General features: G+C 58.0%; 3 protein-coding genes across 5 annotated transcripts in view; all 3 read left to right on the forward strand.

Annotated features, from left to right (window-relative positions):
* Ivd (isovaleryl-CoA dehydrogenase) overlaps nucleotides 1-3,651 on the forward strand; it is a 20,768-nt gene extending 17,117 nt beyond the window's left edge. Inside the window, exons 10-12 of the mRNA XM_042687800.1 lie at nucleotides 21-125; nucleotides 236-308; nucleotides 2,860-3,651. Coding sequence (XP_042543734.1) covers nucleotides 21-125; nucleotides 236-308; nucleotides 2,860-2,993 — 312 coding nt within the window. The 3' untranslated portion in view covers nucleotides 2,994-3,651. The remainder of the gene's footprint in view (nucleotides 1-20; nucleotides 126-235; nucleotides 309-2,859) is intronic.
* Nucleotides 3,652-24,244: 20,593 nt separating this feature from the next.
* On the forward strand, nucleotides 24,245-47,850 carry Bahd1 (bromo adjacent homology domain containing 1). Of its 3 annotated transcripts, XM_042687955.1 has the most exons (8): nucleotides 24,245-24,398; nucleotides 40,825-42,249; nucleotides 43,887-44,263; nucleotides 45,013-45,172; nucleotides 45,562-45,638; nucleotides 46,215-46,315; nucleotides 47,282-47,472; nucleotides 47,511-47,850. In XM_042687955.1, exons 2-7 carry the CDS (start codon nucleotides 40,839-40,841, stop codon nucleotides 47,469-47,471), a joined length of 2,316 nt encoding a protein of 771 aa, XP_042543889.1. In that variant the 5' UTR covers nucleotides 24,245-24,398; nucleotides 40,825-40,838; the 3' UTR covers nucleotide 47,472; nucleotides 47,511-47,850. The 3 variants fall into 3 exon arrangements, with proteins under 3 accessions (XP_042543889.1, XP_042543888.1, XP_042543890.1); XM_042687954.1 differs by having other exon boundaries at nucleotides 47,282-47,850; XM_042687956.1 differs by having other exon boundaries at nucleotides 46,224-46,315; nucleotides 47,282-47,850.
* A 3,016-nt stretch (nucleotides 47,851-50,866) lies between these two features.
* On the forward strand, nucleotides 50,867-53,290 carry Chst14 (carbohydrate sulfotransferase 14). The gene has a single exon (XM_042687586.1). The coding sequence runs from the start codon at nucleotides 50,867-50,869 to the stop codon at nucleotides 52,484-52,486; it is 1,620 nt and encodes a 539-aa protein (XP_042543520.1). The 3' UTR covers nucleotides 52,487-53,290.
* Nucleotides 53,291-67,928: the final 14,638 nt, after the last annotated feature.

Genomic DNA, 67,928 nt, shown 5'->3' on the forward strand with positions numbered 1-67,928 from the left:
CCGAGACCTCCCTTGCCCAGCTGATGCAGGGAAAGATGGCTGACATGTACACTCGCCTCATGGCCAGTCGGCAGTACGTCTACAATGTGGCCAAGGCCTGTGACGAGGGCCACTGCACTCCCAAGGTGAGGCCCGGCTGCCCCGGAGGGAGGGGCTGTGGCCAGCTGCTGCCCTGGCTGCCCGGCCCGGCCCGGCCCGGCCTCACTGAGCCACTGAGCCACGCCTCCGCCCGCAGGACTGCGCCGCCGTGATTCTTTACGCAGCCGAGTGCGCCACACAGGTTGCCCTGGATGGCATTCAGTGTCTGGGTGAGTGAACCACACACTGTGGAGATTCGATATCAGCCAGGGCATAGACTCAAACCACATGGGTTTGGGTTTGGATCCTAGTTCTGCCATACCAGTCTCTTCCCATCGCCTGGCCTGTGCTCTGCACTTTGTTTACGTGATGTCCTAGCACTCCGATGGTCTCCCAGCCCCCCAGCCCCCGCCCACCCTAGCCCCTACCACACGCTCTGAGCCTCACCTTCTAGCTACAGTTGCTTCCTTTTAATTAGTACACAATTTACTCTTTGTCATCTGGGGGTTCCTTGTGTGTCTATTCAGAAAACTCAGGTCAAAAACAATCAGAAATGTTTGGGTGCGGCAAGTTCACGGCCAGCCTGAGCTGTGTAACGAGACTCAAAAAAGACCAAAACTAGAGTTGAAGACATAGCTTAACTGCTGCTGAGCCAATTGATGAGGGAAGGCATCAGTGAGTTTGAGTCCCAGGTTTGGACAAAAAAAAAAAGACCAAACCCAGGCTTGGTGCCAGTGAATCATGCCTGTAATCCTAGCTATCAAGGAGGCTGAGACTGGAAGGGTTGAACTTCCAAGCCAACTCAAACAAAACAATTACAAAAGAACTTTATGGTTGCACACACCCGCCATCCTAGCCGTGGCAGGAAGTGTAAGTAGAAGGATATTGGTCCAGGCCGTCAGAGGCCAAACTGAGACACTGTCTCTAAAATAACCAGAGCCAAAGGTCAGGAAGTGTGGCCTAAATGACAAGCGCATCTACCAACAAACGCACAGCTCTGAGTTCAATTCTCAGTACCACCAAGAAGAAGGAGAAGGAGGAAAATAATCAGCAAGGAGCCTGGCCCTGCTGGCAGTGTGGCTCAAGTGGTAGACTGCCTGCCTGGCACGTGTGAAGCCCTGAATTCCAACCTTAGTAATATAAGTCAGGCGCTGGTGGCTCACACCTGTAATTCCAGCTACTCGAAAGGCTAAGATCTGAGGATTGCGGTTCAAAGCCAGCCCAGACAGGAAAATCCATGACAGTCTTACTGCCAGTTAACCACCAGAAAACCAGAAGTGGGGGCTGTGGCTAGAAGTGGTAGAGCAATAGTCTTAAGCAAGAAAGAGCTCAGGGACAGTGCCTAGGCCCTGAATTCAAGCCCCATGACCGACAGAAAAAGGGTTTTTTAATATTTTATAGTAAAGATACTGTACAGCTGGGCAACGGTGGCTCACACCTGTCATCCTAGCTACTCAGAAGGCTGAGATCTGAGGATCATGGTTCAAAGCCAGCCCAGGCAGGAAAGTCCATGAGACTCTTATCTCCAATAAACCACCGGAAAACTGGAAGTGGCAGCATTGTTACCCCCTCCTTTGTTTTTCTCCTACCATCCCTTCCCTCCCCACCTCCAACTCCTCCCTCCCCCCCAAAGTTGTAAAGTTTGTTGTTGTTATTGTTGTTTGTCGGTCGTGGGGCTTGAACTCTAGGCCTGGGTGCTGTCGCTCAGCTCTTCAGCTCAAGGCAAGCACTCTACCACTTGAGCTACAGTGCCATTTCCAGTTTTTCTGGTGTTTTATTGGAGATAAGAGTTTCATTAAAAAAATAAAAAACAGAGTTTCATGGGGCCTGGGAAGTTGGCTCAGTGGTAGAGCGCTTGCCTTGCATGCCTGAGGCCCTGGGTTCGATTCCTCAGCACCACATAAGCAAAAAAAAAAAAAGCCAGAAGTGGCGTTGTGGCTCAAGTGGTAGAGCACTAGCTTTGAGCTGAAGAGCTGAGAGACAGCGCCCAGGCCCAGAGTTCAGGCCCCACAACCGGACCCAAAAAAAAAAAAAAAAAGTTTCATGAACTTTCCTGCCTGGGCTGGCTTTAAACTGCAATCCCTAGATCTCAGCCTCCTGCGTAGCTAGGATGACAGGTGTGAGCCAGAAGCACCCGGCAAGTTGTACAGTTTGTTTTCAACATAGTGTCTTGTACATCTCATTGTTACAATGGGTCAACCTATTATTCTTGTTTCAACATTTTATTTCCCTTTCCCTCCCCAAATTAGAAAAACATATATACAAGATGCAAGGCACAGGAATCAAATACAGTGACAACAGGGGTTATACCATGGGGGAAGAACATACAAAAGAAACAACAAAAAATCACATAGTTCATTAAAAACAACAGTGACAAAGGTAAAAACCTCTTGTGTCCCTGTCTTGGGATTCATTTTGCTTAGAGAAAAAAATAAATAAAAATGTGTAGCTGGGCATTGGTGACTCACACTTGTTAATTCTAGCTAAATACCAGGTTGGAGACATGGCTCAAATGGTAGAGTGCCAGGCTAGCAGGTACAGGGCCCTGAGTCACACACACACACACGCACGCACGCACACACGCACACACGCACGCACAAAGGCAGGACTGGAGGATGTGTGCAAATCCTGTATCATCTCACATAAGGGCCCCGACTGTTCCTGAAGTCCTGGAACCAGTTCCTAAAGACAGTGAGTAGTGACTGCTTGGCCATCTTGTCTCCTTCCTCGCCCGTGCCCATCACTTCTGCTTTTTCTTCTCTGCCCAAATCCTGCTTGCAGGTGGCAATGGCTACATCAACGACTTTCCCATGGGCCGCTTTCTTCGCGATGCCAAGCTGTATGAGATCGGCGCTGGCACCAGTGAGGTGAGGCGGCTGGTGATTGGCAGAGCCTTCAATGCCGACTTCCACTAGAGCCAGGCCTGCCGCCGGAGCGCCCGCACCTAGGGGCCTTTGGGGAGGCCACGGGGCAGCCTCTGAGCGAGCGAGCGAGGCTGCCCAGCGGCCTGGCTACGGGCCTCACCCCCAGGCCAGGAAAGCTGCAAATGGACTGTTGTGGAAGTGCATTGCTCCTGGGGTGGGGGGGAGCTTGGTGAACTCTGTGCCCTGGCTCTTCAGCGTGGGGGACCTGATGGCCCCTGGGGTGGGGGGTGGCCTGTGGGGGTGCAGGTGAAACTTCTTTTGTGAGTAACTCGTAAAGGGAGCTTCTGCTCCAGTTCAGCAGCCGCGCCGCCTCTTCTGGGGAAAGCAGCCAAAAATCTCCCCGTTGCTTCTCGGGCGTGGCGCCCGGAGCTGACCGTGCGGCGGTCAGCGGCGGGGCCCAGGGTCCTCCTGGGAGGCAGCCCCGAGTCCCCCCTGCACCACTGCCACCAGCACGGGCACCAGCCTTTCCCGATTGTGTGGCCTTCTGCTGCCGACCGCGCGCAGGCCCGGGCCGGCCCCGGCTGCCTGGCTGCCTGGCCCCCGGCCAGCCCTGGCGGCTGTGTACATTTCTTCGGACGCTCTACGGCTGATGTTGTTACCGCTGCACAGTGGCTGCTGCCATTTTGTATTAAACATGTTGTAAAGCAAACCCATCTGCTCCCGAAGCGCTGCCGCGAGGAAGCAACCTCCCCACTGCCTCCCTCCCGTGCGCTCCAGCACCTGTGCTTGGCGGGGCCTGGCCGAGGGCCCTCCCATCATCCCCGGGGTGGGGGTGGGGTGGGGACAGCACAGCGGGAGAGCTGGCCCCCACAGGGAGGTCAGCCATCTCCCTGTGGTTGCGTTTGCTTGGGTGGTGCTGGGGATGGAGCCAAAGCCGCAGGCCTGCGCAGCAATGCCCAGCCTCCTGGCCGTGCCCTGCGATTTTTAAAGGAAAGCGGGTGGGGTGGGGTCCAGTCTGGTAGCTTTAATCCTGGGGCGTGAGGTGGTGGTTTGCTTTGGTTTTGAGATCTGCCTCTGCCTCCTTCATCCCTGGAATTACAAGTGGGCACCAGCACCCCTAAATACATCCCTACAAGCGGGCACCAGCACCCCTAAACACATCCCTGAGATTTTTTTTGTCTTTTAAGTCAAAAGCTGGACTGGGAAGGTGGCTCAGTGGCAGAGTGCTTGCCCTGGGTTCGATTCCTCAGCACCACATTCGCCGGAAAAAGCCAGAAGTGGCGCTGTGGCTCAAGCGGTAGAGCACTCGCCTTGAGCTGAAGAGTTGAGGGACAGCGCCCAGGCCCAGAGTTCAAGCCCCATGACCAACAATTTTTAAAAAAGCCAAACGCTGGACCAGAGGCATGGCTCAACTTTGAGGACCTGCCTAGCAAGCACAAAGGCCTTGAGTTTAAAACCATGGTACCACAAAAAAAAACCAAAAAACAGAAGCTATTTGCCTTTCTTCAAGATCAGAGGTGAGGGTCCAGATACGCTAGCCACTAAAAGAAATAGGGGCCCCACTGCACAGGTAGGGAGAATCGGCTCTGGGTTTTTCCACCCTCTGTCAAGTTCCCCAGGGATGAACTGGTTTTCCTGGCGCTCGACCCGTCGGCAGCAGTGCCAGTTCTGAGCCTCCCGTCCTGGCCTGTGGCCAAGTGCTGCTCCCAGCCAGTGGTTTGAGACAGATAGGGTTAGCTCCTTGTGTACCCCCGTCGGGTCCAGCCAGAGGGGAAGGTCCAGGACTCCCGGCTGCCCTTCACATCCACCCCCGTGGCAGCACGGGGCGAGCAGCCAGCTGAAAGCACCCCTGGCTGAGACGGTTTGCGGAGAGACGGGCCTGCAGTGATGTGCAGCAGCTGAGCGCAGTGCATCACCTGTGGGAGGCATCTGGACGCCAGAGCTCCGTGATGGCAGGTAGCTGCTTCTAAGAGAAGACTCAAGCTAGCCCTGGGCGGCTGCAGGGCCCCTGGACCTCCAGCCTCAGATCCCTGCCAGATGACCTAGAGCGGCACAAAGCAACCAGGACAGGCAGAAGGACAAGCGGAATGTGGCTGTGGCCCCCAGGTACAACGGGGGAAACCCAAGCCCACCCTGCAGCCTGACACCAAGGGGAAGGGGAGGGTCCTGGGGCTCTGAGCTTCCAGGTGGGCCTCCGGCCGCCTCGCCTGCTTGTGGGGCCCACAGGGCTGTGCCCAGGCAGTCCAGCCCCACCCCGGGAGGTGCTGCGCGGCGCCTGCCCTGGCTCCCGGGGCCAGCCCGGGGGCTGTGTGGAGCTCGCCTGACCCCTGGTGGCCGGACGCGGGATCGCAGGCGCTGTGCCCGCCGCCCAGAGGACGCAGCTTCCAGACTGGAAAGGCACCTGGTGCAGACATCCGTGGCTCTTCATCTCACCCAAGGGGGACTTGTCCTCCATCACCATCGATTCAAGCGAGAAAAGGCATCCCTAACGACAACTAGGAAGGAACAAACAGAGCCCAGGCCAGTGTTGCAGATTCTCTCTGTTCATGGTTTTAGGCACTTTACAACTGAAAAAGACTTAGTTAAAAAAAAAAAAAAAACAGCAGGGGCCAGTGGTTCACGCCTGGCATCCTAGCTACTCAGGAGGCTGAGATATGAAGATCACGGTTCTGGCTTTGACTCCATAAGAGTCTCCAATTAACGACCAGAAAACCAGAAGTGGCGCTGTGGCTCGAGTGGTAGAGCGCTGGCCTTGAGCTGAAGAGCTGAGGGACAGCGCCCAGGCCCACAGTTCAAGCCCCACGACCAGCAAAAGAAATAAAGTAAAAAAATAAAAACCTGTCTCCTTTCCCTTTTCCCCTATTCCCCACTCCCAGGACAAAGCCACTTTGGAGTCTATAAGGAATGCGTTTTGGTAGTTCATGCCTCTCAGTGATGTGCTTGTTGATTGAGTTAATTGAAGGTAGTTCTGAGGAAAGTTCTTTAGAGTGCCTACATGTAATTTATGGCAATTTCACATGTGTTTCCACTTCCTCAGAGCAGCTCTGCCCACACCCATGGCCGGTCCCTGCTGTCTGCCTGCATTCAGCTGCTTAATACCCAGAACACAGACAGCCCACCCTGTTAGCGCGGTGGGTCCCCTCCACCTGTGCCACTCACATGCTGAGGCCAGTCCCAGCTCAAACATTTCTGGGCTCCACGGCTACCTTCCAGTCCAGGCCCCTCAGCCCCTTTAATATATTGAGCCAGCAAGAACTATCAAGCCCCCTCCTAAATCCTTCAATGGATCTTAACACCTTTAAGATCTAAGGTTTTATCTGGGCAGTGGCACACACCCTACTAGCCTGGACAACTCAATGAGACCCACTGTCTGTCTGTCTGTCTCAAAAAGGGCTGGAGCTGGGCTCCAGTGGCTCATGCCTGTAATCCTAGATACTCAGAAGGCTGAGATCTGAGGACTGAGGTTGGAAGCCAGCCTGGGCAGGAAAGTCCGTGACACTCTTATCTCCAATAAACCACTGAAAAAGAAAATCCAAAAGTGGAGCAGTGGCTCAAATGGTAGAGCACTACCCTTGAGCAAAAAGCGGTGCCTGTGACTCACACCTATAACCCTAGCTACTCCGGAGGCTGAGATCTGAGGATCATGGTTCAAAGCCAGCCCGTGAGCCTCATATCTCCAATTCACCAGAAAACCAAGAAGTGGTGCTGTGGCTCAAGTGGTCAAGCGTTCACCTTGAGCTGAAGAACTCAGGGACAGCTCCCAGGCCCGGAGTTCAAACCCCAGGACCAGCAAAAAAAAAAAAAAAGCTGGAGGTGTGTCTCAGCTGTAAAGCACTTGCCTAGCTAGTGTGACGCCCTAAATTCAAACTCTAGTATCACACACACACACACACACACACACACACACACCCTGATGATTTGCCAGGCAAATACAATTCTGATCCACCTTGACCTTCCCTGCTCTCTGTCTTCCTCTTCTCCCTGCTGAGTGTATATGTTCCTGCCAAGTGGTCTATGTCTTATGCCAGGCCTTACCCTCTGCTCAGGAGCCCCAAGAGCCCTGCACTGTGTTGTAGCTTCTCTTTCCATAAAGCCCGGCTCCAGGGCTCTTTCCCCAAGGCTTCTCCCCAGCATTTCCCCATTCTTCTCTCCCCACCTGACTCCTGGTGCCTTCCTCCTCCCTTGTTCGGCCCATTTGCATCGATGGGCCTTGCCACTCAGTTGTATTTGTTTCCTGCGTGGTGTCTGTTTGCCCTGTGTTAGGTTGTGAGTTCAAGGGCTAGGAAGTGTCCTTTCAGTCTCTGACACTAAGCCATGCCGGATCCTTGCTACTGTTTACTGGGAGAGTAGACAGGTGGCCATCTGATCCTAGGCTCCTGTGTTGCTGGTAGCTCAGTTATTTGTGTTCAGGGCCCTGGTATACTGTCAGACCTTTGAGGTCAAAGACCATCACCTGCTGAGCCTGGTGGTGCATACCTGTCTTCTCAGCGTCGTGAGAAATGCAGGATCTCGAGTTGAGTTTGAGGCTAGCCTGGTCTACCTGGTGACCTGGGGAAAGCCTGCGTCAACACGCGCACATCCACCATTCCCAGTTCCTTGAATCCTGCACAGCACCCAGTGCTTGCAGAAAGTGCTTGGTGGATGTGTTCATGCTGAATGAGGGAAAGAACAGGTGGTCCAGAGCCCAGGCCTAATCCCAGACTTGGCACAAACAGCAGGTCCAGCCGGCTTCGCTTGGCCCCGCTCTCTCCAGCCCTTCCCACCCTGGAGTAGCCAGGGCCTCGCTGCCCAGGAGAGGCCCTCACCCCCCATCGTCCTCTGAGCCACTCAGGAACTGGAGTTGTAAGGGACCTCCTCCTCCTCCCCCCCCCCCCCCCCACACACACAGACACTTGGGAATAGAAATGGAGGCTGGATGGAAAAGTAGGGGAGGGGTGAAATGCACAGCGTGTATGGAGGAGTACAGAACCTGCAGATACGCAGTGTGAAAAAATAACGAAAGCTGAGTGTGGCGATGCCGGCCTGTAATTCCAGTACTTGTGAAGCTAAGACAGGAAGATTGGGAGTTCAAGGCCAGCCAAAGTAACATAGTGAAACAAGTTTCAGAAACAAAACGATAGTAATAAAACTCCTGTGTACCCACGGGAAGTATCCCAGACACCTTGAAGCCTCTGTGCCCACCCTTATTAGAGAGGGAACCCAGAGCTTCATGCAAATAATATGCAAATGTTCTATCACTCAACCACACCCTCAGCCCCTCCTTTTTGTTGTTGGTTATTGACAGTTGTGGGCTTGAACTCAGGGCCTGGGCACTGAGCTTTTTCTGCTGAAGGCTAGTGTTCTATCACTTGGAGCCACAGCTCCACTTCCAGTTTTCTGGTGGATAATTGGAAATAAGAATCTCATGAAGCCAGTGGCTCACGCCTGTCATCCTAGCTACTCAGGAAGCTGAGATCTGAGGATCATGGTTCAAAGCCAGCCCAGGCAGGAAAGTCCTTATCTCCAATAAACCACTAGAAAACCGGAAGTGGCGCTGTGGCTCAAGCGGTAGCATGCTGGCCTTGAGCTGAAGAGCGCAGGGACAGCACCCAGGCCCAGAGTTCAAACCCCACGACCAACAACAACAACAACAAAAAGAATCTCATGACTTTTCCTGCCCAAACTGGCTTTGAACCACAATCATCAGATCTCAGCCTCCTGAGTAGCTAAGATTACAAGTGTGAGCCATTAATACCCATCAACATTTTTTTTTGTTTTTTTTTCGCCGGTCATAGGGCTTGAACTCTGGGCCTGAGCACTGTCGCTCAGCTCTTCAGCTCAAGGCAAGTGATCTACCTCTTGAGCCACAATGCCACTTCCAGTTTTCTGTGGTTTATTGGAAATAAGAGTCTCATGGTTTTTCCTGCCCAGGCTGGCTTCGAACCATGATCCTCAGATCTCAGCCTCCTGAGTAGCTAGGATTACAGGTGTGAGCCACTGGCACCTGGCTGTTTTTAAGATTTTTTTTTTTTGGGGGGGGGGGGTCGGGGTCCAGTTGTAGGGCCTGAACTCTGGGCCTGGGCACTGTCTCTCAGCTCTTCAGCTCAAGGCTAGCGCTCTACCACTGGAGCCACAGCGCCACTTCCGGCTTTTTTCTTTTTGCTTATGTGGTGCTGAGGAATCGAACCCAGAGCCTCATGCATGCAAGGCAAGTGCTCTACCACTGAGCCACCTTCCCAGCCCTGTTTTTAAGATTTTTATAGTAGGATTCACGTATATTCTTGGTGTGTGTGTGTGTGTGTGTGTGTGTGTGTGTGTGTGTGTGTGTGTGTGTGTTGTGTGGTTTGCTCATCTATATATAGAGTTTCAATTTTTATTCGTGTCTTTGAGAGAGGCTAATCTTTGTTCAGCTCTTTTCTTGTACAGTACTCTGTTGTGTGGAAATACTATAATTGTATTCTACTGCCAGTAGACATTGGCATGGCTTCGAGTTCAGGGCTGCTATGGAATGTTCTTGAAGGTTCCTTCTGGTGCATGTGGACAAGAGGTTCTCCTAAGCACAGATAGAACTGTTGTAGACTGGTGTGGGCTGTGCATCTGATCAACTTCAAAATGGTTTCCCGGAGTGTGGTGGCAAAGCCAGCCCGGGCAGCCAAATCTGACAGCCTCTTGCCCAGCAAAAGCTGGAAGTGGAGACAAGGCTCGGGGAGGAGAGCACCAGCTTCGAGTGACAAAGCTCAGGGAACAGCACCCAGGCCCAGAGCATGGACCCAAAAGAAAGAGAGAAACGAGAGGAGGCTCGACCTGCGTCGGTGCTGACAGATTCCCCGCAGCACGCGTGGTGACCTGGGCCTGGTGGGCATGCCTGCCGCGGGGGCTGTCACACGCCGCAGGAGCAGAGGAGCGAGAACACTCGACTGCCAGTGGAGATAAGCGAGGGCTGGGCGGCTGGGACGGTCACCTTGAACATCTGCCTGCACTCCTGCGGGGCGGTATCTTCAGGACAGTCTGGAGCCCCGCCCCGCCCCGCCCGCCCCGCCCCGCCCCGCCCCGCCCGCCTCGCCCCGCCCCGCCCCGCCCCGCCCGCCTCGCCCCGCCCCGCCCGCCTCGCCCAGCCCAGCCCGCCCCGCCCCGCCCCGCCCAGCCCGCCCAGCCCCGCCCCGCCCAGCCCCGCCCGCCTCGCCCCGCCCCGCCCGCCTCGCCCCGCCCCGCCCGCCCGCCCAGCCCCGCCCCGCCCCGCCCAGCCCCGCCCCGCCCCGCCCCGCCCGCCTCGCCCCGCCCCGCCCAGCCCCGCCCCGCCCCGCCCAGCCCGCCCCGCCCCGCCCAGCCCCGCCCGCCACGCCCAGCCCCGCCCCGCCCCGCCCCGCCCAGCCCCGCCCGCCTCGCCCAGCCCCGCCCCGCCCCGCCCAGCCCCGCCCGCCTCGCCCCGCCCAGCCCCGCCCAGCCCCGCCCAGCCCGCCTCGCCCCGCCCAGCCCGCCCCGCCCCGCCCCGCCCAGCCCGCCTCGCCCCGCCCAGCCCGCCCCGCCCCGCCCCGCCCCGCCCCCGCCCCACCCAGCCCCGCCCCGCCCCGCCCAGCCCCGCCCAGCCCCGCCCCGCCCACCTCGCCCCGCCCAGCCCGCCTCGCCCCGCCCCTCCCGCCCCGCCCCGCCCCGCCCAGCCCGCCTCGCCCCGCCCCGCCCACCTCGCCCCGCCCAGCCCGCCTCGCCCCTCCCGCCCCGCCCAGCCCCGCCCAGCCCACCTCGCCCCGCCCCGCCCGCCCCGCCCCGCCCAGCCCGCCTCGCCCCGCCCCGCCCCGCCCACCTCGCCCCGCCCCGCCCGCCTCGCCCCGCCCAGCCCGCCCCGCCCCGCCCCGCCCCGCCCCGCCCAACCCGCCCCGCCCAGCCCGCCCCGCCCAGCCCCGCCCAGCCCGCCCAGCCCGCCTCGCCCCGCCCAGCCCGCCTCGCCCCGCCCCGCCCCGCCCAGCCCGCCTCGCCCCGCCCCGCCCAGCCCCGCCCCGCCCAGCCCGCCTCGCCCCGCCCAGCCCGCCCCGCCCAGCCCGCCTCGCCCCGCCCAGCCCGCCCCGCCCCGCCCAGCCCGCCCCGCCCCGCCCCGCCCAGCCCGCCTCGCCCCGCCCAGCCCGCCTCGCCTCGCCCCGCCCCGCCCAGCCCGCCCCGCCCCGCCCAGCCCGCCTCGCCCCGCCCAGCCCGCCTCGCCTCGCCCCGCCCCGCCCAGCCCGCCTCGCCCCGTCCCGCCCAGCCCCGCCCGCCTCGCCCCGCCCCGCCCAGCCCGCCTCGCCCCGCCCCGCCCGCCCCGCCCAGCCCCGCCCAGCCCGCCCCGCCCCGCCCAGCCCCGCCCAGCCCGCCTCGCCCCGCCCAGCCCGCCCCGCCCCGCCCAGCCCGCCCCGCCCCGCCCCGCCCAGCCCGCCTCGCCCCGCCCAGCCCGCCTCGCCCCGCCCAGCTCGCCCCGCCCCGCCCCGCCCAGCCCCGCCCAGCCCGCCTCGCCCCGCCCAGCCCGCCCCGCCCAGCCCGCCCCGCCCAGCCCGCCCCGGCCCGCCCCGCCCCAAGTGCTTCTTTATTCTACTTACAGGACTGGAGTGGCCAGGGCTCTGGGTCTCCCAGGAGCTGTGGCTCACGCTGGCAGGCTAAGCAGGGTTGAGATAAAGTCAGGTGGCTCTCCTAAAATTGGTGACATTTCTGAGTGCACGCCTCTTGAGTGGAAGAGGGCTTCTTCAGCAGGCCGAGCGCTTTGGCTTGATCCTCAAAACTGGAAAAGAAAAAGAAAAAATTAATTGAGCAGGAGGTGCGTTCAGATGTGTGTGTCTGGTACGGGGCTCGGACGCAGGGCCTGGGCACCGTCGCCACAGGCTGGTGCTCTACCACTTGAGCTATGCTCTCGCTTGCTGGTGAATTGGAGATGAGAGTTTCACAGGTTCTCCTGCCTGGGCTGGCTTTGAACTGAGATCCTCTGCTCTCAGCCTCCCTGAATATCTAGTGTTATAGGTGTGAGCCACCAGTACCCAGCTGTGAGTTAAGATTTAAAACGGGGAAGGAGAAATGTGTGAACTGAGGCTAAGCTAGGGATGGAGGCGATCTGCTGTCTTTGAGAATCAGCCGGCAGCTTCCAGCTCCTCATTTCTTTCCAGCGTCTGTGTCCAGAAGAATGCACTGGACATACATTCTGAGGATGTGGCTCAGGGGGTCCTGGAGTTCAGATCCCAGCACCGCAGGCAAACACAAAAGCCAAATGAAAGCAGGCACGTGTGAGGTTTACGTGGCCTCGGCTGTTTGGGGAATTCACCTCTGCTCCCCAGTTCCAACACCACTCACCCCCACTGTCCAGATAGAGTTGAAAGAAACTCCAGTTAAAGAGGGGGCACGCCTGTAATCCCAGCTCCTCAGAAGGCCTGAGGATTGTGGTTTGAAGCCAGCCCTGGGCAAGAAAGTCCATGAGACAAACCACGAAAAGCGGGGAGTGGAGCTGTGGCTCAAGTAATGGAGCACCATGTATGAAAGAGGCTGAATGAGAAGCCCCAGTACTGGGGGCGGGGGCGGGGGTGGGGGGCCGGAGAGAGAGAGACTGGGGGGGGGAGGGCGGAAGGAGAGACACAGTGTAGTTTGTCACTGAGCAATGACAAGATAGTCTCTGGAGGACAGTTCTTTAGGCTTTCCTTTATTTTTTCTGGACAGTCCTGGGGCCTGAACTCTGGGCCTGGGCGCTGTCCCTCAGCTCTTCACTCAAGGCTAGCGCTCTACCACTTGAGCCACAGCGCCACTTCCAGTTTTTTCTGTTTATGTGACGCTGAGGAATCGAACCCAGGGCCTCAGGCATGCAAGGCAAGCGCTCTACCACTGAGCCGCCTTCCCAGCCCTAGGCCTTGCTTTAAAGAAGAGCAGAAGAAGCCAGGCTCTTCCACTCTGCCCTGGACATCCATAGCTGCCTCAGAGCTAACATGTAATTCCAATGGCCTTTCCCCACCCAGTGGGTGCCCGCCCCGGCCCACCCCGGCCCTGCCAGCCTACTCTGCCATTCACAGGCTCCCTCCTTCCCCTTCCCGAGGCTCTGACCCCAGAGGCCGCACTTCCTCCTTGAGGTCTGCAGGAAGCCTACCCCATGGGACCACCACCCAACTCTGGTCCCGGCTGCTACGTGAAGCTCAGTGCACCGTCCTCCCAGGCCCCCTCCTGGCCCACAGGGGCCTGCTTGGCTGGTCTCTGCTCTCAGGCTCTATAGCCTCAGCCCATCTGAGTGACCTGCCCCAACCTCCGCCAGTTAACAGCTGCCATTTGCAGAAAGGACACCGCGTGCCAGGAGAGGAAGGGGCAGGAATTTAAAGGCAAATGACAGTTGATAGAGTCGATGGAGTTCACCAATCAGAAGGGAGGGACATCAAAACAGATCATTGCAATCAAGGTAATGGATTTTATTCTTGGCCAGGAATTGAACCCAGAGTCTTGCACATTACTAGACAAAAGCTCTTAAATAAGGATATCCCTAGCCCTACAATGAATTTTAATGTATGTGTGTGTGTGTGTTTAAATTTGCAGCTTGACTGCCTTGTTTTTTCACACAGCTTTTGTGTGTGTGTGTGCTCACAGCTGGTGCTCTACCACTTGAGCCATTGCGCCAGTCTTGCATTTTGCTGCTCTTGAACTCTGGGCCTGGGCACTGTCCCTCAGCTCTTCAGCTCAAGGCGACTGCTCTACCACTTTGAGCCACAGCGCCACTTCCGGTTTTCGGGTGGTTTGTTGGAGATAAGCGTCTCAGGGAGGTTCCTGCCTGGGCTGGCCTTGAACTGCAATCCTCAGATCTCAGCCTCTTGAGTAGCTAGGATGACAGGTGTCCCGGTGCTGGTTATTTTGAAGATGGAATCTCAAGGCACCTTTCCTGCCCGGGCTGACTGTGATCACCCTGCTCTCTGGCTCCTAAGTAGCTGGGTTTCCAGGCCTGTGCCGCCAGAGGGCTGGCTTTAATGTTCTTCAAGACTCAGCAGGAGCTCCACCCCAAACACCCACTCACTGGCTGGCTACTGTATCTCTAGAACCCGCACCTGGCTTCAGGGAGGTGCCCACCCAATTAATCCAGTTTGGTCTGTAGTCGGCTTGGCCTGGAACTGCTTCTGTCCCCTGGGAGCTGGAATTAAAGGCATGAGCCACCTCTCCCTGATCAAGACTTGCAAGACCCCTCCTCTCCCATGGACTCTCCTGCCAACCTTGCTTATCTGAAGAAAGTTGGATTTCATAGACCTAGCAAGGGCAAATAGAAGGGGAGAGAGGGGGCAGGCCAGGAAAACCTCAAGGCTTTGCCTTGAACTGAATTCTCCCAGTTTATTTAGTACCAGGGAAGAGAACAGGGCCATCTGCACTGGGAATGGTAAGTTTTTTTGTTACTTTGTTGTTCCCCCCACCCCCCCCCATCTATATCCCAGCCCAGGTCTCTTAACTTTTGTGCCACTGGGGATTCCTTTGGGGCCTGTCTCTCCCACAACCTCTACAATCCCACGTTCAGTAAATCACCTCAGTACATTTTAGAGCAAGAAAATATATACAAGCCAGGCACTGTCATAGCCATTCAGGAGGCTGAGATCTGATGATCGTGGTTCAAAGCCAGCTTGAGCAGGAAAGTGCAGTCTATGAGACTCTTTTTGTTGTTGTTGTTGTTCGTGGGACTTGAACTCCAGGCCTAGGCGCTGTCCCTCAGCTCTTCAGCTCAAAGCAAGCGCTCTACCACTCGAGCCACAGCACCACTTCTGTGTTTCTAGTGGTTTATTGGAGATAAGAGTCTCCCGGACTTTCCTGCCCAGGCTGGCTTTGAACCGTGATCCTCAGATCTCAGCCTCCTGAGTAGCTAGGATTACAGGCGTGAGCCACCGGCGCCTAGGCCCAGCTTCTGTGAGACTCTTATCCCCAGTTAACCACTAGAAAATCAGAAGTGGGGCTGTGGCTCAAAATGGTAGAGCATTAACCTTGAGCCAAAGAAACTCAGGGACAGCCCAAGCCCTGAGTTCATGCCCCAAGACTGACAAAAAAATTATATATATATATATATATATATATATATATATATATATATATATATATATATATATATATATATATATATATCAGCTTTGGAGCTGAGCGCTGGGGAGGGAGTAGCGCGAAAGAGTTTAAGCAGAGCAGGCCTGGGAAAGTCCTACCCAGTGTCATCCCTCTAGCTCCCAGCTGCCACCCAAGTGTGGAGGCCCCAGGGCCTGCTGGGGCTTGGCGGGGGAGGGGTGGCAGGCTGGCTGGGGAGTGGAAGGTACTGGGACAGGGAAGACTGGAAGGTTCTTGGCTTTGGAAACTGGGTAGGAGGTGATGCCTTTCCCCCTAATTGAAACCGAGAGCTCCAAGTCCTCCTGCCCTTTGGAAATCGGCTGAAGTGTATCAGATGTTCCTGAAAGGCCACATTGTTATTTGAGTGTCAAAGCCAGGGGAGGATGGGGAGGGGTGGGGGGTGGGGAGGGGAGGGAGGGGAGGGAGGTACTTGGTGGGAGGTTTGGTGGCAAAAATATTCTGTGATAAACAAATAAGGTAAGTTACTTGCAATACTTTGCCCCCAGTCTAATAATAGTGAGGCTGAATGCAGCTCGCAGAATTGCTAGCAGACTTTGCACAACATCAGATGAGAATCCTTTCCGGGAAGCAGCCTCAGGAAGGAGCAAAGTGGGGGGGTGCAGGATGCCCAGGCTGGGCTCTGAATTCTGCTCAGCTCCACTCCTTATTAACTGCTATGACTCCATTTCCCATTCTCCAAGGGCAAAAGGGCTATCATTACTAAAGTCAACTTCTGATACTGGCAAAAAGAAAGGAGCGCGGAGGGGATGGAGTTGGAAGCTGGGCACCAGTGGCTCACACCCGTAATCTTAGCTACTCAGGAGGCTGAGATCTGAGGATTGATCATGGTTCCAAGGCAGCCCAGGCAGGAAAGTCCATGAGACCTTTATCGCCAATTAACCACCAGAAAACAGGAAGTGGTGCTGTGGCTCAATGTGGTAGAGCGCTCACCTTGAAAGGCAAAAGAGCTCAGGGACAGTGCCCAAGCTCAAGCCCCACCACCGAGAGCAGGGCCTGGAGATAAAGCTCCAGTGCAAGAATATTGCCTGGCACTCTCCAAGCCCCAGTTCTGATTCCCAGTGACGGAAAAGCAAGAGTTGCTGGGGCCGGGTAGCTGATGCCTGTAGTCCTAGCTACCCAGATCGTTGAGATCAGAGGGTCACATTTTGAACTAGCCTGGGCAGGAAAGTCCAGAGAGACCAAAAGCCAGAAAGCCAGAAGTGGAGCTGTGGTTCCACTGGGAGAGCACCAACCTCGAGCAAAAAACAACAACAAAAAGCCTAAGTGAGAGTATAAGGCCCTGTGTGTAAACCCCAGTACCAGCACAAAAACATCAATAACAAAAGCATAAGCCTCTAGAGGCGACCCTCCTGAATAGGATTATAGGCATTTGCCATTGGCTCCTGGCTAGTCCTGGGGTTTGAACGCAGGACCTCAGGCTTGCCAGGCAGGCAAGCGCTCTACTGCTGAGCTGCATTTATAGCCCTTTTTAAGTACTGGTGAATTTTGAGCTAGAGCTGCTTTTGCCTAGAACCACACCTGGCCCTGCATCCTTGTGGGGTTGTGTGTGTGTGTGTGTGTGTGTGTGTGTGTGTGTGTGCCGGTCCTGGGGCTTGAACTCAGGACCTGTGTGCTGTCTCTGAGGGTTTTTTTTTCCCTCAAGGCTGGTGCTCCACCACTTGAACCACAGCTTCCCTTCCAACTTTTTGGTGTTTAATTGGCGTCTCACAGGCTTTCCCTGCCCAGGCTGGCTTTGAACTGTGATTCTCAGATCTCAGCCTCCTGAAGCTAGGATTGCAGGCTTGAGCCTTGGGTGCCTCTTCCACGCTTTCAATCATAATGGGCACCACTGTGCTGAGATGTGGGGGGAGGGTCTCCCAAACTCTTTTCCCCTAAGCTGGTTTTGAACCGTGATCCTCCTCATCTTGTCCTCCGGAGAAACTGAGATTACAGGTGTAAAGTCATTGCACTTGGCTTGCAATGCGTTTCAGACGCTCCACTAGCAGGTGCTCAGAGGCAGGGCCGTTGGGATGACTTCTGATTCCCCTTGGCATCTGGATGGCGCAAAGGCAGCCCCATGGTTGGTACTGTACTTGTGGTCCAGACGGTGGAGTCTCTCCTGGGGAAGGGCTTGTCCTGATTCTCCATGAAGGTTCATTCTAGTTGAGGGAAAGGGGCAGCAGGGCTTCACTCTCCAACTGCTCACGCACGGCTGTGGCTGGAGGAGGTGGAGCTACCTGGCCTAGGGAAAGGAATCTCGCCTAGAATCAAGGGCAGAGGAAGATACCTGGGGTCCTCGGCGCTGGTGTTGGAGGGTGGCTGGGGGAAGCCTTGGGGAGAGGAACTTGCACCTCTGGCTCTCCACAAAGGGAGCCAAGGAGCCTGACCTAGGCTGGCTGCAGCTGTGGGGACAGAAGGCGGCCCCCAGGGACCATGATGTAGTCCAGGCAGGGACTTCAGAACTGGTTCCTGGGGAGCAGAGCAGCCTGTGGGTACCGCCGGCCCCAGTGTGAGAAAGTTGATTCCCAATTGCTAATGTTTTGAGGGCACTTAGAGGTGGGTCTGGTACTGTTCAAGTAATGTAAATGTTTTAAAAAGCTGAAGAGCTAGGACTTCCGCTAAGGAAGTCAGGCTTCGGAGGAGTCTGCAATCTTAACCACTACACTGTGTGAAATATAGAAAGAACAAAGATTTTAACTTACAGAAGGTTAGACCTCTGCTTAACCTTTATGTTAAATGCCACATAAAGCAAGCCAGTGGTGCTGGCTCATGCATGTAATCCTAGCTACTTAGAAGGCTGAGATCTGAGGACCATAGTTTGAAGCCAGACCAGGCAGAAAAAGTCCCTGAGAGACTCTTATCTCTAATGAACCACCATGAACTGGAAGTGGTGCTGTGGCTCAAAGTGGTAGAGCGCTAGCCTTGAGCAAAAGAGCTCAGGAACAGGGCCCAGGCCCTGAGTTCAAGCCCTATGACCAGAAAAAAAAAAAACAAGTTTTGGGCTGGGAAGGTGGCTCAGTGGTAGAGCGCTTTCCTTGCATGCATGAGGCCCTGGGTTCTTCGATTCCTCAGCACCACATTAGCAGAAAAAGCTGGAAGTGGCGCTGTGGCTCAAGTGGTAGAGCGCTAGCCTTGAGCTGAAGAGCTGAGGGACAGCGCCCAGACCCAGAGTTCAGGCCCCCTAACTGACCAAACAACAACAACAACAAACCACATTTTGGACCTCTCCAAGCCTGTGTGATTCTGAGTAGTGACTATGCTGAGATTCTAGGTTTCAATTTCCTAATTCATTTGTAAATCGGAGAATAATACCTCCCAAGGTTGTTGAGGATTCACGAAACCTAGGTCGTGTATATGGCCATCTTCTTGTAAGAGCCCCAGTTTCTGGAGGCTGTGAAGACCCTGAGATTCCAGAATGGGACCCCTTATCATCACCTCCCCCCAGGGTCCTCGGGTTTGGCCATGCGGGGACCTAGGGGATGCGCCCCAACCTTGTGACCCACTGCCTCAGTGACCTGTCCGACTGGAGGCTGAGGAAGCTCAGGTCACACAACTTCCGCCTAGATCGCTGCTTCTCCTCCGCTCCTCTCCTCCCCATGAATTTATTCATTTGGATGCTATTTACCAATCGTTGACTATTCAGCTCACCAAATATTATTAGGCAGCTATTATTTGCCAGGTATTATGCCATGCTCTGGGTAAGAGTCACCTGGCAGAGTCCCATCAGCTGTCTGGACCATGTTTAATTTCCCTTTGCATCTCCAGCCTGGTCCACAGGTCTTGGAGGAGCGGCGGCTCCGGGCACGGTGAAGAGGAAGCCGGCAGAGATGGGTAGAGAATGAACAGGCTCCTGCTAAGGGGAAGGGGTACTCTAGACCCCTGGACCTCGGGGACTCCCCGTGACTTGGTGGACAAATGCAGGGGGCAAGGACCCCCCCCCCGAACCAAAGTTCTTCAGGAATTACTTGTGTCCCAAGTGGGAAAGGTAAACTGAGGCAAAGTGCCACAGTCAGCCTCATAAAGATGACACTTCCTAGCACACCAGCCTAGTGCTGCTATTAGGGAAAGTAAGGCCAGGGGAGAAGATCTTCTGGGTTTTGAAGAGAAAAATCCAGATTTGTTGTTGTTTTATATCCCCAAATATTCAGCATTCCCTTCTAGATCTTGATGTTTTAATTAATTAATTACTTTTTGGGGGTAGTCCTATGAGAGCGCAACAGAACTTGTGTGCTGAACTCAGCCTCGGGGCTGCGTGTGGGTCCAAGGTGTGTGCAGGGGTCGGGCAGGGCCCTGGGACTTGAAGCCAGCTTCTGAGGGGCCTGGAAGGGCACTGTCCTCTCTCGGGGCCAAGACTGTTCTAGACCCACAGGAAACCACAAAGAGGATGTGGAAGCCCTCGCCCTGCCCTCCAGGGAGGCGCAGCTCCTTCCAGACACCCAGATGGCCAGGAAGGTCGGAGCAGGGCTCGCGGCGGCGCCCAGCAAGGTGGACCTGGCCTCAGCCCGGCCCTGGCAGGAAGTAAGTAAGGGCAGCAACTGAGAGCGGGGTCCTGGAGGCCGAATGTGGGGCGCTCATCTGGGCCTGGGAGCGCACGTCAGCCACGACAGAGGCGCTGGGCAGAGGGGTGTGGTGGTAATACGGGGCGGGTGTCCAGCCCTGACCCAGGGCACGGGTGGGCGGGGGTGTAAGTCCCCTCCTGTGGCTAGGAAGAGGCCTGTGGGGGGCTCAGCCTCAGCTTCCTCATGGTGAGCCACAAACAGGGGGTCGGGGATCAGAAACGGACTGTGGATTCTCCATGGAGACACTGCCTTCCATCAGCCACCTTCGGGGGTCACGGTGCCCCCGCAGCCCTTCCCTCGCGCAGGGGGGCAGGCAGAGCCCAGCGGGGCTGAGGGCGGGGCTGCGCCCCAGTCCGGCCCGTGCGCGCGCGCGCGCGCGGTGTCCGCGCCCCCACCGAGGCCGCCCGGGGCGCGCGGGCCCCGGCGCCGTCGCCAAGTTGCTCTCGGTGTCCCGGTGATCCCGCCCGCGCCGCCGCCCCATCCCGGGCCCCGACTGGAAGCTTCTGGAGAGCAGGAAGCGCGGGCTGCCCCGTGGTCACGCCGGGGCCGGGCTCCGGACCTCTGCGCCCCCGCCAGGTGATCTGGAACCTTCTCCCCGCACACACCCCAACCACAAACAACCGGGGCGCCCCCCTCCGGAGCAGGGCGGCGGAGCCGGCCGCGGCCCGGGCGGGAGGGCGCAGGGGGGGAGCAGCCAGGGTTGGGGGGGCTTCGCGGGGTCCCCAGCGCCTTGAGGGGGGCGGGCAGGTGGGGGGCGGCCCCCGTGGGTGCCCGCTGGCCAGGCCGGGGCGCCCTCCCCCCCGGCCCCCCCCCCCCCGGGACTCATCCCCAAGGGGGACACAGGAGCCGGGCTAAGGGGGTCGCCCATCCCCATCCCGGCTGGAGTGGGTGGTCCGTGCTTGTGGGGGGGCCTAGGAACCTAGAACCTAGGGGGTCCAACTCCCCCCCACACACAGGCCAGGGGACACTGGGGAGACTGTCCCCCCAAAGCCTGAGCTCCTGCCACTCAAAGGCCCCATGAGCCCCAGGGTCACAGATGCCCTTTGAGGAGGTCACAACCCCCCCCAGGCCTTGGAAGGAGCCCCCTGCCTTCCCCATCCCCAGGAGAGGAGGCTCCAGCCAGCACAAGACCCAACAGACTTCTGAACTTGCACGTGCCTGAGGGTAGATGGCGTCTGGAGATCCCTTTAAAGAGGGGGCGTCCTTCCCCAGCCCTTGAAGAGGGAGTGGGTCACAGCAGAAGAACTATAAAAGTCCAGCTTGCTTTATTCCCTCCCCCCCACGGGGGGGGGGGGGGCTTCTATGATGGAGGGGCCGGCGTGCTACAGCTGAATTTAATTGGTGCCTGGGTGTTGTCTCTCCCTTCCCCCCAGCCCCCAACCCTGCTCAAAATACTGTCCTTCCTCTTGTCCAGTGGAGCTGACCCCTCAAGGTTCTGGGGAGCTGGGATCCAGGTGCTGCTCCGCAGGGGGAGGGAGGGGAGGTCTCCTGGAAGAAGGTGGGACCCCCAGGCGGGTCTCTGGGACCACACTGGGGACCGCGCTGCCCACTAAGGTGCCCTACCTGGTGCCAGGTGGCTGGACCTCTGGGCAGGGGGAGGTGCCCGGTGGCTGGGCGGGGAGGGCGGGAGGACGGCAGCCAGTCTGTCCCCTCTGTCAGTCTGGTTGTGCTCGATGGGGGATGGGTGTGCAGTGTGTTCTCTCTGGCCTTGGATGTATTCCTCTCTCTCCCGGCTCTGCTCTCCTGCTCCAAGGCGTTTAACCCTTCCTCCCTTCCTCGTGGGTCTGGAGGTGTCTGGTACAGCAGAGAGACCCGAAGGAGACATTCCTCTTCCCAGAGCAAGAGGCAGATTCTTTTGGGGGGCAGGGGCGGGGGGATAGAGGTGTCTGCCGGGCCCCAGGCATTGGCACAGCCCCCTGGGTGGAATGGGATGGGGGCAGCATTCGCCCAGAAAAGGTTCGTAGTTGTTGAGAGAAGCAGGAAGAGGTGGAACTTTTCCCAGGTGTGGAAGAGATCTGGACTGGAAAGGAGGCTCAGGTGAAGAGTCCCTGGAAGTGGGGGTGAAGGAGGCCAGGAGGCCAAAAGGTCCTTTTGGGTATATGTGTGTATGTGTGTGGGGATACACACTGGGCCTCGTCTTTGCCGGCTTATTGGCCAGCTTTAAAAAGCAACCAAGAAGGGAGAGGTGGATCAGCAGACTGCCAGCGCCTCAAAGCCAGCCTGTGTCCCCTGAGAGCGTAGCCCACTGAGCCACCCACACGGGAGGCTGTGAGGGCAGAGTTCCTCGGGCTGGCTGCCGAGCAGGCTGGGCAGGCTGGGTGGCTGGAGGGGGCTCTGCCTCCTCTTCCTCCCACCTGGGCCCTGAGGAAGACAACTCTTTTTCTTCCCACCCCAGGACCACCCACTGGATCTTTGACCCCTGGTGCCGGGGAGAAATCCACCCCAGCAACCTCACCCTGCCATTTCCTAGTCTGAGAAGGAGGAGTGGTCTTCCTGGCATTTGGGTCTCCTCTCTGGTGAACCAGGTACCTTTCTGAGAGTCCCAGGCTCCCTCCCAGCCCACTACCAGGCATGAAGCAGCTGCCAAGGTCAAAGGCCGGGCTGCTGACCTGAGACCTGTCTCCTGCCTCAGCCTTGGCCTGGCTCACCCCCAGCGCTGGTCACTAATGCCACCTCCTGCCCATCCAGTAAGGCGGGGTGTCTGGGGGCTCCCATGTCCTGCAGGGGAGTAGGGGGGGGTGGACGGGAAGCTGTTAAGGTGGGGAGCAGAGTTGGTTTGGTGTGTGCAGGGGTAGGGGGGAGACTATTGAGAATCTTTGTCTGGAAGGCTCAGGGAAGGAAGACACGCTGGGGTTTCCTACTTTTTCATACGTTTGGGGATTTGCTGGTGCCCAAGGAGGGCAGTTGTGTGGGACTGGGCAGCCTGGCCCTGGGTGGGACAAGGGTCTGTCAAGGGTCCCGCAAGACAGCCTGGGGCCCCCGTGGGAGGAGCGGGGAGTATCGCCCAGCCACAGAGGCTGTCAGGGAGAAGCTGGGGGGGGTCCCCCCAAGTCCAGGGCAGGCCGCGCTCCTGGGGTGGGGTGCAGGAGGAGTCCCTGGGCCACACCCCGAGGCTGGGCTGGGTTTTCCCCCCCTTTTTCCTGCGGCTCAGGCTTCCTCAGTCCCGGGGCGCTGGCCGCCCCGGTGTCCCGGGCCCGGGGCCCTCCCGGGCGGGCGCGGTGCCCCGACTCTCCCGGCCGCCGCGGCTCCCCTCCCTGCGCGCCCCTCCCCCGCCTGAATTGGGAATGAGGCTTTGTTCCGAGGTGGACTCAGCATTTCTCGGGAACCTACTGTGTGCCCCGCCGGGGTCGGGGGTGTGTGTGTGTGCGGGGGGGTGGGGTCCGAGCCCCGCGCCGGCCCGGGGGCAGCCCTCGGGCGCGGGGGGCCCTCCCGCCCCGGGGCGAAGGGACCCGCGCCGGCGGTGCCCACCCGCCCCGCTGACCCCCGCGGGCGTGCCCGGGCCGGGGAGGCCCGGACCCCCCCCCACGGTCCCCCCTGCGTGCCGGGGGAGCCAGGTGAGCGGCGGCCCCGCAGCCCGGGGACGCGCGGTGCGGGGGGGGGGGTGCGGACGCGCCGGTCCCGGGAGCGCGGGGCCCCCGCGGAGGGGGGGCCGTGGGTGTCGGGGACCCACCGACCCGGCTCCGCTGTCAGCTGGGGGACGCACGAGGGCTCCGCACTCGGCGTGAGAACCGGGCGGACCGGGCGCCCCGGGGCCGGGGGCGCGGGGGGGGGTCCGCCGGGCGGGGGGGGCAGGAAGAGGGGAGGGAGGTGCGGGGTCACCGAGCCCCGTCCGACCTTGCTGGGAAGGGAAGGAGACGTGGCAGGCGGGGACGCCGGAGGGATGAGGCCGGGGCGGAGGGCTGGCAGCCGCCGGGCCCTCGGCGGGGTCCGGGGCCCTTCCCGCACGCGGGGGGGGGGGGCTCGGCCTGGCTTCTCATTTTCTATCTCGGTGGGGCTTTGCCCTGGGGTGGGGAGCAGCCTCTGGGGAAGGGTGGGGTGCCCTCGGCCCCGCAGTTTCCCCCTCCCGCACACCCCCCCCGCGGGTGCACCGGGGAGGAGGGATGGAGAGGGGTGACGGTCAGGGCCCGGGCGAGGGGTGTGGGGAGGGAGGGGGCTGCAGCTGGGGGGGGCGGTCTGGGGTGCCCGGGTCACGGCACCGGGAACGACAGGCGCGGGCTCCGGGGGACGGGCCGAAAAAGCCCAGGAGCCCGCAAAGAAAATCGGCCCCCGGCAGCACCCTGGGCACCGCACCCCTCCCCCAGGCCCCACCACTCCCCGCACCGCCTCCCCCGGCCGCCTCGTGCTGCCCCCTGCGTTGGGACGAGCGACCCGCGGCTCTGATTGGTCGGAGACCGGGAGGGGGAGCCGAGGGCCGGATTGGCTGGCGGGGCCAGCGCAGGGCGGGGCGTCTGATTGGCGGAGCTGGCCGAGGGGCGCGCCGCTGATTGGCTGGGGACGAGGAAGCAGGAAGGAGGGCGGCGGAGGCTCCGCTCTCGGGGAGTTTGTGGGGGAACCGCGAGCGGCGTAGCGGATCCCGGAGCCCGGCCCCCGTCGCCCGCCCGTCCGGCTGCCTGCCCCGCCCGTCCGGCCTCCGCCGCCCGCCCGCCCCGGCCAGGCGCTCCCGCTCTCCCCCCCCACCCTCCGACGGCCCCGCCCGGCCGCGGCCCCCGCTCCGCCCGCCCGGCCGCGGCCCCCAGGAGGAGGCGCTGACGCAGCAGCGTGGAGCCCGGGAATTGAGCGCCCCCGGGGGGTTCCAGCCGCCGGATTCCAGCCCGGCCGGGGCCTGCGGGCGCCCGGAGCCGCGCCGTCCGCGCCGCCCGTCCCGGTGAGCTGGGGGCCGGGGTCGGGGAGGGGGGGAAGGGGCGGGCGGGAGCGAGCCAGCGCGGTAGGCGGACTCGCGGCGGGGAGAGGACCGGCCGCCCGTCAGCGCGCCCCGCCGAGCGAGCGAGCGAGCGCGCCGCCGCCGCCGCCGCCGCCCCCGCCAGCCCGGGAGGGGACGGACGGACGGACGACGCGAAGCAGGTGCGGCCGCCCGCCCGCCCGCCTCCCTCCCCCGGGTCCGGCGGCGCCGCGGTCCCGCCATCGGGGAGCGAGCGCGGCGCGCCTCGAGGTGACAGCCCCCGGGGGCCGCCCGCCCCGCAGGCCGGGGTGGGTGGCGGCCGCGGGTGGCAGCTCGGCCGGGCGGCGGCGGCGCGGGCGTCCCGGGCTGCGGAGGGCGGGAGGACGGCCGGGTCGTCCCCGCCGCCGCGGCGGAGCCGGTTCTGTCTGCGCCGGGTGCGCGGGCGGCCAGGCCCCCGCCGCGCCCCCTCCCCCATCGCGGTCCCCGAGGCGAGGGGCCGCGGCCGGGGGCGGCGCCGCGGGATCGCCCGCGCGGGGCGGGGGGGGGCCGACCGGCGATGGCTACCGGGGGGCTCGGGGGTGGGGGCGGAGGGGGGCTCGGAGGCGAGCGGATCGGGGCTGGAGGGAAGGGAGGCGCCGCAGACGGAAGGGGACCGGTTCGAGAAGCGAGTGTGGGCCGCGGGAGGCCCGGCGGGGACCGTGCGGGGCGGCGGCCGCGTCCGAGGTGTGGGGCGGGCGGCGGGGGGGGGGGGGCGGGGAGGAATCGAAGTTGTCAGACCGCCTCCAAGTGACAGCGGGGACCCCGCGGCCAGGCCCGGCCCGGCCCGGCCCGCCCTGCCCCGCTCCTCCCGGCCCCGGGGGGCCCGGGTCAGGTCGAGCCGGAGGGCCCCGCCGGGCGGCGGAGAGCCGGACAAAGGCGGCGCCCCGGCGGGCGCAGGTAGAGGCGTCGGGCACGGGGAGCGGGTCCGAGGCGCCCACCCCGAGGGACCGGCGGCCGGCTCGGACTCTGCCCCCGGGGACCGCGGGGGGCCGGGGCGCCCGCCGCGAGGAGCTCGGTCGGGCCCCGGCTTCGGGCTCCAGCCACCGGCGGCCTCGCGGTGCTGGGAAGAGTGGGGTCGACTCGGCCACGGCGAAGGGGCAGGGGTGGGGTGGGGGGAGTGTGTGCACACGGTGCGCCCCGGCCTGGACAGGGGCGACAGGGCCCCAGGTCCTACCGAGGCCAAGGTGGTCAGCCGCTCTGGGGCCTGCCTGCTCTGGGGGAGCGGTGGGGGTGGGGATTCGGAGCCATCTCTGGGGTCCCCCCCCCTCCGGCCCCGGGGGTGCCCATTGTGGGCTGCACCTCGAGACTAGTTGGACCAGACAACTCCCCTCTTCAAGGGTGCACCTGCCATCCCTCAGCCACCGCCTTCAGCACTTTTCCTGAGCCAAGGAGGCGCCCACAGAGGGGAAAGCGGAGCTGAAATCCAGGCAAGACGGTTCAGGAGATTAAGAGCCAGGTTTCCAGTCTTCTCCTTTGTGCCACCGGAGACGTTTCCCCCCTCTCCCCCCTCAACCCCACCTTCACCTCCGGGTCTTCCACAAAAAGGAGCACAGGGCCTCAGAGGGCCACGTGTCTCGGAGGGACAGCCACTGCCCTTGGCCGGCTGGAGGACACTTGGGAGCCACCAGCTCCTGCTGTGAGTGTCTCCAAGTCTCCCGGTGGCAGCTCTGGGCTGGGTGGTGTTTACCCATTTGTAAAGCCCCACTGGGAGCTGTGGTGCCCACCTTGGTGCCGTGGTTGGCTGTCCACCTACCCTGAGAATGTGGCCTGTCAGCCCTGCCACAGTAGGGCACGGGGTTACTCATGTTCCTCCCCTGCCCCCCGCCCCCAAGGTCCAGCCCCCAGCCTGGGTTGAGTTGAGGCTGTGGGAGGGGGCGGGTGTGCTTCACTGGGGAGACTGCAGCGCTTCTGAGAGAGTTTAATTGCATGTGTACATCCAGAGGCTGAAGAACCTCGCTTTGTGTCCTCTGAGCGGCTACCTGTACGCCATTGCCTTTGGTGGCGCTCAGGGAGTGACCTGGTCTTGCTGCGTGGTGTAAAGCGGAGTTGCGAAAACCACATACCTTGTCTCTGGTAGGTTTCTTAGCTGGCAGCAGCCCCCATGCCAGTTGGATCTGTGTTTCGGGGTGCGCCCTGCGGGGTTGAGGCAGTAAGGAGAGTCTCTGTTGGTGACATCTCCCTCCCTGCTTCCTTTCTGGTGCCCGGCTGTCCCTGTGTCAGTCTGTGGCGGTGTTCTGTCCTCCTGCTCCCTGCTTACTCACGCTACCACACCATTTCCCCCCACCGCACCCCTGCCGCCCTCTCCCCCCACATTTGTGGTGCTTTCTCCTTTTCTCGCAGCCTCGGCCCAGTGTGCTGTCCCCAGGCTCTGTCCTCCGCAGGCGCTGCAGGCTGGTGGCTCTGCCCTTTGCTCCCGCCCCTCCCACCTTCTCCATTCCTCCCACTTGTCTGAAGTCTCCACTCCCAGTCACGGCAGGCAGCCCCCTCCCTTGACACACTGCATTTTCCAACCTGGTGTCTTCTTGAGAGGATTGTAGGATGGAAGTTTCTGAGGGGCAGGGACAATATGCACGTCCAAGGTGTTGCGGGTGTGTGTGACTGTGCCGGCGTTCCTCATCTGTAGTCTCCCTGTGTGTTTTGTTGAATGAATAAATGCAGTTGGCCGCTGAGTTGGGTGGGACAGAGGGGAAGTCCTTCCTTTGGCTTCTCTGGAAATGCTCAGTGTGGAGAGGTTGGGGTCTCGGGCCTTTCCTGTCCTTGGGCAGGTTGCGGGGTAGGGAGGGCTCACCTGGGATATTCGGCTGCTGCTTCTGCGACTCCTGCTGGTGGAGAGTCCCAGCCCTGTGGGGCTGCTCATGTGACACCATATAGACAGGAGTTGGAAAAGGGCTGTAATTCTGTTTTCCTCCTACCCTACTGGACGGTTCTCTGTCCCAGGCTTCGCTGTTCTTATGCAACTTTCCTTGTTGTCCATGCTAAATGAATCCATATGTTTTATCTCTTCTCAGTCCCGGTGTAAATGAGGGAGAAAGCATGATTCTGAGAGCAGAAGAGAAAAATAATACTGGGTCTGGTCCATGGATAGGACTTTAGGGTTCCTTTTGGAGGCTCCACAGAGCCCCAGAGCTATCAGAAAAGAAAGCTACAATCCCCAGAGCCAGCAGAACTTGGTTGGACTATGGGGGAAATGGGAAAGGGGACTGGGGACCAGCTCGAAGCTAGATGGTAAGGAAACCTTCTGAATCCACCCTTGCCCCCAGACCTCCCTTCTGTGCCCCATTTTGATGATTAATGGGCTAGCAGTTTCCTTTTAAGTGGGAAGGCCACCCCTCACAGTTGTCATGGCAATGTAGACCGCTCCCCTGTCAATTACAAGAAAAATCCCTACTACTGCTCTCCTCCTCCTCCTCCTCCTGTAGCAGGAGAAAAGCTGCCTTCCAGTGCCTGTCCTGGGTGCTGCCCTGGGCTGCTCTGCGCCCCAGACCTTCCACTAGTCCTGGGCCTTGCCTGAGCTTCATCCCAGCAAATCCCAGCGCTCCTGGAACACTTGGATCCAGGCGAGAAAAGCCTGTTTATACATCCACAGTGCAAACTAAGACCCAGGAAGGGCTCTCCCCTCTCCCTTTCTTTTGGATTAGGAGAGTGCTCGCCACCCTTTCCTTCATATTTAGAGGAATGAGTTAGTTAGGGAGCGTTTGACACCCACCAAGGAGATTTCAGCAGAACTCGAAGGGATTCCCGCTCCTTTACACTGCAGAAATGACTTCCTTTCATTCCTCCCCCCTCTGCCCCAGCATCCAGCGGGCTACAAGGTTTCCTCCTGGCCTTGCTCGGGCCACATCTGGCTTTGGTGCCCTGTCCCAAGGTGAGTCATTAAAGAGGGTGGGGGGGGGAGTTTCTAGTTGAGAAGTTGCCTGTGTTGAACTCTAAAGGCTGGCAGCTGAAGCTTCGGGAGTTTATGGAGCATTATACGAACAGCCCCAACATTAAAGGACCTCCTTTTTATGAATGGGCTGTGAAGAATGTAAATAAAGCAGCATCTCTCAATGGGGAAGCATTTTACATAAGCAGCACTACCCCGGCCCAAGTATTTATGGGAATTTGCTAGCACATTCTGGCAAGCCTTACTTCCTTTGTGAACTTGCCATTGTGTGTGTGTGTGGGGGGGACTTTAGAGGGACATGGAGAGAGTGTTTGGGTCCCGAGGGCAGGCCCAGCACACTTGGGCTCTGCAGATCTCCTGGCCTTCACTGGGTGGGGGCTGGCTCGGGGCTGAAATGCCTCTTCACTCTGAAAAGGTGGGGAAATCATAGGTAGTCAAGAGCACGTGGGAATGAGAAGCCTGGGCTCCTCACGCCTAGGGTTCTGCGACCCTGCAGCCCTGATCCCTCAGGTGGCCTGGACCTCCCCAGGTGGGGGCGTGGGGAGGTCTCCGTGATGGAATCCTGCCCGGTTTTATGGGAGGCACCTCACTGAAGTCAAATGGACTGGTTTGAATTTCAGCTCCTTTATGTCTCTCCAGCCCACCTCCTGGTCCTGCCACTAATGAGCAGTAAAATGTCTAAAAGGGAGGCAGAGGCGGAGCCGCCGCAGTGGGTTGCAGATGCCGGGGTAGGCCGGCAGAGCCGGACCAGCATCCTCGGTCCGAAAGCCGAGGATCCGAGTCACATCCAGGACTCTTTGTGGTGTCCTGGGAGCGGGGAGAGACGGTTGTCACCTTTCCCCTGTGGGAAACACCCTCCAGGAAGGTCATTCAACCCATTCTGTCCCTTTCCCCCATAAAAATAATGCTGTCTTGGGATCCAGTGTGTCGGTTTAATTCCCCCTGTCTGTGGTCGGGCGCGATTGCCTCTGCCTGGCTCATTGTCCACAGAGCCGAGTTCTGAGACCAGGTTGCCTGAATGAAAATAATCAAGTGAGTCGGTCCAAGTGAGGATTTGGAGTTAGACATTTTCTTCCTGGTTCAGTTCCTTTTCTAGGCAGTGTGGGGAGGCGAGGCGCGTCGCTCCCTGGCCTTGCTGTATCTTTCTTCTCCATGGGTAGTGTGTTCAGCTTCCTGCCACAGATGCCTTCTCAACTAGAGCTACCTGTCCAAAATGAGGGGGCTAGCTCTTGTTCCCAGGTGGTTTAGCGATTAGAGGTGGATCCTTTTCAGATGATATCCTTTTAGAGAATCTCTGCAGAAGTCGCGGGATGGTTAGTGTGCTGCTGATGCAGGCAACCCTGGCGTGCTTGCAGTGTCTCCCGGCAGTGGGGAGGTGCCCTGCCCTGCCAGGGTGAGGGGGTGTGTCTCACAGTATGGGCAAATACGCAAAAGAGTAAAAATGGCAAAGTGTTCTTCAGAGAAAATTGCAAATACTGGGGTTTATTTGCCAAGGGGCAGCCTATCTTGTCTGCAAAGTGTGGTGACAGATTGTTGGTCTTCATTGCTTCTGAGGGCAGGGGACGGGAAGTTCTGGGTAAGAAACATGCAGAGACATTTGACTTAGGAGCTCCTGCCACTTTCTAGCTCATAAAGGGGGTATGTAACAAAAGTGCATGTAAGAGTCCAGCGGGAACTTTGAGCCGATGTTTCTGTAAGAACTTGCTTTGGGTTTTTTGTTTTTGTTTTTGTTTTTTTGCTTTGTCTTGGGGCTTGAACTCTGGGCCTGGTCTCTGTCCCTGAGCTGAGCTCTTATCTGCTCCAGGCTAGTGCTCTACCACTTTGAACCACAGTGCCACTTCCGGTTTTCTGGTGGATAACCCGAGATAAGAGTCTCATGGAGGGGCTGGAAGGTGGCTCAGTGGTAGAGCGCTTGCCTTGCATGCCTGAGGCCCTGGGTTCGATTCCTCAGCACCACATAAGCAAAAAGAAAAAAGCCGGAAGTGGCGCTGTGGCTCAAGTGGTAGAGCGCTAGCCTTGAGCTGAAGAGCTGAGGGACAGTGCCCAGGCCCAGAGTTCAGGCCCCATGACCGGACCCAAAAAAAAAAAAAAAAAGAGTCTCATGGAGGGGCTGGAAAGTGGCTCAGTGGTAGTGCGTGCCTCGCATGCATGAGGCCCTGGGTTCGATTCCTCAGCACCACATAAGCAAAAAGCCGGAAGTGGTGCTGTGGCTCAAGTGATAGAGCACTAGCCTTGAACTGAAGAGATGAGGGACAGCGCCCAGGCCCAGAGTTCAGGCCCCATGACTGGCAAAAAAAAAAAAAAGAAGAGTCTCAGCCGGGCGCTGGTGGCTCACGCCTGTAATCCTAGCTACTCAGGAGGCTGAGATCTGAGGATCGCGGTTCAAAGCCAGCCGGGCAGGAGAGACCGTGAGACTCCTATCTCCAATAAACCACCAGAAAGCCAGAAGTGGCGCTGTAGCTCAAGTGGTAGAGCGCTCGCCTTGAGCTGAAGAGCTGAGGGACAGCGCCCAGGCCCAGAGTTCAAGCCCCACGACCGACCAAAAAAAAAAAAGAGTCTCATGGACTTCCTTCCTGCCCGGGCTGGCTTTGAACTGCGATCCTCACATCCAGCCTCCTGGGTAGCTAGGATTATACAGGCGTGAGCCACCAGCGCCCAGCAAAACTTGCTTTCTCGATTGAATCTTTTGTGGGACCACGTAGCCAGGCTGGCTTTGAACTCCGTACTCTCCCGCCTCAGCCTCTCATGGGTTGTGAGGTTACAGGTGTGTGACACTACACGACGCCATAGAAACAATTTTTTAAAATGATGTTTATGTTCCTTTGGCCAGCCCACAGATGGCATTTAAATGTCGAACATTTCCAATTCCTTTGTGGTGAAAATTCAGGAAGAGCTAGTAATGTGTTGAAATGGCAGTAATTAACAGGGGAAAAAAAAAAATAGAAGGCTTGTGATAATGCCCTGGCATCCTGTCAGCGAGGATGTGTGGGTTCTGGGGCTGACTCCCAGGTACCCTACCTCTGCCCTCATCCACAGCAGCCTGGTGACAGGTGTTGCTTCTCCTTCAGATGAGATGCTACGCGCTGCCTCCCGGGGCAGCCATGAGGGTGGGTGCAGTGGCGAACACCGTGTGCCAGGCTGGCCTGGGTCTCGGCCTCACAGGCCCCATCAGTAGTCCTGTTCAATCGAGGCCTCTGCGGCCTGCATCTCCAAGAGTCCCAGGGCCTGCACGCTCATGTGCCAACTCTGCTTCTTCCTTGCTGGCTTCACCCTCCTCTATCTGTGACCTTTGCCTTGATACAAGTGTGGCTAGTAACTAGTGGAGTGTTTCCGCAGGTAGCTGGGCAAGTTGGGAGAGAAGACTAGACCACTGAGAGCCCTGCAAGGTGTGAAGAGAGATTTCCTGATGTAACTCAGGGACTGCATCAGGTTTCCGAGGCACAGCGCGCCCCTGGGCAGTGGGTCGGAAGGCTCTTGTCTGGGGTAGAAATGCCGCGCTCCTCCTCAAATGGGACTAGAGAAGTATTGGAAGCATTCCATGCTTGGGGCTTTACAGGGAGGCTGCTCGGCTGCTGGAGTTGATGTGTGTGTGTATCGTGCGCTGCAGAAAAGCTTAGAAATCTGCAACCCTTTTCGTTTCGTGCATTTTCTTGGTCAGGGGTTTGTCAGCTGTGTGCGTCCAGCCTTGCTCATTCAGTAGACTTGTTGCATTGACTCTGGGGCTCTCCTCCCCATCCTGTGGGTGATGCTGGTCACTTAGGTGAGAGGTCCAAGCGCTGCCACTCTGGGCCCTGCCGTGCGGCATTGAGGTCTGCTCGCGGGTCTGCCCCTCGGGCTGGCACATTCAGGGTGGAGCGTGTTTGGGAAGTCGTGGGGTAGAGCTGCTATCGTGACTGGGCTGGCCACTGCTGGAGGTGGCACCTCTAGCTAGGCAAACTCTCTTGAGGTGTCTGTGTGTGTGTGCGCACGTGCTTGTTACTACATTTTTTTATTTTTTGTTTTGTCAGTCATGGGGGCTGAACTCTGGGCCTGGGCGCTGTCCCTCAGCTCTTCAGCTCTACCACTTGAGCCACAGCACCACTTCCGGCTTTTTTCTTTTTGCTTATGTGGTGCTGAGGAATCGAACCCAGGGCCTCATGCATGCGAGGCAAGCGCTCTACCACTGAGCCACCTTCCCAGCCCTGCTTTTCCGCCCCCCTCCCCCACCTTTGTAAGTTATGAGTCTTGAACTCAGGGCCTGGGTGCTGTCCCTGAGCTCTTTTGCTCAAGGCTAGTGCTCTACCACTTTGAGCCACAGTGCCACTTCCAGTTTTTTTTTCTTCTGGTGGTTTATTAGAGTTCAGAGTCTCGTGGACTTTCCTGCTCAGGCTGGCTTTCAACCATGATTCTCAGATCTCAGCTTCCTGAGTAGCTAGGATTATAGGCGTGAGCCATCAGCGCCAAGCTTGTTACTGCTCTTTGAGGTGGAGGTAGGTGTCTTACTGTCCACCAGACTGGCTTCCAGGCCACCAATCCTGGCCTAAAACTTTTTCTCTTCCTCCACCTCTTCCTCTTCTTTTCTCCTTTTCTCTTTTAAGTGCCAGGGATCAAGTCAGGGCCTATACACCCAGGCAGGCTGTAAGGATCTAGGCACTGTTCTGGTGATTGGATCACCATTCACTGTCCTTTGCTGCTACCAGGCCAGGTGAGCTGTTGAGGGTTCTCTTTCTTTTTCTTTTTAGATCGGTGGTGGGGCCTGAACTCTGGACCTGGGCGCTGTCCCTCAGCTCTTCAGCTCTAGGCTAGCGCTCTACCACTTGAGCCACAGCGCCACTTCTGGCTTTTTCTGCTTATGTGGTGCTGAGGAATGGAACCCAGGGCCTCATGCATGCGAGGCAAGCGCTCTACCGCTGAGCCACTTCCCAGCCCTGTGCTTTGTTTCTTTGTGCTGGTTGGTACTGGGGCTTGAACTCAGGGTGTGGGCTCCATCATATAGCTGTTTTCACTCAGGGTTAATGCTCTACCAATTGAGCCACAGTCCCACTTCAGTCTTTTTGTAGTTAACTGGAGATTTCTCAGTTTTCCTGCGCTAGCTGGCTTTGAACCGTGATGTTAACCTCCTGAGTAGCTAGGATTGCAGGTGTGAGCCACCATTGCTTGGCTTGAGATTTTTTTTTTTTTGGTTAGTCGTGGGGCTTGAACTCTGGGCCTGGGCGCTGTCCCTCAGCTCTTCAGCTCAAGGCGAGTGCTCTACCACTTGAGCTACAGCGCCACTTCCGATTTTCTGGTGGTTTATTGGAGATAGGAGTTTCACGGTCTCTTCTGCCCGGGCTGGCTTTGAACCGCGATCCTCAGATCTCAGCCTCCTGAGTAGCTAGGATTACAGGCGTGAGCCACCACCACCCGGCGGCTTGAGATTTTTTTGTTTGCTTTTTTTGTTTTGGTGTTGCTCTTGGGCCTTGAACTCATGGCCTGGGCGCTGTCCTGAACCTTTTTTTTTTTTTTTTTTCTACTTTGAGCTTTTTAGTAGTTGATGGGAGATAAGACTCTCATGGTTTTTACAGGGCTGGCTTCAAAACATCAGTCCTCATGTGTCAGTCTCCTGAGTAGCTAGGACTGCTGGTGTGAGCCGCAGGCTCCCAGCCCTGTTGAGATGTTTTTGGAGGATGTCACATTAGCAACACAAGGACTCCCCTGCCTGAAGACTTGAGCTTTGCTTGGCCCTTCCCCCATTCCTGTTTCACGTCTCCCAACCGCTTGGCCAGATCGGGAGGGCTTCTGGGTGAGTGGGTCCAGGAGCCTTGGGCTGGAGCTTCTATGCCTCCAGCTGCACCCATCCGTGGAGCTGAGCGGGGAGTGTGGAAGAAGATGCCTCTGTCCACCGCACTTTCCCGCATCCTCGTGTCATGCTAAGAGTTTCCCAGAGTGCAGCTTTCCCACTGGGCTTTCATGCTCCACACCGGGTGTGGCGGCGCTGCCCTGGGCTGGGCTTCGGGCCAGGCTGGCCACACTGTCTTGCCCCATCCTCTCCCAGTGCCCACTCCAGTTTCTCAGCCAGTGTGGTACTTCTCAGGGGGAAGGGAAGGAAGAGTGGTCTTGGGTTGAGCGCTCTCTACGCACCAGGCACTCTGCTAGGCACCTCACACACGCTCTTATTTAATGGAATCCTTACAACAGTCTGTAAACAAGGAAAGCCAACGTTAGAGTCCAAGCCCCTGACCACGCCCAGAGGCTCTGCAGCCGCCTGGTCTCCTGTGCGCTGCCGCCTGGGGGTGGCCCTGGTTGGCCTGATAGCCAAAGGTCACGAGATGCAGCAAGAAATGAGCAGCAGGTGCTCAGGCTTCTACTTGCCAGAGCGGTGCGCGGGGTGCGGGCGGGGTGGGGGAGAAGCTAGGGGAGCGCGCATTGCCTGAGGTTGGGACATGGATCTTTAAAGGAAGCCCCTAAAGACTGGTTTCTCTCTCTCTCTCCCTCCCCACCTCTCTTTTTCTCGGGTCGTGGGTCTTGAACTCTGGGCCTGGGCGCTGTCCCTGAGCTCTTCAGCTCAAGGCTAGTGCTCTACCCCTTGAACCACGGCACCACTTCCAGTTTTCTGATGATAAACTGGAGATAGGAATCTCAAGGACATTCCTGCCCCGGCTGGCTTTGAACCCCGATCCTCAGTTCTCAGCCTCCTGAGTAGCTAGGATTACAGGCGTGAACCACTGGCGCCTGGCTTAAAGACTGGTTTCTTTTGGATACGGTTACCATCTCGTTTGTTGAGTTTCTTTCTTAAAGCAGAACACAGTACTCTGCCCTTGCGGTCTCTTATTACTCTGCAGCTGGTAGATTCAGAGGGAGCCTTTTTGTCTCCTCACTCTCGGTCCCCACCTGTAGGAAGCGCCCTCCCTCAAGACGAGTGTTAGCGGTTCCCAACTGTATGAGGAAATTCTACCAACTCTGCTGTTACTTTTTTTTTTTCCTTGCCAGTTCTGGGGCTTGAACTCGGCCGGGGTGCTGTCCCTGAGTCTCTTGTGTTTAAGCCTAGCTCTCTACCATTTGAGCTACCATGGCACTACCAGCTTTTTTCTGAATAGTTTAGTGGAGATCAGAGTCACATGGACTTTTGGAACCTTGATCCTCAGATCTCAGCCTCCTGAGGAGCTAGGATTACAGGCCTGAGCCACGGGCAGTAGGCTTACTTTAGTCTGTGTGTGTGTGTGTGTGTGCGTGTGTGCGTGTGCGTGCGTGCGTGTGCGTGCATGTGTGTGTGTGCGTGCGCGCACGCTTCTGTCCGGGCTTGAACTCAGGACCTGTCCCTGAGCTCTTTTTGGTCAAGGCTAGCACTCTACCACTTGAGCCACAGCTCCATTTGGGGCTTTTTAAGTGATTAACTGAAGGTAATGGTTTCATAGATTTTCCTGCCTGGATTGGCTTTGAACTGCCAATCCTACCATCACAGCCTCCTACATAACTAGAATTACAGGCGTGAGCAGCCTGTACCCGGCTGTTAATCTCCTTGAACTTGCTTATCTAACAGAGAGAGAGAGTCTATAGTCTTGTTAGAATTGCCCATTGTTACAGCAAGGATCTGCCTACCTTAGTTTTGGCTCTGGAGCTGGAAGTAAGCGGAGGTTCTGCTTCTTTGGGTACAGTTCTGGGGCTGGGCTAAGCTGTCCATACCAGGAGTAGCCAAAGGTAGCAGCGTTTGCTGGACTAATGACTCCCTGCTCCCCCCTCCCCCCCCCAGGTTGTGGGCCTGGCTCCAAGGGTGGCCACTAACTACTTATTTTTATGTTGGAGGGGCAGTCCTGGGGCTTGAACTTGGCCTGGGCATTGTCCCTGAGCTTTTTTGCTCAAGGCTAGGGCTCTACCACTTGAGCCACAGCGCCATGTCCAGCTTTTTGGTGATTAGTTGGAGGTAGCAGTCTCCCAGACTTTCCTGCCAGAGCTGGCTTTGAGCTGAGATTCTCAGATCTCAGCCTCCTGAGTAGCTAAGATCACAGGTGTGAGCCACTGGCGCCCGCCTACCACTTAGGCTTTTTTTTTTTTTTTTTTTTTTTTTTTGGGGTCCGGTTGTGGGACCTGAACTCTGGGCCTGGGCACTGTCCCTCAGCTCTTCAGCTCAAGACTAGCACTCTACCACTTGAGCCACAGCACCACTTCCGGCTTTTTTCTTATATGGTGCTGAGGAATTGAACCCAGGGCCTCGAGCATGCAAGGCAAGTGCTCTACCACTGAGCCACCTTCCCAGCTCCCCACTTAGGCTTTTGAGACGCTCAAAATCAACCCTGTGTGCCCTGATGGGTCAGGCCAGTTCTTTTGGTTGCATGGAGAATCGAGTGCCTGACACAAGGGAGGCGAAGTGGGCACCAGGGAGGTGGGGCTGGTGGCAAAAGCCACTGCTTTCTTCCTGGGCAGTGCCCAGGGTCAGAGCCCTGTGCTCCTGGAACCAAGACTTCTCCTGCCCCTGTGGATGCCAGCAGTGAGGTGCTGCCGGCCGAGCCCGTGGTGCGCCCTCCGACCCCGTCTTGAGTCTGGGTCTGCACTGACGCTCTCGCCAGGCTGAGTGCTGAGCGCACACAGCCCGTCCACCCCACACCGGCTCCACGAGGGACGCGGGCTCCGCCCTTGCTGCCGGACACTCGCGAGTTCCTGTGGAGCAGCGGCGCAGCAGAGCTGAGGCGCAGGCAGGCTGGGGCCGCCTCCTGGCCCTCGAGGCTGGCTTTCCACTGCAGCTGCCTGAGCTCTTGCTGGGGGGCGTGTGCAGGGGGGGGTGCTGCTCTGTGGGGCCACAGCCCCGCCACCGTCTGGAAGTAAGTGTTTCCCTTCCATGTGAGGAACCTCTGGTTCTGAGAATAGGAAGTTGGTCGCTCACAAAGCAGTGCCAGCATTTCTTCTTTTGCCATGCTGGGATTGGAACCCAGGACCTCTTGCGTGGTATCCCCTGAGCTAAAGCCAGAGCCGGGTCCGCCTGCCTCAGACCTTTGGTGGTTTCTGCTTTTGGTTTTTAAGAGCTTCGGCACCTTTACCTGGAGTTACCGCACGGCCTTGGCAGCGGTCGCCCCTGTCCTCCTGAAGTGACAGCAGCTCAGTTTGAAGGAGAGGGGAGGAAGTGGCGCTGTAGCTCAAGTGGTAGAGCGCTCGCCTTGAGCTGAAGAGCTGAAGGACAGCGCCCAAGCCCAGAGTTCAAGCCCCACGACCGACAAAAAAAAAAAAAAAAAAATAGTTGAGTGAAGGAGAGGGGAGCGCACCCGTGTGCTCCTGCTGCTCTTCCTACCTGGCAGCAGGGTCAGGAAACCCCTTTCGGGGAGGGAGGTAAAGCTTGGGCTAATTGTGTGACATCAGCTGGAATTGGAAGGCGGTGGCCTCGGTGGCCTCGCTGGCTCTGGACCAGGTGACACCTTTGTTTACTCAAGATCCCTGACCGCTCTCCTTCCACTGAAGACAGTTTCAAGTGCAGCGTTCAGAAGCCTCTAGGAGAGGATTTGGAAGAGCAGCTCGCCCTGAGAGCCCCAGGATGAGTGTTGGGGGTAAGAGCAGAGCAGGGCACTAGCTAGGGGCCTCTCCCTCTCTCCCCCCCTCTCTCTCTTCCCCCCACTTCCTCCCCCCCCCCCCCCTCAGGCTGCTTGTCCGAGTAATCTGTGCTCTGCCCTGCTTTTGAGGTCCCTACCCTCACCTCCCTTTGCTCCTCACTGGGACCCTCGGGCCAACCCCCGCCCCACGTCCCTTGCTGGAGAATTTGGGGTGGGGTGCTGTGCTGTGCGTGGGAAGACAGGGCCACTCAGCCTTTTCTTCCTCTGTGGGGACAACTTCCAGCCCGGGTTCAGGCAGTACCAAGGCCCAGCTCTGCCCTGACAGTTCGCCAGGCTCTGGTGTCCCCTCTGCTTGCGACTGTGGTGTGTTCTTGGGGTACAGATGGCCTGTCTGCTGGCTCTCACCCGTGCTCGCGGGGATTGGAGGCTCAGCTGATCTTAGGCTGGGGGGCTCTCTGGTCTGCCACTCCTCAGGGAGGCCGTTCAGAGCCCAGGACAGTCAGACTGGTTTTCTCCAGCCATCAGCAGTTTGGCCTGGCTAGGTGAGAGGTAATCTGCCCTGGGGGAGCCCCTCCTAGGACCCTTTTCCACAGGGGCCTGGATCACCTGTGCCTGGAAGGACGGAGCTTCCAGGTCGGAGCAGGGCAGTGCTGAGGGCACCGGTTCTCTTGCTGGCTGGCAGTGATAGGAAGTTCCCGGAGGAGCCATGTCAGTGGGGGGGCCTGCAGGGGGACCGGCCAGGCCGGAACTGGAGCCAGGCCTGCCGCTCTCCTGGATGGGCTTCCCCCAAGCAGCCCAGCCCGGGCACCCCTCCGGGTTGGAGGGTCCCTGACAGGCCAGAGCACTTCACCCAGCCCCACCCCAGGGAGAAGCCACTGCCAAGATTCTCACAGGCGCTTCAAAGCGTGACTCACACAAGCTCCCACACAGCAGCAGACCCCGGGCTGCCTCCCGACAGGACACATGAAAGCCGGGAGTTGTTGTGCAACGTACTCTGATGACCTGGGGTGTTTTTAGTGGGTGACAGGTTGGCAGATTCCGGGGAGTTTAGGAGGAGGCTCCTGGGGCTGGTTTGGTCTGGGATTGGACCATGTGTGCGATGGCCCCCTGGGGGGAGCGCTGCCCCCGAGGGACGACCACCGTGCTGAGTGAGAGATGGCGAGAGAGAACTGGCTTCTGAAAGCCGTGCCTCTCCCTCCCACCTGTGCCCTCTTGGGACTTTCAGGGTGCTGAGAGAAGAATCGAAGCGAGGGCAGGTGTCCCCAGACCGGCACTGCCCATCGGCCAGCCCCTGCCCAGCCCGCTGCCGGGGAACAGACCGGCTGTCTTTCCACGCGCATGGCCTGCGCTGGCTTTCTTCCTGTCCACCCCCCCCTGCTCTGTACTCATGTCCGCGTCCTCAAAGGCCGCAAGCCCAGGTGACCTCAGCCTTGGCCCCAGCTGGTCCCAGACCCAACTACTCTGGAGCTTGGGGCCTGTTGAGGGGTGTCTTACCAGCTCAGCTGCACACTCTGCTCATTCTCAGCCTGCAGCCTCCTTGGAGCCGGGGAAGGGGGGTGCAGGGGGGGGACGGACCTCAGCGCATTTCTAGGAAATACAGATGTGCTGTGCTGCAGCTTGCAGCTTCCGCCTGGCTCCTCTACCACCTCTGGCACTGTGCGTCCTGGTCTGAGCAAGGCCCGTAGGACATCGGCCTTTGGGATGCTCTGGAGGGTGGAAGGCGGCATTGCTAATGAGCACGCTGGGACAGCCGGCCACCCCGATGCAGGAGGAAAGGCTCTGAGGGAGCCCAGGGGAGGCCTGCGGTTTTGGGGATGAATGGATGCGCCTTCTGTGCCTGGCGTGCCTGGGGCCAGATCGCGGGACAGTAGTGAGTCCTCCCATTTTGCCAGAACAGAATCTGGCATGTCCCCCCCCCCCCCCCCTCCAGTCTGCCAAGTCCTGTCTCAGGGGTGAAGGTTGCCCACGCGCTCTCAGCACGCGGCCAGCACGGCCTGGGAGCTCGGGCTCGGGCTCACGGGGTTAAGTCCTGGCCCTGCTGGGGTGAGCGTGGGGAGCCCTGCCTGCTGGGGTGAGGGGGAATCACCGGGCTCCCTGGTGAGGGGCACTGCTCCTGGCACCTCTGGCACCTCCCTGGGCAGTTGCTCTGCTTTGGATTGCAGAGCAAAGAGTGAAGAGCGCTGACCTCTGACCTCGAGCGACAAGCACCGTCCTGCGAGGCAGTTCCGAGCCGCCTTGCCGGTATGGCAACACTACTCTCGGAGCACAGCCACGGGGCTCCGGTCGCCCCAAGTTTGTAGCGAAGGGTGTTTGCCACACAGTGACGAGAGTAGGCCTGGTCACGGGCATTTTCTCAGGCGCCCTGGACTCCGTGTCCCCTCTCCTGCCTGTTGCCTGACTCTGGCTGCCAAGAACCGCGGGGCGGGGCGGGCGGGGCGGGCAGCGCGTCTTCTGAGTGTGTCTGGTCTCCCCTGGGCGCCCGCGCTTCATTCGGGTGATCTTTCCTGGAATCCGAACCAGATGAACTGGGCTGGCGGAGTCCTTCCCAACCCCGGGCTCGCCAGAGCCAGGCTGCCCGGCTCAATGGGCCAGGTAGACCTGGCTCTCCCAGCGCCCGGAGACAGCTCCCCTTCGCCACCCACCTCGCACCGATGGCGTCCAGTCTCTGATGCGGGGGGGGGGGGGGGGGGAGCGGGTGCTTCTGAAGGGCTTGATGGGCTCCCGCCGCTCTGTTCCCGTCTGTGTCGTGCCTGGCATGAGGAGCAAAGACAAGAGGAGGAGGAGAGGGGTCCACTTTGCCTCCACTTCCTCCGCTCCGGGTGTGCCTGGTGCCTTGGCTTTCCAGCCTTCCTCAGTTCACAGAGGAGGGGGAGGGGAACATCCCCTGCATGGCTGCAACAGACTAGAGACGGACAGACAGACTCACTGCGGGCAAGGCTGGGGCGGGAAGCAGGTGGGGCTGGGCTCTGCTCACTGCCTGCCTCGTGTCCCGCAGGTTGGAGGGACCCCATGACACACACTCGGAGGAAGTCCCTGTCCTTGCTGAGTTCTGGCTCTGCGGACCAGCAGGAGCCCCTGCAGATGGAAGGCAGCAGCACGGAGCAGGGGGCCGAGGGCGTGGAGCCCGGCCGGCCAGCGAGCCCCGCGCACCTCACAGGGCGCCGCAAGAACTACCCGCTGCGGAAGCGGCCCCCGGTCCCCGAGAAGCCCAAGGCCTGCAAAGTGCTGCTGACCCGCCTGGAAAGCGTGTGCGGCCCCCGCAGCGCCGACGAGGCCGACGAGCTGCCCCCCGACCTGCCCAGGCCCCCCAGCCCCGCCCCGTCCGGCGAGGACGCCGGCCTGGTGCAGCCCCGCAAGCGGCGCCTGGCCTCCCTCAACGCGGAGGCCCTCAACAACCTGCTGCTGGAGCGGGAGGACGGCAGCCTGGCGGGCACGCGCCGCCCTGGCCGCGGAGACTCCCACCGCGCCCGCGACCGCGCCCCCAGCGGCTGGGCCGCCTCCAAGAAACGACCGCGGCTGGGAGAGGCGAGTCGGGACCTGTCCCCAGAGCCAGCCTCGGAGGAGGGCACCCGCCGAGAGGGAGACCCCGCGCCCAAGAGGCTGGCCAGCCTGAACGCAGCCGCCTTCCTGAAGCTGAGCCGCGAGCGGGAGCTGCCCCTTCGGCCCCCTCGGGCCCCGGCGGAGGCAGAGGGGCGATCCACCGAGCCTCCGGCACCCAAGGTCCTGCGGCCCAAGTGGGCCAAGGTCAACGGCAAGAACTATCCCAAGGCCCGGCAGGGGGCCGACCCCGGAGAGGCCGGCGGCCCGCCCGGCTGGCAGGAGCATCCTGACGAGCCCCGGCCATCTGCGACTCCATGCGGGCCTTCCGCGCAGCCCCCCTGCCAGCCCCTGAGCAAGGCCCTGGAGAGCCCCGTGGGGCAGCGTCCCCACCTGCCTCTGCTCATGGGTGGGCAGGCAGCCCTGAAGCCGGAGCCTGGGCGTCCGGGCGAGGAATCGCCGGCCCCCAAGCAGGAACTGCACCAGCCCTCCTTCCCTGTACCTCAGCTGTCCCCCCTGCCCATGCCCGGCAACCCCGCCGACTACAGCGGCCTGTGCGCCGGGCCTGAGCTCACGGCGCTGGGCAGCTTCTACCTGTACTGTGGCCAAGATGGGCTGCAGTGTGGGGGCTACTCCCCCTGCCCCATGCTCCCCGAGGGGAAGCTGTCCCCGGTGGCCGCCCCCACCGAGGGGCTCCTGCTGGCCCCAAGCTCAGTGCCTTCAGGCACCCCTTTCCAGCACCCACCCTGGAGCTCCTCTCGCTACTGCCCCAGCGAGAAGACGGGAGCCAACGGCTATAGCATCTGCGGCGTGCTGCCCCTGCCTCTCACCCACATCGGCACTGCCTGTGGCGGCTCACCCTACAGAATGCCTTTCGCAGCAGGTAAGGCGAGGACCTGCTTGGTGTCCCAGAAGACCCCGGGGCTGGGCTCTGGGCAGGGGGCTCTTTGGGGGCAGAGCGGCGGCGGAGATGCCGTGCCCTGGCCTTTGGCAGCAGTGCCCCCTTCGTGGGGGCAGCCGTCTCCTCCCCTTGCTGGGATTCCCGATGGTAGACTTTTTTTTTTTTGGTCGGCCATGGGGCCTGAACTCTGGCCTGGGCGCTGTCCCTCAGCTCTTCAGCTCAAGGCGAGCGCTCTACCACTTGAGCTACAGCGCCACTTCCGGTTTTTTAGTGGTTTATTGGAGATAGGAGTCTCACAGTCTCTCCTGCCCAGGCTGGCTTTGAACCGCGATCCTCAGATCTCAGCCTCCTGAGTAGCTAGGATTACAGGCGTGAGCCACCAGCGCCCGGCCCCGATGGTAGATTCTTAAATGCTGAGTTAAATCCGGAACTCCCTCCCGTGTCCCCTCGAGGGAAACTGCATTCTTTGGGTTCCGGGACCATCAGGCACTTAGAGGACAGCCGGTGGTTCGGGGGTTGGAAATGGTGCCAGCTGCCCTGAGGCTGTGGTGCTGTGGCCATACAGACCTCGAAAGAGAGCCGGTTCCCGGCCGTGGCATCGCCTGGCCAGGCATACACACGCCGAGCAGCACTGCGGCTCTGGTGTCTGTCGCTCTCACGAGACCCGGACACCTGAATGGCTTGTGCCCGGGGGTGGGGCAGCCCGGCCTGCCTCCTGCCGGCCTTCCCAGCTTCTGGGTCGAAACGAGGTGACCTGGGCCAGGCTGGCTTTCAGGCCTGCCCGCTGCCGCCGCTCCCCTCCCCCTCCCCCTCTCATAAGGGGTCTATAAAACAACTTTTATAGACCACTTGGTTCTGGCCAGACTGGTTGTTTCAGGTTCTGGCATGAGTTAGAGATTTAAGAAATGAGAGCAGCTGCTGCTTGGGCCTTTTCCTTTGGGGGCCACTCCCCATGCCTAGACCCCTGTCCCTCAGCCTCAGCAACAAGGCCACAGGAAGCAGCATGTGCCAAGAACCACCAGAGAGGCCAGAGACGTGTAATTAGGCACAGAAGCCGGAGCCACACCCCCTCCACTTCGCAGTGTGACCTGGGACAAGTCTTCCCCGCCTCAGTTTCCCCGCCTGCCAAGCAGGAGTCAACAGCCCCTGCGTGGTAGACCGGTACTCGTGAACTGAGTTCACGTTCCCAGGGGAGGCAGCCAGGAAGGGCTGCGTGGCCATCCACAGCTCTGTGTAGCGATGCACCGAGGGGCCGCGGGGCTTGCCTGAGGTCACGTGGCTGGTAGTGGCAGGCGTGGGACTCTTCCCAGCCTGTCCGAGTCTGGCAGCCCTGGGGAAGCCGGAGTCAGAGCCGGCCGAGCCGGCCCCACTGTTCTTCTGTTAGCTAGAGGGGAGAGCTGGCCGCTCCCCAAGGTGAAGAAAGTGACCCCGCCACCCAACAGTCGCTGACAGTCCCCTGTGGAGGGCCCTGTGTTTCCTGTCACCCCACTGGCCTTCCGGCCGCCCATGAGGAATTGGGCTGGGGTGTTGGGTGGGAAGGAGGCTCTGGAGGCAGCTGCACCCCCTACCCCCCTCCTTCCCCCCTTCACCCGCCTTCCTCCCGCTCTCCTGTCTCCTAGACGGCTGCAGGTCCCTGGGCCAGCTGGAATTCCCTCTCCCGGAAGCTGGCCACCCAGCCTCGCCGGCCCACCCCCTCCTGGGATGCCCTGTCCCCAGCGTGCCCCCCGCGGCGGAGCCTGTTCCCCACGTCCAGACACCTACCTCGGAGCCCCAGACGGTAGCCCGCGCCTGCCCTCAGAGTGCCAAGCCTCCCAGCGGTTCCAAGTCGGGCCTGCGCACGGGCGCCGGCTGCAGACACACGGCCCGCAGCAAGGCCGCCCGCAGGCCCAGTCACCCCAAGCAGCCGCGGGCCCAGCGCCCGCGCCCCCGCCGCCGCCGCCGCACCAACGGCTGGGTTCCCGTAGGAGCCGCGTGCGAGAAGGCCGTCTACGTGCTGGTGAGTGCCCACGCCCCGCCCGCCCGGGGAGCGGGACGGGCCCCCGCGCCGCAAGGACCCTGGCAGGGTGGAAAGGTCAGCTGAAATGTCCAATACGTAGCGCAGCCCAGCCTTGAGCCCGGGATTCTCAACCGCAGTCCCCCGAGGGCTGGGACGCAGGCGTGTGCCGCCGCACCCACCGCTTCTTAAATTTGACCCCAGAGTGAAGCTAAGCACCTGGTGCGTTAGCCCTGGAGTCCCCAGCGCCGTCCCCCGTGGTGAGGGTCCCTCGTCCTATCGTTACCCCCCACTTACAAAGGAAGAAGCGGAGACTTGGCGGCAGGTCACACAATTTGTCTAAGGCAGAGCTGTTTACAGTGGTGGTTTAAGGTTCCAACCCGGGCCGTCCCATCAGAGCAGGCGCGCTTCGCTGGTGCTGCCGTGCTTGGAGAGACCCGCCGCCAGGGTGTGGATCGGAAGAGAGCTTTGCGCTGTTTTCCCACCCCGTTCCCAGTCCTGTTCTATTCCTATTGCGTACCCCGTCCTTGCTCAAAGCCGGGCTTAGAGGGGTCCAGCGCTTAGACATGAAGAGTGGTTAGCTATCTTGAAAACAGACCTCCCTCCCTCCCTCCCTCCCTCCCTCCCTCCCTTCCTTCCTATCTTCCTTCTTTCCTTCCACTCCTCCCTCCCTTCCTCCTCCCTCCTCCCTTTTCCCCTTCGCTCCACGTTGGGCTGTGAAAGCCCATTGGTGGTGTGGGTTCATCTCCTAGGATGAGCCGGAACCAGCCATCCGGAAGAGCTACCAGGCAGTAGAGCGGCATGGGGAGACCATCCGCGTCCGGGACACCGTCCTCCTCAAGTCAGGCCCAAGAAAGACATCCACACCTTATGTGGCCAAGATCTCTGCCCTCTGGGAGAACCCCGATTCAGGTACCCCTCCCTCAGGCCAGGAGCTCTGAGCCGTGGTCAGCCCGTGCCTGCAGTTTGGCGCAGCACAGGTCCCCTCTGTTCCCAGCAGCGTCTGCCTTCCCTCCGCCTGCGGCTGTGTGCCCTAGAGGCTGTGCCAGGCTTGAAGGCTGGGTTGGATCCATCCATTCGCTTTCTACCCCCAGGCCGGGGCACCTGTCAGCGCCCTCTCCCCGGTGCCCTCCGGGCCACTGAATGCTTGGCTAGGGCTGGAGGTGCGGGGGCTACGGCCCGCAGAATCCAGGCGCGGAGGTTGGTCTAGCCTCGCGGGCAGGCAGCCAACCAACCTCTCTGCCTGCTCCGGGCACCTGGGGTTGCCAGCTCTAGCCATGATCTCTTCTCTTGTCCCCCAGGGGAGTTGATGATGAGCCTCCTGTGGTATTACCGGCCTGAGCACTTACAGGGGGGCCGCAGCCCCAGCATGCACGAGGTGAGCTGCCTGGCGGGGTGCAAAACCACGTGTAGTGGCCCTGAACAGTGGTATGTGGGCGAGGGCAGCATGCGATGGTATTTTCCTGGGTTCTCCAAGACCTCAAGAACCTAGGGAAGGGCCTGGAGTTTTCCTCGGCCACCGCCGGATTCACATCTCAAAGGGAACAATGACCTAAAGAGACACATGCAGCACCCCTGGAGGGCTGGGGGTGCCAAAATGGAAGTGATGGTTCCCAGCTGTAGGCACAGGGAGGAGCAGCTGTCTACCCACGTCACCCCTGCACCGCCCGGCACCCTGAAAGCTGACGGCCTTCCAGGCCCACCTTTTGTTCCCTTTCCTCTCGTGGGGTCTGCATCTAGTGGGAAGATGGGGGACAATTTGCATTTCCTTCTCTGGCCGGGGGTTGCGGGGGGTGGACAGCCAGGGTGGAGACGTGGGCCCGCTGGAGTCACTTCTACCCAGTGTGAGCGTTAGGAGCCCAGGAGGAACGGCCAGGTGTGCCGAGCCACCGCACTGTGGAGCGGGGCGCTCTTCCTGGCTCCAATACCCATGCCCCTGCTGTCTCCTTTTGAGCCTTTGCAGAATGAAGTGTTTGCGTCACGCCATCAGGATCAGAATAGTGTGGCCTGCATCGAGGAGAAGTGCTACGTGCTCACCTTCGCCGAGTACTGCAGGTGGGTGGTGTCTGCTGCCCTGGTCCCGGAGGACCCATTCACTCACGCACTTACAGCACTCGGGCCGGGAATGTGGCTTAGTGATAGTGTGCTTGCCTGGCATGCATGAAGCCCTCAGTACCATAAAAACAAAAAGCTAGACGTGACATAGTGCTCGTTTTGAGCAAAAGAAGCTCAGGGACAGTGCCCAGGCCCTGAGTTCAAGCCCCAGGACTGGACCACCCCCCCACACCCCAAAAAAAAAATAATTTTATTACCTACAATCTGCTGCTGCCATTTGATTTGTTTTTGTTTTTGTGGTGGACCTAGGGCTTGAACTCAGGTCTGGGATCTGTCCCTGAACTACTTTTGCTCACAGGTAGCGCTCTACTACTTGAACCACAGCACTACTCCCAGTTTTCTGGTGGTTTATTGGAGTTAAGAGTCTCATGGTCTGGGCTGGGAAGGTGGTTCAGTGGTAGAGCGCTTGCCTTGCGTGCCTGAGGCCCTGGGTTCAATTCCTCAGCACCACATAAGCAAAAAAAAAAAAGCCGGAAGTGGTGCTGTGGCTCAAGTGGTAGAGCGCTAGCCTTGAGCTGAAGAGCTGAGGGACAGCGCCCAGAGTTCAGGCCCCATGACCGGACCAAAAAAAAAAGTCTCACGGACTTTCCTGCCTGGGCTGGCTTTGAACTGTGATCCTCTGAGTAGCTAGGATTCTAGGTGTGAGCCACCGGTGCCTGGCTCTGACCTTTTTCTTTAAGACAACATGTACCCACCTACCCCCTTATGGGAGATGGCACAGTGATCAGCAGGCGGTGTGGAGGGAAGCAGGGAAGCCCCCGAGAGGTGCACTTGCAGGCAGTGGAGCAAGTGCATCTCCAGGGACAGGCTGGGAGCGGCGCCGCCCCGGGGTGCAGGGCAGGGAAGGGACTCTGTCTTCCTGCAAAGATGGCTGGGGTAAAGACAGTGCGTGGTCTGTCGCTGCAGATTCTGTGCCATGGCCAAGCGCCGGGGCGAGGGCCTTCCCAGCCGGAAGACGGCGCTGGTGCCCCCATCCTCGGACTACTCGACTCCGCCACACCGCACCGTGCCCGAGGACACAGACCCAGAGCTGGTGTTCCTTTGCCGCCATGTCTATGACTTCCGCCATGGCCGCATCCTCAAGAACCCTCAGTAGCGTCCTCATGCCCACACGGGGGGGCTGCCCTCGGGCAAGTGGGGCTCGGGGCTGGGGGTACTGCTTGAAGCACAGCACTTGGTTTAAGGGGCCACGGGGTCCTGAGGTTGCCGGCCTGTGGTTTTCCTGGGAGGGGGTGGGAGGGCAGGGCCCCCCGTGGGTTCTGGGTCTTGAGGGGAGGAAGGAGAGGCCAGGTACAAAATCAGCGCCCTCAGCTTGGCCCAGGGTGCCTCTCTGCCGTGCCCTGGGTGGAGACTCCCGAAGAATCAGTCTTCCCTGAGGCTGGGCCAAGGCTGAGGGACATGCACCAAGGAAGGGCAGGGGCGAGGGGGATGGGTAAGGCCCTTCCAGAACCAGACAGACCCTTCTGCGGCCTCCCCCCCCACCCCCCACCCCCGGCCCTCCCAGGGGAGCGGAGCCAGCTTTACCTCACCCACTGTGACCCACTGCTTCCTGTCAGCCTGGATCAGGCGCTCCCGATCCTAGCGCAGCTCTGGGCTTGTTCTTCGCAGCGTGGAGAGCCACAGTCCAGCTTCCAGAGCGTCGACTTCCTCTTCCTGGACTGGGGGCCTTGCCCTCGCTTCGCTCCTTTGCCCCTGCAGTAGCCACTGGCGCTGGGTCCACGTGACCTGGCCCCGGAAGTCCGAGGCGGCCCGCTGTGGCAGCAAGCCCCCTGTCTGCCTCTCTTGAGGGACACGCAGCAGGTCTGGCTTCGCAGAAGGTTGCCTGGTGAACTTGGGATTGGTCGGCGTCGTGTCCGGGAGGGCTCGGGGGCGGGGCAAGGAGAATTGCTACCTGATTTGTTGAAGATTTTTCCTCTTGCCTTACACTTGGAGGTCCTGGGAAACCTCCTGCAGAACTTCACGCGGGACTCTCGAAGCCACACCCACCCGAAATCAAAACCAAAGGAGTGCTGTGGCTCCCCTTGGCGGTTCCCCCTTCCCCTAGTCTTTTGTAGATTGCACTAATTCCCATCCCAGTGAGAATCAACACTGTATCAGTACACAGACCTGCTGAGCCGCGGCCACTCGCTGGGAGCTGAGAACCTGCATTTTCACTTTGTTCTTGCTGCCCAGAGGCCCCGTTAATCTTGACTGGTTAGGACGCTCACCACCCTGTCGTCCTCCCCTGGCCTAGGTAGGCCCTGGCCCCGGCTCTCTCCAGAGGGGCTGGAGGCCTGATTATTTCCTGTTTGTACCAAAGAAGAGCATGGTGAGGAGAGGAGTGGGGGCTGTGGCTTGGGCCGGGTGTCGGGAAACTGGTTACTCATCCACCCCAAAACAGAAGCCAAGGAGAGTGGCACTGGCTCCTCAGGACGGGGGAACGCGGGCCCAGCAGGCTGGGAGGTGGCACTGGATGAAGATAGTCTGGCAGGGGCGCAGAGGGAGGTGGAAGAATCCTGGGGGTGCCCCCAGTGGCCCTGGAGCCCTGCCCTGATCCTTAGAAACGGGTTGTTCCTGATTGGTCATCGAGTTGGGGAGGCCAGAGGGCTTCCGCGCGCCTGGCGGGAAGGGCCTTGGGTCTCTGTACTGAATAAGCTGTTCAGAGGAAGTGGGGGCCAGCTGGAAGAAGTGGGGGGCAGTAAGGGGTTGGTGGGGTGGCCAGGGGAGCCCTGGAGGGCCAGCCCCGGTGCTTTCCTGTTTCCGGGGTTTGCTGAGGAGGCCTCCCTCACCCTTAGAAGAGTTCCAGCCCCCACCCCCTCGTGGGAGGCAGGGGCTACTGCCCAGAACTTAACGCTTTTAAAACTCTTAGATGTGGAAATATTTTTTCGAACCTGAAAATGCAGCTGGTAGAATTTCGATGGAAGCATAATCCATGTAAACTCTATTTTAGTTGATATTTTGTAAAATGCACTTTTTGTGTGTGTCGATCCTGGTTTCCCAGATCTGTATTTCAGTGTTTACAAGGGAGGGCCACCTTTCCTCACTTCCCTTTTGACAGAGATTAGAAGTACTTCTTTAAGAAAAAAGTAAATTTGAGAAATTGTATTGATCTAGAAAAGGATGATTTCTTATGTGTCCTGTCTTTTTTTTGGGGGGGGGCATGTAAACGTAGGGACATTCACCGTTCTTATTTCAGGAGTCCTCACCATTACCTTTGTAGTTGCTCACTGAGAGCAAAAAGAGAAGGTGGAAGTTGAAATTGACTTTTTTTTTTGGTCAGTTGTGGGCCTTGAACTCTGGACTCTGTCCCTGTGCTCTTCAGGTCAAGGTGAGCGCTCTACTGCTTGAGCCACAGCATCACTTCCAGTTTTCTAGTGGTTTATTGGAGATAAGAGTCTCACAGACTTTCCTGCCTGGGCTGGCTTTGAACCGTGATCCTCAAATCTCAGCCTCCTGAGTAGCTAGGATTACAGGCGTGAGCCACCAACACCTGGCAAAATCCAATCTCTCTCTCTTTGTGTGAGTGTGGGTGTGGGTGTGGGTTGTGGGGCTTGAACTCGGCTTGGGCACTGTCCCTGGGCTCTTCAGCTCAAGGTGTTTGAGCCACAGCACCACTTCCTGAAATTTGACTTCTTGATGCCTGCCAGCCACTGGCTGAAGGCCTTGGGCTCCCTGCCTCCCACCCCCATCAGGGTTCTGAGCAGGAGCTTAGCTCCCAAGTGGGTGCTTGGAAAATGCTACATCGTCACCTTGGGGTTCTGGTGGGCAAGCTGAGCGGCAGTGTTCTGTGACTGGCTGGGCCCCTGCGTCAGGCCAGCCCAAAGCTTTGGTGTGGGGCCCAGTGAAGCTGGGGAGCTCCTGGGCGGCGGCACACAGCTGCCCAGCCCTGGAGATGTTTCCATAGAGGTCACTACTGGCCTGAGCCCCACTGTGTACCCACAGGAGTCCCTGAAGATAGGTGGTCAGCTGTCACACAGGACCTGGTCAAGATGAGCCTGCCCGAGGGCGCCCCGAGTTAGACTGCCTCCCTGCTGGCAGAGCAGGTGGCCAAAACTGTCAAAAACAAGGGACGCAGCGGACAACCCTACGCCCAGAAATCCTCCATCAGACAGGTCCTGGTAGCTGGAGGTGTGTACGGAGGTGCAGGTCGTCCACACGCAGCCGTTGGGAGCTGATGGCCGGGAGCTTCCCCCTTATTTTCCCAGTTCACTGTGCTGCTCACGCTTCTGTGGTGGCCGGGGTGCTGGTGACCCCTGGCCTGTCCTGAGGCCTGCCTGCCTGCCTCCCATCCATGCGGGTGGGGCTCCGTTCATCCCTCGAGGATGATGACTACACATGAAGGTTTTCGGGGCCGGGAAGGGGGCTCCGTAGAGCGCTTGCCTCGCACGCACGAAGCCCTGGGTGGGTTCCATTCCGCAGAAAAGCCCTGAAGTGGCGGGAGGCTCAGGGACAGCGCCCGGGCCCTGAGTTCAAGCCCCAGGGCTGGCAAGGAAGAAGTGAGCGTCTTAGACCATGCCAGCAGCCGCACCGGCTTCCCGGGCCCGGGCTGCGGGGCGGTGGGAGACGCCGAGCCCGCCCGGCAGGCACCTGCCCGCGCCCGGGCTGCGCCTCCGCGCGCGTGGATGCCCGGCCCGCGGCTCGCTGGCTTCCCGGGCCCGGCCCGGCCTCCCGCCCGCCGGGGGGCGGCTCCCTCCGCGGGGTCACGGCGGCGGAGCCCCGGGCCAGCGGCGCGGGCGGGCGCGGGCTCGCCGGGGACGGAGCGGCCGGGGCGGGCGCGCGGCAGCCGGAGGCGGCTTTTGTCCGCGGCCGGGCGGCGCGGGCGGGGGTCCGCGGCCGGGGCGCCCGCCCCTCTCCCCGCCCCCCGGCGTGGGCCCGCCCCGCGCCCGTGTCGAGGCGGGCCGGGGCTGGGGAGCGGGGCGGGCGGGACATCCGGCCCGGGGCCCCGGCCGCGCCCGCCGCCGCCAGGCCCGCCCCGCCGTCCTCGCGACCCCCTCCCGGGACTCCGCGGCTCCCCGCCTTCCCTCGCGGCCCGGCCCAGCGCCATGTTCCCCCCGCCCGCTGGCCCCGCTGGCCGCCCCGGACGGCGCCGAGCCCCCGGGCCGGGCGGCGCGGCGGGCTCGGGGCCGGGCGGCGGCGGCCCCGCCGCCCCTGCTGCTGCCGTCCATGCTGATGTTCGCGGTGATCGTGGCGTCCAGCGGGCTGCTGCTGATGATCGAGCGCGGCATCCTGGCGGAGATGAAGCCGCCTCCCCTGCACCCGCCGGGCCGCCGCGGGGCGCCGGGCCCGGGGGACGGGGACGGGGAGCTGCGGGTGCGGCGCGACGTCCGCAACCGGACGCTGCGGGCGGTGTGCGGGCAGCCGGGCATGCCGCGGGACCCCTGGGACCTGCCGGCCGGGCCGCGGCGCACGCTGCTCCGCCACGTCCTGGTGAGCGATCGCTACCGCTTCCTGTACTGCTACGTGCCCAAGGTGGCCTGCTCCAACTGGAAGCGCGTGCTGAAGGTGCTGGCGGGCGCGCTGGGCAGCGTGGACGCGCGCCTCAAGATGGACCACCGCGCCGACCTGGTGTTCCTGGCCGACCTGCGGCCCGACCAGATCCGCCACCGCCTGCGCCACTACTTCAAGTTCCTGTTCGTGCGCGACCCCGCCGAGCGCCTGCTGTCCGCCTACCGCAACAAGTTCGGCGAGATCCCCGAGTACCAGCGCCGCTACGGGGCGGAGATCGTGCGCCGCTACCGGCCGGGCGCCGGGCCCGACCCCGCGGGCGACGACGTCACCTTCCCCGAGTTCCTGCGCTACCTGGCGGACGAGGACCCCGAGCGCATGAACGAGCACTGGATGCCCGTCTACCACCTGTGCCAGCCCTGCGCCGTGCGCTACGACTTCGTGGGCTCCTACGAGCGCCTGGAGGCCGACGCCAACCACGTGCTGGAGCGCGTGCGGGCGCCGCCCCACGTGCGCTTCCCCGCGCGCCAGGCCTGGTACCGGCCCGCCAGCCCCGAGAGCCTGCACTACCACCTGTGCAGCGCCCCGCGCGCCCTGCTGCACGACGTGCTGCCCAAGTACATCCTGGACTTCTCGCTCTTCGCCTACCCGCTGCCCAATGTCACCCGGGAGGCCTGCCGCCAGTGACCACCACGGCTGGGGTTGGGGAGTGGGGGGCGGGGGGGGGCTGGGGCTTCTCCAAGGTCTCCAGAGAGCTAGATGACAGGCATCGCCCCCCGCCAGAGTTCCTTGTCCAGAGAGCGGAGGGTCGTGCCCACAGTGGACAAGATGGGGACAGGGGCACCGGCTGTGCCTCAGTGGGAGGAAGGGGGGGTGTCTCTTGGTGGGGTCCTGCGATCTTGGCTCCCTTGGACCCTTAGTTGGTTAGCGAGGTATTCATCCATCTCATCCAAAAACACAGGCTTCAGGCCTCCTGCTGCAGGACTTGAGTCATCCGATCCAGCTTGCTTGGTGGCACCAGCCTGGAGTCCTGCCTGGGGCTCGGGGACCTGTGGTCTGGGACCCCTCATGTATGCACCCCAGGTGCCTCAGGACAAGGGTGAATGTTCAGACCAGGCCAGTGCCTTCTAAGTCTCTGCTGTGCTTTTCTGCTCTACACTCCAAAGTGCCTCCACTTGCTACTTTTCCATTTTTTCCTAGGAAAGGAAAATGGAAGCTGAGCAGGGCCCTGGGCCTAGTTTGCTCCAGGAACCAGCCCAGCAGGAATCCAAAGACCCTCGGGGCCCAGCCTCTCCCTAGAGCTTGGGAGTCTCTTGCCCAGAGCCTCCTTCCTTCCCCTGCAAGACCAGACCACTGTGACTGTGGCTCTTCTCCTCAGCTATCACTTTGCTATTGCATTTATTTAAAGTTTATACTTTCTGATAGGATCCTGGGGAGGGCTGTTTTTCTCCTCTAATAGCTGAAGTTTTAATAAAGCTGTTTTGTATATGAGTGAGCTCTCTGTGATTCCCTCCGCTGAGCTGCAGTGAGCCCAGCAAGTGTGTCTCCCGCCTGTGGGTCAGCACCACACCTTCCGCTCTGCAGGGGCTTCTGATAGTTTGCAGAATGTTTCCAGCTCCTGGAGCGGACCCTACAGAAGGGAGTGGAGAACATGATCCTCTCTTCCTCTTGGGCAAGAATGCTTCCTTTCTTTTCCTTTTCTTTTCTTTTTGAGATGGAGTTTTCCTGTGTTACCTACATGGACTAGAACAGTTGGGATTACAGAAGCACGCCGTCACACCCAACTCAGAAATACATACTTTCTCAGCTGCCCTCAAGCCCCAATCTTCCAGATCTCTGGCTCCCTAGTAGCCAGGATTATAAGAATGGGCTCCTGCAACCAGCCTTCTTAGCTCCAAACTATTTCTCTCCCTCTCTCTTCCCACACCCTTTTGGGTCGGTCATGGGACTTGAACTCTGGGCCTGGGCTAGTGCACTTGAGCCACAGCACCACTTCTGGTTTTCTGGTGGTTTATTGGAGATGAGTCTCGTGGAGGGGGCTGGGAAGGTGGCTCAGTGGTAGAGTGCTTGCCTCACATGCATGAGGCCCTGGGTTCCATTCCTCAGCACCACATAAACAGAAAAGGCTGGAAGTGGTATTGTGGCTCAAGTGGTAGAGCGCTAGTCTTGAGCTGAAGAGCTCAGGGACAGCGCCCAGGCCCAGAGTTCAAGCCCCACAAGGGACAAAAAAAAAATTCTCATGGACTCTCCTGCATGGGCTGGATTTGAACCACTATCCTCAGCTCTTGGCCTCCTGAGTAGCTAGGATTATAGGGCTGAGCCACTGGCACCCTGCCAGACTATTTCTTGAGTGAGGAAGCCCCCACCGTATTTTCAGATAAAAAAGGGGTCAGTATACAAGGGAAGTTCATTTCCTGGAACTGAGGATTAACAAGGAAAGGGCTGCTAACAGGTTAGTTTTTTCTAGGAGCTTCCTGGCACTCAGAAGCCATCACTCACAGAGTTGGGCCTATGTTGTATCTACCACTTAATCCAAGAAAGAGCCCAGTGCCCGCCTGAGGGCTCATCCGTCCTGTCTTACAGGTGGCTATTCTAGCTCAGAGAAGGAAGTAACAGGGCTGGGAAGGTGGCTCAGTGGTAGAGTGCTTGCCTAGCATGCATGAAACCCTGGGTTTGATTCCTCAGCACCACACACACAGAAAAGGCCGGAAGTGGCGCTGTCGCTCGAGTGGTAGAGTGCTAGCCTTGAGCAAAAGAAGCTCAGGGACAGCGTCCAGGCCCTGAGTTCGGTCCCCAGGACTGTAGGGGGGAGAAAATTTTTTTTTTCTTTTTTGTTGGTCGTGGGGCTTGAACTCTGGGCCTGGGCGCTGTCCCTCAGCTCTTCAGCTCAAGGCGAGCGCTCTACCACTTGGGCCACAGCACCACTTCCGGTTTTCTGGTGGTTTATTGGAGATCGGAGTCTCACAGTCTCTCCTGCCCGGGCTGGCTTTGAACCTCGATCCTCAGATCTCAGCCTCCTGAGTAGCTAGGATTACAGGCGTGAGCCACCAGCGCCCGGCGGGGGGAGAAAATTTTAAAAAAAGAGTCCCATGGACTTTCCTGCCTGGATTGGCTTCCAACTGCAGGTCCTCCGATCACAGATCTCAGCCTCCCTAAGATTACAGGTGTGAGCCACCAGCACCCGGTGGGAGAGCAGGTTCTGCAAGGCCCTTGGCGTGGTAGAGAGGACTGCTCAGGGAAGGAGACACCCTATCTAACCTGCTCTTGGCAGTGAGCCCTGGCCTCTCATGCCAGCCCTGTCTGACTCCTTCAGGTCACTAGAAATTGAATTTTTATCTCCCCACCCCTTCTAGAACTCTGAAGGAAGTGATGTATCGTATCACACACACACACACACACACACACACACATCCCACGTCACACACTGTTGAGAGTGTAACCATTCTCTGGGTACAGTCATTGAATTCTATCTTGTTGCCTAGCAACCTAACGACATTTCAGCCCTTTCCAGCCAAAGGGTAGGTGGAGGGGGCAGGCACGTGACTGGCTGGGGCCTTCTCGATCTGGAGGTTTCCATATGGCCGGTAGCCTAAACAGCAAAGGTTTTTACATTCTGGGGTCTCCTCCTCATGGGGGGATGGGCGCGTGTAGAAGCGGACCCTTTAGGGCCCTTCCTTCTTTTTTTTTGTTTTTTGTTGGTCATGGGGCTTGAACTCAGGGCGTGGGTGCTGTCCCTGAACTTTCTTGCTGAAGGCTAGTGCTCTACCACTTGGAGCCTCAGCCCCACTTCCAGTTTTTAGGTGGTTAATTGGAGGTAAGAGTCTCATGGCCTTTCCTGTCCACACTGGCTTCCATCCATGATCCTCTGATCTCAGGCTCCAGTAGCTAGGAATACAAGTGTGGGCTACCAGTGCCCAGCCGGCCCTTCTTTCTGGTCTGGGAGCCACACTTGGAATGAGGGCTCTTCCCAGGTGACGAAAACACCCCCTGTGGTAAGTGGAGGGTAAGAAGGGCAGATCCAAAACCTCACCTCTCCAGAAGGGAGATGCACCTCCCAGTGGTGGGGGAGGGCGTGGAAGTTCAGAGGCCCCCCACATATATACACACACAGCAGCCCGTGTGCTGACTGGGGCCTCAGCCCTGAGCTGCTGTGGAAGTTCTTTATCCAAAAGGCAGAGAAGCGCCAGGGCGCCGGTGGCTCACGCCTGTAATCCTAGCTACTCAGGAGGCTGAGATCTGAGGATTGCAGTTCAAAGCCAGCTTGGGCAGGAAAAGCCATGAAATTCTTATCTTCAGTTAACCACTAGAAACCCAAAGTGACTCTGTGGCTCAAGCGGTAGATTGCTCGCCTTGAGCTGAAGAGCGCAGGGACAGCGCCCAGGCCCAGAGTTCAGGCCCCATGATCAACAACAGCAACAAAAAAAAGGCAGAGAAGCTATTGTTTTATGTATTTATTTTTATTTTTGGGTCCGGTTGTGGGGCTTGAACTCTGGGCCTGGGCGCTGTCCCTCAGCTCTTCAGCTCAAGGCTAGCGCTCTACCACTTGAGCCACAGCGCCACTTCCGGCTTTTTTCTTTTTGCTTATGTGGTGCTGAGGAATCGAACCCAGGGCCTCAGGCATGCAAGGCAAGCGCTCTACCGCTGAGCCACCTTCCCACCCCCCAGCTATTGTTTAATCTGTTTAGTATTTATTTATTTCTGCCAAGCTGAGCAACAAAGGGCTTTGTGCTTGGTAAGCAGGTGTTCTATTAGCAAATTCATGATTCTGCCAGATGTGAATACATGTGTGCATCACTACTATATCCACTTCCTAGACTTCTCTCTCTTTTTTTTTTGGCCAGTCCTGGTGTTTGAACTCAGGGTCTGGGCGCTGTCCTTGAGCTTCTTTTGCTCTACCACTTTGAGTCACAGCGCCACTTCCAGCTTTTTCTGTGTATGTGGTACTGAGGAATCAAACCCGGGGCTTCACACATGCTAGGCGAGCGCTCTACCGCTAAGCCACATCCCCAGCCCTCCAGAGGGTTTCTTTGCTAAATGTCGATTGGTTCCCAACCCCTGCCTTAATTCCTTCGGAAAATGCAGCTGGTGGGAAGTTCTGAATGTCGGGAGAAGGTGTTTGGTGAACAACTGTGAGCTCCTGCGCTCACACTGCTGACTAACCAAAAAAATAAATAATAACGGAAGCAAATAAAGGGTTGGGGCTTTGCTCCAGCAGGGCCTAGCAAAGAGAAGGCGCTGAAATGAGAAGACCCTGCAGCAGCCTGGGAGAATCAGAACCCCAGCGGGTCTCCCCTACTTTCCTTCAGGCCCAAACAGGCTTCCGGAAGCCTCCACGCACCTGGAGGGCTACAGCATTTGCATTCCCAGGTAGAGGGACTGGCACCCCCTGTGAGGGGGTTTTGTCATTGAAATTGGTCACTTTTCCTGCATCCTGTCCGGGCCGGGCCTTTCTGTTTGTGTGTGGCCATCCCAGGCTGGAGGTCTGCCCCAGCCCCCGCCCCTTCCCCGTGGTTCTTCTGGAAACCGACTCTTCCCCCATACCCAGGTTGGCCCAAGCTACACCTTATTCTCCTGCAGAGATGGGTCTATACCCGCCCCCCTCCTCCTCCAAAGCTCTATCAAGGTTTAAGCTGGGTGTTGGTGGCTCACTGCTGTAATCCTAACTACTCAGGAGGCTGAGATCTGAAGCTCATTGTTCAAAGCCAGCCCAGGCAGCTTCTGGCTTTTCTGAGCAGTTTATTGGAGGTAAGAGTTTCACAGACTTTTCTGCTCCAGCTAGCTTCAAACTGTGATCCTCAGATCTCAGTCTCCTGAATGGCTAGGATTAGGACTCTCTGAGACTCTAACCTCCAGACCACCAGAACTGCCACTGTGACTCAAAGTGGTAGGATGCTAGCCTTGAGCAGAAGAGCTCCAGGACAGCTTCCAGGCTCTGAGTTCAAGCCCCATAACTGATAAAGAAAAACTGCGTGTATTTAATCAACACACACTAAACCTTTATGTATGTAGGAAGAACGCTTCAGGTCAACTCTTAGCACATTTCAAGCACACAATATGTTAAGATTAACTACAGCTGCATGTCAGAGACAGTCCAGCTGTGGCAGGAAGCAGGTGATTTCAGCCAGCTGGACTTGTGTCTTTTCCTTCCTTCCTTCCTTCCTTCTTTCCTTCCTTCCTTCCTTCCTTCCTTCCTTCCTTCCTTCCTTCCTTCCTTCCTTCCTTCCTTCCTTCCTTCCTTCTTTCCTTCCTTCCTTCCTTCCTTCCTTTCCTTCCTTCCTTCCTTCCTTTCCTTCCTTCTTTTCTTTCTTAGTTGTGGGGCTTGAACTCTGGGTCTGGGTGCTGTCCCTCAGCTCTTCAGCTCAAGGCAAGTGCTCTACCATTTGAGTCACAGCACCTCTTCCGCTTTTCTGGTGGTTTATTGGAGATAAGAGTCTCACAGACTTTCCTGCCAGGGCTGGCTTTGAACCATGATCCTCAGATCTCAGCCTCCTGAGTACCTAGGATGACAGGCGTGAGCTACTGGTGCCCAGCTCCTTGTGTGTCTTTCTTAAACTCAACAAGGAGTTAAGGAGTGAGAAACAAACACTGCAGACGGCTGTCACTGTCAAAGAACCAGCTCCGAAAACCCTCTGTTAACACTCAAGGCTGGGAAAGAACACCGTGCAAGTGTCTGGCTATCTTAGCTACCTTACTTAGCATCCCTGCCACACTTTCTGAACCACTGGAATGTTCTAAACCTTCCCCGTTCTCCTGACATCTATTTCAACTTTCTTAGGATCCCCTTCTTTCAGGGGGAGGAGATATATGATAAAATAGGAGACTTCAGGTGTCAAGAAATACGGTTAGATGTTTGTCATATGCAAGCACGTCAGAAAAATGTACAGATTTCCCCTCCGTACCAAGTGAATGCTATCAGTCTTCCAAAGACTCAAAAGCTGAACTCTGAGATCCAGAGTGACACCCAGTATCACAGCTGAGAATTTTAGCCTGTGTTCCCGTCTCCCTTTCCCCTTGGCCTGACAGATTGTATTTGTCAGTTAATGTTTGCCTCTTGGCTTTCAGGTGGCGTGGGGCTGTTTGAGAGCCAGGTGCTAACCCAAGCAGTGTGGCAGGAATTTGGTCGCATGTAACCGTCATTGCCTGTGCTGTTTTCCTGCTGTTTCTTGTTCCTAGCAGATGAAGCAGCTAACAAGGGCCAGCGTCAATAATTGTCTTTACTGTTTAGATTTAGGGGTACACACCCTGAAATGAAGACCATCTACCTTGTTGGAGCTATAATATATATATATATATATATATATATATATAATATATATGCAGCAATCATACCAAAATCAGTCTCTGATCCATGAAGGGGGAGAAGGCACCAATTCTGCTTTTGTGTGTGCGTGTGTGTGTGCGCGTGCGTGTGTGCGCGTGTGTGCGCGCGCGTGCATGTGCGCGTGCGTGTGTGTGCGCGTGTGCGTGTGTGCGTGTGTGTGCGTGCGCGTGCGTGTGTGTGCGCGCGCGTGTGTGTGCGCGTGTGCGTGTGTGTGTGCGCGTGCGCGCGCGTGTGTGTGCGTGCGTGTGTGTGTGCGCGTGTGTGTGCGCGTGCGTGTGTGTGTGCGCGCGTGCGTGTGTGCGTGTGTGTGCGTGTGTGTGCACGTGTGTGTATGCGTATGTGTGTGTGCACGTGCGCGTGCGTGTGTGCGTGCTTGCGTGCGTGTGTGTGCGCGTGCGCGCGCGTGTGTGTGCGTGCGTGCGCGTGTGTGTGCGCGCGTGTGCGCGTGTGCGTGTGTGTGCACGTGTGTGTATGCGTGTGTGTGTGTGCGTGTGCGCGTGCGTGTGTGTCCGCGTGCGTGTGTGCGTGTGTGTGTGCGCGTGCGTGTGTGCGTGTGTGTGCACGTGCGTGTGTGCGTGTGTGTGTGCGTGCACGTGTGTGTGTGCGTGTGTGTGTGTGTGTGCACGTGCGTGTGTGTGTGTGTGTGTGTGAAAAAAAATTACATTTGCTACAGTAAATTCTATTTATTTGGTACTTTTTTATTGTAAAAATACTGTACAGAGGGGTTACAGTTACATGAGCAAGGTAAGGAGTGCATTTCCTATTGAGCATTGTTGCCTACATTTGCTATAGTAAATTCTTTTTTTCTTTCTTTCTTTTTTTTTTGGCCAATCCTGGGGCTTGAACTCAGGGCCTGGGCACTGTCCCTGAGCCTCTCTGTGCTCAAGGCTAGCACACTATCACTTGAGCCACAGCGCCACTTCCAGCTTTTTCTGAATAGTTTCTTTGAGATAAGAATTTTATAGACTGCTGCCTAGGCTAACTTTGAGCCCCAATCCTCAGATCTCAGCCTCCTGAGTCCCTCGGATGACAGGCGTGAGCCACCAGCGCCCAGAAGCTTCAGTGAACTCTAGTGGAAAGATGTCCATATTGCAAGTCCTGGAAATGTTACCTGTTCAACAATAAGAGCCTCCCAGGTCCTGGGATTCTGGGTGTGTGTCACTCTGCCCGGCTCTGTGCACTATTTTCTTCTTAATGATCTAGACGTTGGCTGCCAAAAAAGGAACGGCCCACGGTCAGCGCCTGGCCTTCATGATGGCCAGCGGCAGCTGCCACCGCAGCCACTGAGAGGCTGGAGCAACGGCTCCGCCAACTCTAGCCAGGTTTTTTGAGTCTGGGCCAACTCTAGTCTAGCTTGTGCATGGAACATTCCTCAGTCCCTTTGGACAGCGTCCACCCAGCCCAACCCTCCTCTCCTTACGGAGAGCTCCTGCTTGAAGTTAAAGGCAGCATCTTCTACCAATTAGATTTTTGGACTCTTCAGAGCCTGACTCTGTGTGTGTGTGTGTGTGTGTGTGTGTGTGTGTGTGTGTGTGTGTTTCGGGGTTCGGGGTTGGGGGCTATCCTGGAGCTTGAATTCAAGGCATGGGCACTGTATCTGAGCTTTTTTTTTTTTGGGGGGGGGGTCAGTGGTGGGGCTTGAACTCTGGGCCTGGGCGCTGTCCCTCAGCTCTTCAGATCAAGGTTAGAGCTCTACCACTTTGTGCCACAGCGCCACTTCCGGTTTTCTAGTGGTTTATTGGAGATAGGAGTCTCACTGACTTTCCTGCCTGGGCTGGCTTTGAACTGAGATCCTCAGATCTCAGCCTCCTGAGTAGCTAGGATGAAGGCGTGGGCCACCAGTGCCCAGCCCGTGGTGATTTTGTATCGGATTTCTATCTACATTCTGGGCTAGGAGAGAGGGTCAGCAGAAGCAGCAGGTCTACCTTTCTTTCTAACTACTGTGTCCCCAGCACCCAGAACCACCACTGCTCTATAGGAAGGCATTTGATGGATATCGGCTGATTGAGAGAATGATGGCTATGTATCCATCTTTGAGGACCTACCTCTCCTACAGCCATTTCTCCAAATTAAAGCGTTAACTGGGGGACAGGACAGTCGCACGTCTTGTGGGTCCCACACTCCAACCTCATAGCTTATTCGCTTATTTCTTTCAGCGTGGTCAAACACACTGTGTTACTGGCCCCGGGGAAGGGGTCAGGTGACCGTGCTGCAGGCTGGCCTGAAGCTGTGGCCATCCCCGTCCTGCCTGGGGACACTCCGAAGAAGGGGAGGCTGACAGGCATTCCTATGTCCCCCCAGGTCGTGGGGGAGAGTCCCACAATGGAACTGTGTGGTTCAAAGTGTTTGAGACATTTCCGGGTTTGCTCTGTGGCTGGTTGTGTCATCATACCCGTTACTCTTGGAAGATGACAAAACTATGTTGGCTTCAGAGATGAAGCTGAGAGCCAGGCACCAGTGGCACACGCCTGTAATCCCAGCTACTCAGGAGGCTGAGGTCTGAGGATCACTGCTCAAAGCCAGCCACAGGCAGGAAAGTATATGAGACTCTCCAATGGGTCATCACAAAGCCAAAAGGGAAGAGGTGGCTCAAATGGTAGAGTGGGAAAGTTAAGAAATGGTTCAGAAGAAAAGCTAAGAAACAGCCCTCAGGTCCTGAGTTCAAGCCCCAGCACTCACACACACACACACACACACACACATGCACACACGAATTACATATGCACCCTCTATTATAGTTTTTTTTGTTTATTTTTGCCAGTCCTGGGGCTTGAACTCAGGTCCTGGGTGCTGTCCCTGAGCTTCTTATTTTGCTCAAGGCTAGCACTCTACCACTTGAGCCACAGCATCACTTCTGGTTTTTTGGGGTTTTTTTTTTTTGCTATTGAGGAATCAAACTCAGGGCTTCATGCATGCTAGGCAAGCACTTACCACTGAGCCACCTTCCCATTATATTTCAATTGTTCAACACAGCTCTGGAGGCCTATACACCAGATTTATTTATTTTTTATTTATTTTTTTTTTTAGTCGGTCATGGGGCCTGAACTCTGGGCCTGGGCGCTGTCCCTCAGCTCTTCAGCTCAAGGCGAGCGCTCTACCACTTGAGCCACAGCGCCACTTCCGGTTTTCTGGTGGCTTATTGGAGATAGGAGTCTCACAGTCTCTCCTGCCCGGGCTGGCTTTGAACCGCGATCCTCAGATCTCAGCCTCCTGAGTAGCTAGGATTACAGGCGTGAGCCACCAGCGCCCTGCTCACCAGATTTATTTTTGCTATGGTAATTTCTCTCATAATATTCCTTCTCATCACTGAGACCAATACTTGGACAGGGTCTGACGTAGAATGAAGCTTTGCTTTTTCAATTAAGTGTTTTGTTTTGCTTTGCTTTGGTGTATGTGTGTGCGCATGCGCACACATGTACAAGCCCCAGGTGCCCACCTACTACTTGAGCCATGCCTCCACTTCCGGCTTTTTGGTAGTTAAGAGATTAGAGCCTCTTCTATCTGTTTGTTCTGGCTGGCTTTGAACCTCAATCCTGGGATCTCAGCTGCAGGAACAGCTAGTATTACAGACATGAGCCACTGGCACCTAACTAAAGGTGAGTTTTAATGGGGCGGTTGGGGGGGAGGGACTATGGCTATATATTTTCATCTTTTCCAAGTAATGAGGGAAGCCTTGAATATATTTAAAGACTGTTCCTGATCATTGAAAACATGGTGAGGCGGGGAGGTGGTGTGGTGGTGGTTGGAGACAGAGCTCTGGCTGAGTGTCAGCAGGCAGTGGAAGGTGGTCTCAACCTCTGGGGACCCCCCTCCCCTGCTCCCCTGCTTCAGTCTGCTGGGCGGCGGGGTTACAGGTGTCCCCTATCTCTTTGCTTCTTCCTCTCCTGTTGGGTGGAGATTGAATCCCGTGCGGGTGCGGGCTGGCAGGTGTACTTTGATCCCCTCCCAGCCCCAGGTGGGGCTGATTCAGCCGGCTTAGAGAGCTCGCTGCCTTTCAGACAATAATCCAGTCTAGTGCTTTTCAACTGTTGCAAATACCAATTCCCACCAAAGCCTAGATCATTACAAGTGTTCAGAGCCACCCTCCATGAATGTGTCTCTTGCACAACTTCACCCTGGGCTGGGAAGGTGGCTTAGTGGTAGTGTGCTTGCCTAGCATGCATGAAACCCTGGGTTCGATTCCTCAGTGCCACATATACGGGAAAAAGCTGGAGTTGGTGCTGTGGCTCAAGCGGTAGAACGCTCGCCTTGAGCTGAAGAGCACAGGGACAGCACCCAGGCCCAGAGTTCAAGCGCCACGACCAATCAAAACAAAACAGAAAAACAACCTAAACTGATGCTTTGACTTATCAACCAATCCACCTAGATAATGTGGGAATCTTCTTTTTCTCCTTGATATCTCGGCTGCCCTCGTTCAGCTTTGTCTGAGAAGTTTCCCTTAGATTCTTCTTCATTCAGGACACTAAATGCTTAAATAAAACAATGTTGGCTAAGGGGTAGCTTGGGAAGCAGCTGATGTAGCTCAGATGGAGGAGGGATCCACATTCCATATTAAACTTAAGACTCCACAAAAACACAAGCCTTGAAAGGATTTTTGTTCTAGTTAGGGTGACACCAGCCTTTCAGGGGTTTTACACAGTGAGAGTTTGCTTCTCCTTCCCATAGTCCTTCAGTGCTAATGCTCTGGTCAGCAGGTTTTTCTTCTTGTGGTTCAGGCCCCGGGTGATTTTCTCTCTCCTGGTCTTGGCATCCTGTGTAACCAATGGGTAAAAAGAGCAGTTAGGCATTTAGTATTTATTTGTGTGTGTGTGTGCGTGCACATGCGTGTGCATTTGTTGGTACTGGGGCTTGAACTCAAGGCTTCGTGCTCTTTCTCGTTTGGTTTCCTTAAGGCTAAAACTCTGTTTTAGCCACATTCTCTGTCCAGCTTTTGCTAATGAGCTGGAGATAAGGGTCTCGAGGATATGGACTGTCCTACCCAGGCTGGCTTCAAACCATGATCCTCAGATCTCAGCCTCCTGAATAGGTAATGACAGGTGTGAGCCACTAGCGCCCGGCTTTGCTTATTCTTAGCCTTTCTAGACAACTTGCCCGCTGAATACCTTGGAGAGAATGGCTTCATACCCAAGTTGTCATATAAATACGTGTGGAATTGCATAAGATGTTAAAGGGCAAATGGGCACAATGAATCCTTGATTTCTTTCTATTCTCCACAGGACCTAGTCATGCCTTGAACAGCAGGTTTCTGCTAAATATGCATTTGCTTCTGATAGGTTAAGGGGGACCAGATTTTGTTATGATTGTACCTTACCTTATTCTGTTCTATTTATTTCAGTAATTATATATATTATAGGCATCAGTCCTCTTCATAGATTTTTTTTTTCTTCGATATGGAAAGGGTGCTTTCTGCAAAAATGCCTTCCAAGTTGAGTTTTCTTTGTGTCTTTAATTCTGAAGCTGGTAATTGGCCAAGGAACTACATTTTTGTTCTTTATGTTCATTGGAACAGAATAAAGAGCTAAGTTTGATTAAGAGGAGGACATTCAGGGCTGGGCATGTGGCTCAGTGGTGGAGCGCTTCCCTAGCATGTATGAAGCTCCAGGGTTCGATTCCTCAGCACCACATACACAGAAAAAAAGCCTGTAGTGGCGCTGTGGCTCAAGTGGTAGAGCACTAGCCTTGAGCCAAAGAGGCTTAGAGACAGCGCCCAAGCCCTGAGTTCAAGCCCTAGGACTGGCAAAAAAAAGATAAACAAGAACAAAATAGTATAACAAAATGAGTGTCCTCTTGCTTTCTTTGGCCTGAATTGGCTTGGAACAGTGATCCTCAGACCTCAGCCCCTGAGTAGCTAAGATTACAGGTGTGAGCCACAGGTGCCCAGCTCTTGTTTATCTTGTCTACAAATGTAATGAAAGACAGATCAATAGCACATAACAAATGCCTGGTTTTCTTTTTGCTTATGTGGTGCTGAGGAATCAAACCCAGGGCCTCGAGCATGCAAGGCAAGCGCTCTACCACTGAGCCACCTTCCCAGCCCCAAATGCCTGGTTTTATATAATCTTATAAAAAGATGCTGGATGCTTGTGGCTCATACCTGTAGCCCTACCTACTCAGGAGGCTGAAATCTGAGGATTGCAGTTCATTAACCAGCCTGGGCAGGAAAGTCCATGAGACTCTTATCTCCAATAAACCACCAGAAAACCAGAAGTGGGGCTATGGCTCAAGTGGTAGAGCTCTAGCCTTAAGTGTAAGAGCTCAGAGACAGCACCCAGGCCCTGAGTTTAAGCCTCATGATTGACCAATAAAAAAACAAAATAGGGGGCTGGGAAGGTGGCTCAGTGGTAGAGCGCTTGCCTTGCATGCCAGAGGCCCTGGGTTCGATTCCTCAGCACCATATAAGCAAAAAGCAAAAAGCCGGAAGTGGCACTGTAGCTCAAGTGGTAGAGCGCTAGCCTTGAGCTGAAGAGCTGAGGGACAGCGCCCAGGCCCAGAGTTCAGGCCCCATGACTGGACCCCAAAAAAAAACAAAAACACAAACAACAAAAAAATCAAAATAGCCAGCAAGAAACTAGACTGGAGGCATGACAGAAGAAGAGCACCAGCCTAGCAAGCACAAGGTCCAAACCCCAGTAGTTCCTCCCCCGAAAAAGAAAAGAAAATGAAAACTACACTGAACACTTTTTTTTTTTTTTTGGTTGTGAAGCTTGAACTCTGGGCCTGGGCACTGTCCCTCAGCTCTTCAGCTCAAGGCTAGCGCTCTACCACTTGAGCCACAGCACCACTTCCAGCTTTTTTCTTTTTGCTTATGTGGTGCTGAGGAATCGAACCCAGGGCCTCAGGCATGCAAGGCAAGCGCTCTACCACTGAGCCACCTTCCCAGCCCCACACCTGAAGTTTTTATGTCACCCCTTAGGTGAGGGTATGACAAAAAGAGATAAGAACAGCAGAGCTGCAAGCCTGCAAATTCCACTCCTAGGAATTTCCCTAAACGATTTTCCTTACCCACTAAATGACGGTCTAGTGAGTTATTAATTGCTTTATTCTTTGCAATAGCAAAAACATTGGAAATACCCTACACATCTATAGATAAGAGCACTGGGTAATACATTTGTGGTTTAGGGTATTATAATTTTTCATGAGCAAGTTCTTTGTGAGCTGATAAGGAAACATCTTCGAGATACATTAAGAGGAAGGCGGGAGCGGCAGCAGAGTGAAAGGGCTTTGTTTTGTGTAAAGAGGGGGGTTATTCCTGTGTGCTTCTTGGCACCTAAAGAAACTGCTCTGACTGGGAACGTGACTCAGTGGTAGAGTGCTTGCCTAGCATGCGTGAAGCCCTGGGTTCGATTCCTCAGCACCACATACACAGAAAAAGCCAGAATTGACTCTGTGGCTCAGGTGGTAGAGTGCTAGCTTTGAGCACAGAGAGGCTCAGGGAGGGAGCCCAGGCCCTGAGTTCAAGCCCCAGAACTGACAAAAGAAAAAAGGAAACTGCTCAAGCCTGGACACTCAGTAGCTCCCACCTGTAATCCTAGCTACTCAGACAGCTGCGATCTCAGGATCAAGGTTTGAAGCCAACCTGGACAGGAAAATCCATGAAGCATATCTCCATGAACCACCAAGCTGGAAGTGGTGCTATGGCTCAAATGGTAGAGCGCTAGCCTTGAGCACAAAAGCTCTGGGACAGCTCCCAGGCCCAGGATCGGCACGCGCGCGCATGCGCACACACACACACACACACACACACACGCACACAATTTTCAGCTGGGCACCTGTGGCTTATAACTGCAATCCTCGCTCCTCAGGAGGCTGAGATCTGAGGACTGAAGTTTAAGGCCAGCCTGGGCAGCAAACGCTTTTAAGATTAAACAAACAAACAAATGTGGCTGACTGCTAAGTTGGGGTGTCTTCACAGTTCTTTCTTGTTGTTGTAGTTTGCAAAGGCCGTTTCCATTTTATCGATGAACGCGTGTTTGCTTTCTATTCCCTTACCCATTGTGTGTTGCATGGGATTTTCTGGCTCAAACAGCTGTCTGTGGAAAATACCAGCCTTGCAAAGGAATCTCTTCCCCTCCACCCGTGTTTGGATGTGGACAACTGTCTTGTTTGAAGCTAGGCATGAGGGCAGAGTGGCCTGCAGCCGCTGGTGGCCAAGTGCGGGACTCCCCCGCGGAGACCTCTCCTCTCATGTTTCTGGAGACTCGGGGTAGAGGGCAGGTGCTTCTGGCCGCAGTGGCTGGGACGGCGTTCTGGGAAGGTGGCCAAGAGCTCAGGGTCTCCACAGCCTTCTGCTGTTGGTGCACAGGGCTTCCTCTCACCAGGACACACGCACACGCACACACGCACATACACACGCATGCGCATGCACACACACACACACACACACGCGCGCGGGCAGTGGTGGCTGACTTCCCCTGGGTTGTGTATCTCTTCCCACTTGTAGCCCTCGCTTCTTTTGTGGGTTGGTTGGTTTGTGCTGGTACTAGGACTTGAACTCAGGACCTCATGCTCTTGCTTGGCTCTTCCACCCAGAGCTGTCGTCCCTCTCCCTGCTCGAGCCATGGCTCTACGTCCCATTTTTTGCTGGTTAATGGGAGATAACAGTTTCACAGCCTTTCCTGCCCCTCGGCCTACTTTAGGACCTGGATCTCAGCCTCCTGAGTAGCTAGGGTGACAGGTGTGAGCCACCATGCCCAGCCTGGTGTCATTTCTATAGCTGAGAAATAATGCTTCAAGTCCAAATGCCAGAGAAGCAAAGAATACAGTCCTGGCCACACTGCGCGATGATCCGATGATGCACTGAGGGTGCGG

This window comes from Dipodomys spectabilis, unplaced genomic scaffold, assembly GCF_019054845.1.
Source record: "Dipodomys spectabilis isolate Male_0828 unplaced genomic scaffold, ASM1905484v1 ptg000108l, whole genome shotgun sequence".
Taxonomy (NCBI): Eukaryota; Metazoa; Chordata; class Mammalia; order Rodentia; family Heteromyidae; genus Dipodomys; species Dipodomys spectabilis.

Coding starts and splice junctions, on each gene's coding strand:
- Bahd1 (XM_042687954.1), top strand. CDS start 40,839: ATGACACACACTCGGAGGAAGTCCCTGTCCTTGCTGAGTTCTGGCTCT. Junction 42,250..43,886: donor CAGAATGCCTTTCGCAGCAG/GTAAGGCGAGGA, acceptor CCTGTCTCCTAG/ACGGCTGCAGGTCCCTGGGC. Junction 45,639..46,214: donor GCAGCCCCAGCATGCACGAG/GTGAGCTGCCTG, acceptor TCTCCTTTTGAG/CCTTTGCAGAATGAAGTGTT.
- Chst14 (XM_042687586.1), top strand. CDS start 50,867: ATGCCAGCAGCCGCACCGGCTTCCCGGGCCCGGGCTGCGGGGCGGTGG.